Below are 72,089 nucleotides of genomic sequence, written 5' to 3' on the forward strand. Positions count from 1 at the left end.
GCGTAACTGAAGAGGCAATAGTCATGCCTTGAGCAACCACGTTTGCGAAGATGATGTCCTTACGACTTTCAACGATGTCCTTCACTATTTGAGCATTATCTGGATTTTGGAGGAAGTGATGTATAGGACTGATTTGGACATCAGTTTCATCAAGTTGATTCACCATGGCTTCATCAGAAGAGATTTGACTAATTAGATCAAAATTGAAGGGTGGATTTCTTGACACAATGGGTGTGACACCCGAATTAAGATATGGTTGAGGATTAGGGAATCCTGGACCAAAGTGGGAAGGTTGTTGCTCCATTTTTTATCTTGATTTGGATTGAGTGGTGATAAGCATGAACCACGAGATAAAAGATGGAAAAATGGAATGCAACGCAATAAAGCCAAGGATCAAAATTAAAGACCAATTTTGTTGATTTGATGGGATATTGATGACATAAAAGGCTTGATTGTTCTTGATACTCAAATTGCAGTTTGACGAGTCTAATTAGGTAACACAACACAAATGTTACTCAAGAGGATGCACTCAAGCAACAAGATGGATCAAAGTGAGCCACAACATTTGGCTTGAGGTGATGAAGTCCACAATGATGCAAAAAGATCAAACTCTAGACACGATGTAGTCAAAAGAGTTAATGATGAATGTCGCTAATGATGTAGACTATATTGCAATTTTAGGATATGAGACCAAGTAAGGAAAAAGGATTGATCCTTCGCTTGATTTTTATTAGATGGGATGATTGATTGAAAGAGCTCGATTAAGGGATTGAATTAATTGATCTCGATTACAAAGACTGATTGATTAATTGACTTGATTGAAATATTGATTGGTTGATTGACTCGACGAAAAAATGTCTAAGCAAGAAACTGATTGATTATATTCGATCGAAGGATTAATTAGTGTTTGATGATTGGATTGACCACTTGGACTAAATGAGATAGATCCGAGATATGATTTTGGATTTCGATTGATTGAGTAAAGTTGATTGACGTCCAATTAGGGATTGAATTTTGTGACTTGATGCTTGGTAAGAACCCTTGACTTAGGAAAAAGAGGATAATGACGTTGTGACTATGAGGAGGTGTGATGATACACATTGGATTATGACCCTCAAGATGGGGAACACAAGGGATTGGGATGATGATAGTGAACACACAAAATTAGGCCTTGATCAACGATTATAATGATGAAAAAGATTAAAATGTTTTCTAAGACCAATAGGCAAATCTGTTGAACAAGATAGCAATCTCGACACTTGGTAATTTGGTAGAATAATGAGGCAAATGGCATTCTTGCCACTGTGGGATGCAAAATCGACATTCTAGAGTGTGATTCTGCAGTTTGTGACAACAAACCCGAGGCTTTGACAAGACTAGTAAAACTGACCTCTCTGAAACAACGTTCCTGTCGTTTCAACATACAAATCCATTATTTTAACAAAAGTGGAAACTGACTTAGGCTAACAAGATTCCCCCCACTATTGGGTGCAAACCTGCTATTTTGAGTACTTGGTAAAATGACTTGACAAAAGGCATTCCTACCGTTTCAGGGTGTAATTCCACAATTTGAGACAACAAACCTACAGTTACTCAGATTAGGTAAACTGACACTAACCCACTGTTTTGACAATTTGGACTTGTTTTTTGGCAAGAGATTAATATATGACACAAACACAACAAGCATGAAAATAGTTGTCTAACTCGAGTGAATGAGGAGGGCCTAGATTAGTCCAAATGATAACATTTTACTAGTTTGCACATGAAGACACATCAGGTAGTTCACAACCTAAGGATAGAAAGTGGGTACTACTCACTAAGGCCCTTTGCTATAAATAGAAATACATCAGATATAGTGGATATGAAGAGATTTAGTGACCCTAAATCCCCCACCATAAAACAAACACACAATATCTAATTCTCCGAAGCTTTGAAAACCTTTGTTAATCGAAGAATTCATACCTCATGATGAAGGGTACATGAAGGGTTAACTTTGGAATACAATCCGTATTCCCTGAATTAGTGAGCATGGGTTTTGGGCCTCTAAAACAAGTGGTGTCTACTCATAATTCGGTGACTTAATGGTTATCCATTCGACTATGACTCACTTAAGAGCCTGTCCTAGTCCCCATGAGAGGATTTTTACATATGTAACACGAATGTAGATACTGAGGGAATCGTCAAGATATGCTTCTCACCAAGAAGACTCAAGTTTTCATCCTAGCCCATTTATATAACTAACTAAATTGAAAGTACCACTTTGAGTTGTTCCCTCTCACTGGCATATAGCATTGGGAGGCAGGCTCACTAATAAGATAGTACATGTTTTCTTACACCAAAGGTCACCCAGAGGTGCAAGGGGAGAGGGTACTTGTGTGCTATCTTAGGGATCTAATCTAAACAAGGAAAAAACAATAAACAATGATTGATTTCTTTAATAATTGAAGTGTTTTCTAACTACTCAAAAGATAGGTTGTTCATTTTAACCCAAAACTTTTGTTTTCAAGTGCACCCCTCTTTGGTGGTCCTACAACACACAAGTTAGTGATTTAGGCATTTGGGCCTTCTACAAGTGAACATATGTAAATGTTAACACAAACAACAAACAACAGATCATTAGCATGTTAGCAGAAATTTGATTAAATCAAAAAACTGGAAAGATGGAAAAAATACAAAAAACAACATTCCTATTGTTACACAATTCATTCTCATTGTTTCTCAATTTTACCCATAAATCCGCTATTACTAAGTGCAAACCCACTATTCTATTGTTAAAATATAAATTGTAAAATATATAGAATACAAAAATACAGACAAAACCTCAATCCTGCCACTCTTGGATGCAATTTCGTCATTACTAGTGTCAATCCCACTATTCCTAAGTGCAAACCCGTCGTTTTACTGTTAAATGGAGACTAAAAAATAGAAAAACCCAAGAGCAAAAACATTTTTTTTTACCATCCATATGAAAGCGAGAATGCATTCCCACCATTTTTGGTGGCATGCTCGCTATTTAGCAGTGTGTTCCCATCACTTCTCGAAATCGACATGGAGATGAATTGAATTCCGTCGAAGTAGAAATCGACTTGTATTCCCACGTTTTTGCCTGCAAGTGTCCAAAATCTGCAAAAATAATGCAATAAAACAACAAAAAACATGATATATGACCCATGAAGTGGGTCCCACAAAGCATGCTAGAAATGTGTGAGTGAAAATGTGTGCCAATAAAAATAATTAAAATAACAATGTTAACAACCTTTAAGCAAGCACAAATTCTATCAAACACTCAAGATCTTGGGCACTAAAATGGAGAATTAAAAAGAAAATGATAAACAAACAAAGGAAAGAAAAACCTCCAATTCTCCTTTGATTTGATTGTCCATTGGATTTGATGTATGCTTGATCTATGCTTCCAAGGGTGTTATCATACGCTCCATGATGATGAGATATGCAAGAAACTATGCTAAAGATGGATGCAAGACGATTTTATGTGTGTGGCTAAATTGACATTACAATGATATGATTACATGAAAGTGGATCAATTGTGAAGGGAAATAAGGGGATTCAATAGGATTTGATGGGAGGAGGGAGATGCTTGAGGATGTGCCACTTGTCTCAATCGAGGACAAGTGGCAAGGGGAGGATTGGCAAGTGTCCTTGAGAAGGACAAGTGTCATCACAAGAAGTGACAAGTGTAAACAAGTACACTGTCAATTTTGGGAGGTAGCCACCCAAAATTAGTTTATTTTCCTAATATTTAAGAAAATAGGAATGTGTACACATGTGACAAGGGAGGTTAGAAGGATAAGGTTGGTTAGGCTATAGGAAGGGTTAGATGGAGGGTTAAAGTTAGGAGACATGTAACAAAATTAGATTATTTTGAATTATTTAAATCCAAATAAAAAGAGGAAAAGGGTGACATGAACTAAATAAAATGTTTAAATTATTTTATTTAGTAGAAGAAGGATAAAGGGGAGTTAATTAATTAAAACATTAATCAATTAATTAGACATGGATCGATTAGTTAAATTAATTTAGTCATAAGGGATGCCATAACTAAGTAAATAAAATTTAATTATGTAATTAATATAGGTGACCAAGGGAATTAAATTTGATTAAATTAATTAATCAAATTTAAGTGTTTACAACTACTACCATTACAAACCCAAACACACAACAACAACAACAATGGAGAAATAAATAGATAATGCAAAAAAAGAAACACTTGCTTTCTATTATCTCAATGGAATGAAAACTAAAATATTTAAAAAATAGCATGCTACAGCCATATGGGCTTTCTCATTACAATAATCCACAAGCTAGAGCTACCATCTGTACTACTAGAACTATGTTTTGTAACCCACATTCACCTTCCTTATCTAGAATGTATAACTACCCTAGAATGTCTAGGAAAGTGAAATCCCTCATTTTTAGGCACCAAAAAATAACCAACCACTTTTTGACTTAATAAAATATTTTATTAGATTTTCGGTAGCCAAACTTTCGGTAGCCATAAATTTCAAACTAACCATCATATCTTCAATAACCATATATCATTGAAATTCTTGTGAGGAAACCTACAACATCAAAGTGTGTTAGTCAACTTGCAAGCCCATTCAAGGCCTCTAAGGCACTCAAAATTGCATTTTAAGTTGTATAGGGGAAATTCTCCCCAAAAAATTGAATATCTCTTGAATGCCACAAGATATTGGGATTATTATCACCATTCAAGAGGTTTGTGTAAGATTTTGTGCAAAACTGACAACTTACTAAACAATAATTTTGGGTGATGCAAGATTGCTCTTACAACATGGATGCTCCTGCATCACTTCCCCTTAGGGTATGTTCTCTTCATTTGATCCTTGTAGTTCACCACACATATGGTGGGGAACAACACTTACATGAGTGTTTGTGGGAAAGGATCTATTAATTTTAATGATGGCATATATCATGATGTACTTTGTGTTCCTTCACTATCCTCTTCCATCTATTAGAATATACATAGTGGGCTAGGGAGGCTTTTTGAGTTCACACTTAATTCAATGTTGATTAGATACTTGGAGAGTAGAAAGATTATTGCAATTGGGATAGTTGATCATGCATCTTGAACACGTATGCTTTCTCACATTTTTTCTTCAAATGATCGTGCAATACCTTTAACTAATTTACCCTTTCATGCATATGGAGTGGATTAGACATCTAAAAAAAGGTTTGGCCACTTGAACCTATTTATACTTCCATCCATCTTCGTATATGAGACTTGTGCTAAGATTCCATCTCCTCTACCTCTTGTATTTTTGGAGATTAGTTTAGTTTAACAAGATGTCTCTAGTCCTTCAATTGTAGCCTTATGGGATAATGTTTTGCCAACTATTATAGAGTTATTTGTTGACATTATAATTATTAGAGACATGATTGATGATATTTGCTTCCTCTTTTATAGTAGCTACAACACACCCGTTATCACATCATCATTGTCTTTTGAGGTTGTTCTATGAGTATCTTAATAGTTGGTTGGATTTGCTTCATTTGATTTGACACCTTTTGATTAAAACATGTGGACACTTGAGTAATTTTATAAGGCACACATTATGAGACCTTTTCTCCCATATCTCTTAAAATATATTATCCTACATTTGTCATTGAATTTGTTTCTTCCTAAGGGGAGGAACATTGTTTGTCGATTTTGGATAATCTTCAACATTCTTCTTTGTACATTCACTTTTGGCATATCAGCTACTTCCTTGTGGAGGGGATTCATTGTCTCTTCTTTCTCTCATATGAGGTGATCTTGATTGTACTTAAGTGACCAAGCGGGGAACATGTTGAGTCCTACACTCTTTTTTCTCATGTACTCTTTTATTTATTTTCTCTTTTGGAGGGGAGTTTTTCCCACAGATTTTTCTCTTTTCTTTGATTGTGAGATGTTTCTTTTTTTGTTTGTACATGGGTGCCCCATCAAGCCTTATATTCAAGATGTATTCATGGATCTATCTTTGCATTCATCATTAGAGTTTTTGCTTTTCCCTAAGTTATGCTTAAGGGGGGTGTTAGAGTAAATAGAAAAATCACCCAATAGTTAATTATCAGGCCCTCTTTTACTTTATTATAGCTAAGATAAACTAAGGACTATTTTTTATTATTATTAGGTTATATATTTTTTGTCTCATAGCATAAGATGACAACACTTGTCATAATCTAATTTAATCCTTACCAAGGGTTTCATTTAAGGTTTCTTTTTTCTTTTCCTTTTTGTAAGGATTCATTATTGTAATTGTAATAATTCTTTAAGAGATTTATTGCATCAATAGAATTCTTAGATTACATAGCAAAATCTATTGCTTGTTCTCTCTATTGTTTTGGTTGTAGGTGATTTCTAGGAGCTATGGGGCTCGACAATTAACTCTAACAGAAATAAATAATAAATATGATTTTCATATAATTCTTTATTTTACCTCATTATAACAAACATTAGTATATTATAATATTACAATATGCCATATGATTATATTATTTTATTATATATTAATATATGTATTACATAAATATTAATATAAAATGAAAAACACTTTTTCCCTTCATTTTGGACTTGCTTTATCTATTTATTTTAAATGCAATGATTAGCCCACAAACACTTATTTCTCTTTGAAAGTAATTTATAGATTAAAAAAAAAATACGTCTTGATTAAAGACTCTATTAGTCAAAAAGTAAGAAGTGTTTTTTTTTTAGCATGATATTGACATTTATAAAATAAACTTGACAAGACACAAAAAATAACAAATATTATATGCTAAATTATACTAAAGGAGAAATGACATGTAACATGTCTCTTAAATTTATTGAAGTGTGTAGACCAAATGTTCAAGCGATGAATGGAGTATGCATTGATGCTTTGAAATTGTGTCTAATAAAATAGCTTCTCCCTTGTCTAATTTAAAACATAACCTCATTTCTACAAGCTCTTAAAAATGCCTTTCAAATTAGATACATCTAAAAATTGTGTATTTTAGAATATGTAAGGATCCTTTTTTTAAAAAAATCATTCATTTATTCATTCTATTCTCTACGTAAGCAACTATTTCAATATTAAGTATATTATACATAATTTTTATGTAAAATATACTATTTTCGACTCTGCGTTTGGTAGAGATCTGGCATCCGATGTGGCGACCCTCGCTCGACAGTCACTCCTCCCAATGTTCCAGGTGTGTGCGTTCCTTACTGCATTTATAGTTAACTCATAATGTCCGCTCCACCATTATTACCTCCGGCAGAAGCCGTGCCGCCCTCAGTGAAACCCATTAATGCATCTAACACTACCTCTGCGTTTAAACCTAACACTACCGAAACCAAAAAAAACAATGCTCAGTCAGTCACGAAAACCTTCTCCGAGGCGGTGGCGAATTCCTCTATCGCTGCTGCCGCTAGGTTTAGTGCTTCTCCTCAACATGAAGAGACCGAACCAGGTAAGAGATCTATGGGTGGTTTGAGGCCTTTTTCCATCTCCCCTAACCCTGAAATGTTAGATGAAATAGAGAAAGAAAAGGGTAGGTTAAAGAACTTTGCAATTTTTTTCGCTGTTGTTGATGTTGAACGAAGCCCTGCAAGAAAATTTTTGGATGATTGGTTTTATAACTATTGGAATTTGAAATTAGGGTATAGCATCTCTTTCTGTCGTCAATTGCAGAAGGGTCTATTTGTCATCTTTTTTAAATCTGCAGAAGCCCAGGAGGCTGTCCTCAAAAGGCAGTATTGGAATGTAGGTAATACATCCTTTCGAGCCTTAGCTTGGTCTCCAGAGGCTATACATGAAGAGGTGTTGGCCTTGTCTGCACCAAGGTGGATCATTGTTAAAAATCTGCCCCCATATCTTTGGCGATTCATTATACAGCTGTTGGAGCCACTCGACAAGGTCATTAGGTTTGATGATTCCTCTCGATTGGTTCCACACATGGACGCTAGAGTGCTAGTGTCGATTAAGCCGGGCATTGAAATCCCTCCAGCTCTTGAAATAAACATTTCAGGGGATGTAATCTCTTGTCCTCTGGAGATTTTAGGGGGACTAAATGCTTGTTTTCTTTGTAAGAAGGAGGGACACCTTCGTCGCGACTGCCCCATCATCAAAAGGAAAAATGAGACTAACTCAAACCCTAAATCTGTTGATACTGGTACATTGAACAACTCTGTTCCTACTAATAAAAACAAAGAAATCTCTACAGTGTTGTCTGCCCAACCTGCAACTAACAATAAAAATCACGACAATACCATTGCGACCGAACCCCAACTAGATGTTAACATGACAGATGGTTTTCAAGTTGTTAAAAGGAAATCGGATAAAAAAAGAAGAAGGAAAACTGACATCTCTGATGCCCTTAGTGATAAAATTAATAAATCCAATACTCCACCGGTGACCTCTACACCTACTGCTCCTCTTACCTCAATAGATACCTCCCCCATTGCGGCCAAAATTAAGACTTTCAAAGAAATTGAGGAAGGGTACTATTTGGAAATTGTACCAGCAAATAATGGTAACTTGATATCTATCCCTCCCAAGCACACAAATGATCAATTTTACTCTACTCCTATGGTTGGACCTGGCAGAGGAAATGACCAATCTAAAATTCCTGATGTGGAAGCTGAAGATTTAGATTGGCAAAAAGATTTCCCCAAGTCTAAGCGTCGGGGTAGACCTCCTGGGTCCAAAAACAAAAGCCCTGTTGGGCCCATGAGTGAAGAAGGATCTGCACAATACAATACCACCAATACAGGTGGATCTATGGACCTTACTTGCGTCCCTACTGACAACAGATTAGAATGCATTTTATCTCATGGAATGTAAGGGGCCTTGAGTCCCCGGACAGGAAATACATTGCTAAGCATTTTCTGGACACTATTAGCAACAAAGACTTTATTATGTTGCAAGAAATTAAAGCTGTTGATTTTATTTTAGATCTTAATCTTGAATTCATCTGGAAAGATTCAATTAAATTATGTTCTGCACACTCCAAAGGAAAGGGAGGCACTGCGCTACTTATTAATCCTAAATGGTCCAAACACATTGTTGATAAAGGTAGATCCCCATGCAATAGTGCTGTATGGGCATCTATCTGTATCAATAATGTTACATTTGGAGTTTGCTCCATTTACGCTCCCAATGAACCTCAGGAGAGAGCTGAACTTTGGTTATGGATATCATCCCTTCCAGACATCCCATGGATATTGGGAGGAGACTTTAACATGGTTGAGTCTCAAAAAGACAAATCTGGAGGCAGACCATTTAACTGGAAACCTGCTGAAGTTATGCCTTGGAATAATATGATCCAAGGAAAAAAACTGTTTGACCCTCTGAAAAACATTGACAATACCAATACTAATCTGAAGTATACCTGGTGTAACTTTCAACATGCCTCCTCCCGTATCTATGCCAGACTTGACAGATTCTATGCTCACTCGAACAGTTTCTCCTTCATACCTGACAAAAATGGCAATGCTGTATCTGTTCACCCTACGGCCCTATCAGACCACCATCCTATTTCTGCTTGTATCAAACTATCTTGTGTTCCACAAGCACCTCTGGTTGGCAAATCTAGATATATTCTTAATACCTCTTTGCTAAAAGATGAAGACATATTGATAGCCATTCAACTTATAAGCTCCTTTAATAAGAATAGTTATCCTTCCCTTTCCTACTGTGATAGATGGCAAAAGAATCTTCTTGCTTGGAAAGCCTTACTTCAAACGATTGGCCAAAAGAAGGCCAAGGATTATAGATATATTGAGAAATCCCTCTCGGATAAGCTTTGCTCTGCTGAAGCTAGTATGCAGAGCAACTCGACTAATCAAAATCTATTACCTATGGTATCTAGAGCTAGGGACAACCTTAGATTACATCAGCAAAAACTTGTTAATGGTGTCAAGATCAGATGCAGGGCTCACTGGCTTCAATTCGGTGATAAAGGTACAAAATTCTTTTTTAACTATCTTAAGCAAAAACATACGAACGAAACTATCTCAAGCATCTCTGTGGAGAATATTGAGCTAGTGGACCCTGAGGAGATAAAGGCTGCCTTCTCCAAATACTACTGTAATCTGTTTACTTCTGAGGACACTATGGAATCCGCTGAGCTCAGAAAACAAATTAGAACCATTATACCTAATAAGATAACCCAGTCCGATTCCGATTCTTTGGGACAAAGCATAACTAAACAAGAGATTGTTAATGCTATCAATACTCTTAAAAAGGAAAAATCTCCTGGGCCTGATGGAATCCCAGCTGAGTTTTATCAAGCTAACATTGATTGGATAAGCTCCGATCTCCTTGACCTGTATAATGAAGCTTTTGATAAAGGCTCTCTCGGCAACATGATAAACATGGGTATTATCAAATTAATCCCTAAAGAGGGAGACAAAACTAATATCAAAAACTGGAGACCAATTACGCTTCTGAATGTATCATATAAAATTTTGGCCAAAATTCTTGCTCGTAGATTAGAAGGTATCCTGCCTAAGTTTGTGAGCCCTACCCAGACTGGTTTTATTAAAGGTAGATACATACTGGAAAATCTTATAACCAGTTGGGAAGCAATGAACTGGGCTAAGACCTCCAACCAAAATGTTGCTATCCTTCTCTTGGATTTTGAGAAAGCCTATGATAGAATAGAATGGAGCTTTATTGATACTATGCTCAAGGCCTTCGGATTCCCTAACCTATTCTGTAAGTATATCAAACTTTTGCTTAAAGATGCTATGGCCCAAGTTGATATTAATGGATCTCTTTCGGAGCCCTTTCCTCTAACTCGATCTATTAGACAGGGATGTCCACTTGCCCCTGCTCTATTTGTAATTGCTTCTGAAGCTCTTACCTACATCCTTACTGACGACACTTTATCCCCGGCTGTCAAAGGTATCACTCTTCCCAACAATGAGGATCTGTCTATCTGCCAATTCGCTGATGATACTAGCTTATTCATTAAGATGGAAGATGATAACTTTAATTGTCTTACTAAGAAACTTGATCTCTTCTGCTCGATCTCGGGTGCTAAACTATCTCAGGCCAAATGTATTTGTCTTGGCTGGGATGAACATCCTCCGGGGTGGTTGTTGAAATTTGGCTTCCAGTGGGGTGGCCCAACCACCATAACCAAATACCTGGGCATCCCTTTTGCTGTAGATCCCTCTATTAAGGATATGTGGTTATGGGTTAAGACCAAAATCACCAAAAAGCTTAATAGCTGGTTCAACAGATTCCTGTCACTTGCTGGCAGACTTCAAGTCTATCAAAAGATTTTATCTTCATACAACATATACTACGCTTCTGCTTGGATGTTCAACAACTATCAAATTTTAGAAATCCAGAAGGCTATAAGGAACTTCCTTTGGTCGGACGGTAAAGGAAATAAAAAGTGCCACATGGTTAAATGGGACTGGTGCTGCACTGATAAAAAATATGGAGGGCTTGGGCTAAAAGACCTTAGACTCCAAGGTATTGCACTTGCCACCAAGTGGATCTCTCACTGTGTAGATGGAGAAGAGCCATGGAAAGTACTTGTTAGGAACAATATCTTGAGAGGTTACCCAAAAAAAGCTAAAACTTGGAAAAATCTCCCATTTGCTGATATCATCTTTGGTAAATTTCCTACTGCTGTGCATGGCTCTGCAGTATTCAAAACATTATGGAGAGCTTGGGAGTTGTCTAGACACTGCATTTCTGATAATGCATTCCATTCGGACGACTCTCTACATGGTGAGAGGTCTATTTGGTGGAATCTGTATCTCCAAGGGAAGCCGCTTGCCTTGACTCAAGGTTGTTCGGCCAAAGTTTGGAATAACTTGGGAATCTCCACATTCATGGACCTTTTTGAAAATGATTGCTTGATTAATTGGGATGAGTTAAGATATAAATATAATCTTCCTGCCGCTCATAAAAAAACATACTCCATGCTTACTAGAGCCTGCTCGAACATCCCTTCAAACTGCCTCGTTGACTCTCATAGATTCACTAACAGCAAATGGACTGATGGTTCTCTTCTGACTAAACTTAAAGCCAAAAATGTTTACAACTCCCTGAATAATAATCTTAGTATTATTAAGCATGTTAATAATGTGTGGTATACTGACCTGGAGATGAAGGACTGGAATAAAATTTTTAAAAGAATCTAGAAATCCTCCATTGACCCCAAGATCAGATGTTTTAGATGGTTATTGTTAATTAATAGAATACCTATTAACAATTACCAGATGAATTATGATAGTTGTACCTTCTGCAATAAACCTGAAACTTGTAGACATATATTCTTTGAATGTAATTTTGCAAAGAAAGTATGGGAATTATGTGGAATTACGTACCCCAAATACATTGATATCTTTGAAATTATTACAGGTTACATTCATGGACTTAAAAATGATTCTAATATTCTATGGTTCATTATTTCAGCTAACATTTTATGGCAGCTATGGAAATGCAGAAATGAGGAAAGGTTTCAAGGTGCACATAGATCTCTTACTGAGTTATACCTTAAACTCACCCTTATTAAAATCTCTTCGCAGGTTTGTATTACGATGATGATCGAGAGGGAGAAACTGATCAGATTCTTCAAGATGGGGCACTCTACTATGTTCGTGTTTGAAATGAAAGACGGTTACGACTATCGTAACCACATGAACAATATGGTTTTTTTCAATAAAACGGTGAAAAAGCTGCACAAGGAAATTACCAAAAACAAGAATGCGACTGATGATCAGATAAAAATGATTGCTCAAATCCAAGCTAATAAAAGCATCGCTTGGATGGAAGGACCTCTCGGATGGACAGCTTGGGTTGATCAGTTTGAAGACCTGCTGCATTAATACCTTTTATGCTGTTGTATAGCTGCTTCACTATGTAATTTACATTTTTGGCTGCTCTTGTGACTTACTCTCCGTGTGAGGCATGCCTCTGGAGCTGACTTAATTTTGGAACCTCCTCGTGCTGTAATTCTGTTGATAACACTATATTTAATATAAAAAAAAATATACTATTTTGTCATTCAATACATTTAATTTAACCAAACTACTAATACATAACATAATCAAACAAACAAATTTTTAACTATATTATAATAACAAGAACTACTATTAACTATAAACTACAATATTCATCAATTGCTACCTAAAATTTGATGATAATTGTTTTCATTTTGAATTATATTTTATATTTTTATGTTTAATTAAAAAAAAACTAATTACTATACAATACTTTTTCTTAAAATTATATTTATAGAATTTACCAAGAATATGTAAATTTTTATATAATTTCATATATCATATTATTATATTATATTTACAAGAAAATATGTCATAGCATGATAAAATTGCCAATACCAATGCCTAGAAGTGTGTAAAAGACCACAATAGAAAATATGGAGCTTTGCACATCATTTTTTTTTTTTTAAAACTAATATATTATTGAACACAACATTTATTGAGGTTATCTACACATCACTAATAATGTATTTCACATCGAAAGGAAAACACAAACATCAATATCACATTGGAAATGGAATTTTGTACTAATTAGATTATATTCAAAGCATGACTTTGAGAAAACTAGACAAATTGTCCCACAATGTATGGCTTCTACTTTTGTCCAAACTTGCATGGAACTCCACAATGTTTAAGATTTTGAGCTTACTAGATATAGAATTCTATAGAAAACATATTTGCTTGCAAATCTTTTCTCTCTTAAAGACCATCTTAGTCAAAAAAAAATCTACCATTTAAGTTTGGGTCTTTATAAGATTTGTAACTCTAAGTCCATGTAAAGGCATGATTGGGTCCCATGCCTCCATGTTTCTCATATGGTCAGGGGCAATAAATATCTTGAGGAAATTATAAATTATAAATTATTTGTAACATTGTATTGTGTTTGATAAATTGATGTAGCTTTTAAAATTAAGGGTTAGAAAATAAGAGGGTTTTTTAGTTTGTAAAATTAGGATGTCAATTTTTTTTTTGGAAAAATGCAAAATCGTGTGTTTATTATGTCAATTTTATGTTTCAACGGTTAATTCAATTGATATGATATGAAATTCATATTTTATTGATTGAGATTTGAGAAGTGATTTCAGTATAAGTTTTTATCGAACTATAGCTCACATGGAGCTAACGGTTTATCATGTAGCAATTTTTTATTTAGATGATATTCACATGACATAGGGAAATTTGTAAATGAGACTAAGGACTATTATCTTAGTTAAAACCTTATTAAAGTAATAATTGAAAATACTAATTAGACATTGAAATTCTTCTTCTAGAATAATTCAAAATAAACCCTTTTAAAAAGATGTGCTAACTTTGGCTTGGACGAAATTTCAATCTCTTCCAGATATGTATTTTGTAACTATTAAGTGTGAAAATGAAAAGATAGAGAGAGATATTTGTAGGAAAGAAATTAAAATTATTTTTTGATCATCTTGAAAAAAATAGAGAAACAATTTAGCAAATGTAATACATCTTAATTAGTGAAGATCGATTACATGCTTTTTTCAAGTAATGTTAAATTGTTTTATAAGAACAATTGAATGTGGATCTTACAATTTTTTGACATCATTTGAAATGAATGAGAATGTTGTGTTTCCTATGGTAAGCATATATAATCTTTGAACCACCATTAAAGATATAATAAGAAGAAGGTAAATGTATTTATTTATAGGTTAAATTTTACTATTTTAATGGACCAAAAATTGTAAAGTTCATCATTATAAGTGTTAACATGAAATAATAATAACCTTATGCTTTTAAAATTAATTGAATATGATATTATAGGACAAACACACATAAAGTGAGATTTTTTAGTTTATACATAATATATTTGATGATTCTTATGATTCTAATATATATTGGATCTCATGATTCTTGGTGAATTATTTAAGGCAAATGTGAAAATATTACATGTACAAATGTAATTAAATTTAATGATTAGTTCATATGTGTGTGTGTGTGTGTGTGTGTGTGTGTGTGTGTGTGTGTGTGTGTGTGTGTGTGTGTGTGTGTGTGTGTGTGTGTGTGTGTGTGTGTGTGTGTGTGTGTGATTGAAGTCTTTTAAGTTCACAACTTCAAATTTATATTGTTATATATTCCTCAATGTATTGAATATAAGTCATACAATGATGTCTTTGTACATGAGGTGAGGTATGATTATAATAATCAAGAAACTTATCTCCACAATGCACTATAAAATGTATGATGCATAATGATCTAATAGATGATAAATGAGATGATTTGAGTGTCACTTGAGCATTCTTAATATTATTTAACAAATAAGATTTTCATGATGATACGAGCGATTTAATTCTTTATACATATTGGTAAAATTTGTAATGCGCTTGGAGGCAACCCTGTAGCTCAAACGATTGACATGGTTGTACTAAGGCTTTGTGTTCTTCTTATGTAGGTCCAAGGTATGACTCACATTGATTGGTTTAACCTAATGGTTGCTATTTTGAGTTGGCCTCACCACCTCGAGGGGACTAGTCTCACCTCAACTCGCCTCTTCAATAGCTCAAAACTTTGTGAAAAAGGTGAGACTAAGACAAGGGTTGTTGGGTCACTAGATTGGGTCACAAGGATTATATATTTAATCGTTTTTCATTTAAGAGAGTGGAATTCTAATTCAACACATTTGTTTATACTTACAAAACTCACAACTTTTTTATATCATTACACTACATACTTTTAACAATTAATTAAAGATTAATGTCATGAAAATTAACTCTATAAATAGAAACAACTGACAACAATGGCAAAATGAAATTTTAGTAAAATTAATAAAAATAAAATGGCATTTTTCTTAGATTCCATACCACCTATTATGTTAAAAGGAAGGCTTCTTTTTTCTACTAGAAAGTGGAGGGGTCCCTTTTGACGTGAATTATGCATTAATGCCTCACCAATTATGGGCTTCCCATAAGAAATATCAAAGAATCCTAATATGAAGGGAATTTATCAATCATTACATTTGAATTTTTTTTTAAATAATTATTTTCCAAAGATCGTGACCTAACCACGAATTTCATGTATAATGCAAATTATTACATATATACTTTTAAATAATCTTTTCTTACTCTTTTACAAAATTTAGGAATATAATTCTAATTAGATTAAAGCTAGACATTAAAAAGTTTTGTGATTGAGTGATGTGAAATATACTTTTAAATAATCTTTTCTTAATCTTTTACAAAATTTAGAAATATAATTTTAATTAGATTAAAGCTAAGACACTAAAAAGTTTTGTGATTGTTCGTTAGACAGGTCCTTTGGGCCTATCGGGTTTTGAGGGGGTTATGTGGTTGTATGGTTGGTTTTTTGTAGTGGTTGGTCCTGTAGGTCTGGTGTCTATTTCGAGTTCAGATGGTTTTGTAGGGGCGAGACCCCATGTAGTGGCAAGCTGTTTAACAACTTTTTGGATGTAATTTTCCTTTTTAAGCAATATATTATCCTGGTTATCGATCAAAAAAAAAAAAAAGTTTTGTGATTGATTGATGTGAATAAAGAGTTAGCACTCAAAACAAAGATAAATGAAGTGTTGAAAAGGATTAAAGAGTTTATCTAGTTTTTAGTATGTTATTTGAGCGTTTTAATTTGTTAAGATATTATATCATAATGTATAAATTGAAAATCGATATTGATTAATGATTAAGGATTAATGAAAGAGATGATTTGAAAGTTTTGATTCTTGAGATTAAATTGTACATATGTTTAAGTTTCGAGATGTTTTTATTTTGTGTGATTTTCTTCACTTTTGAATTTTACCATTTGATTGTAATACTTATTCACCTCCACAAATTTTAGAAATTGGTGGTGTTAAAAAGCATCTTTAGAAGTTTCAACAAAGAAATTATCGATTTCCTAGATAATACTCAAGTCCCATAGTAGATTTGATAAGATCAAATATACACATAACAAAGAATGTTAATGAAATTGAATTAAAATCACAAAATTACAAGTTTAAAATATAGCAATTGAAAAGGTGACATGCAAAATTGATGGTTAACAATTCTTTAATAAGAAATGCTTATATTTCTACTAGAAGGATGTGTCCATCTCCAATTTCATTTCTTCAAACATGACATCTCAAAAGATCCATTCTTACAATAAAACAACCCAACCATTTTATATTTATAAAAATAAAAAATAAAAAAAATTGATTAAGAATAACATTTAAGATTCACAATATTATATATCTAATATAATCTCCCCTAATTTAGATTATTATTTATCTATAATCATAATAAATAACAATTTTAATATACTTAAAAACACTTAATATAATACTCATTAACCATAAATTATTGGTGTAAACATCAAATAAATGACAAGTTCAAATTCCCACTTATATGAATATATAATTTAAAATTTAAAATTATATAATTGAATATTTACACATTGTAACTCCCTGATGACATTTTTTTCTCTTGTAAAGGTCTTGATGATGAAGATTTTATATTTGGGTGGACAAGGTACAAAGTTGAAATTAAAAAATATCTTCATGCCTTGTTGTTAATGTGGGCTCAATGTTAATGGATGAATCATTATTATTCTATAGAATCCAACCTTCCAACCGTTAGATGACAAATTTTCTTTCTCTATTTGACCCACCCACTTTATGGAAAAGATGTTTGTAGAAACATAAAGGCACTTTTATAATTTCATAGAACCGAAAGAACCAAACAACCATGGCCCATGCAAAGAAAGCTTCACAAGAGAAGTTAGACAAATTGATTGCAAAGCATGTTTGTCTACCTACAAGCAAGCAATCGGTGGAAAACAAAATTGTTGTCAAAATTGTTGTATATATATATATATATATATATATGTGTGTGTGAGACATATATATATAAATGATATGTATGTGTTGTATGTATATTTCTATATATGTTTTGTGTGTATATGTTACTTGATATTATGAAATTAACATGTTTGATGTGTGTGAGAGTTATTCTTAACAAAAAAATTAGCATGTTAATTATAATGCATCAATTTTTTAAGTTTTTTCATGCATGTGTGCGTATATGTTGTGTGTATATGTATACATGTTTTAAGTTCATGTGTGTGTGCATATGTTACAAAACATGTATGCATATAGACAGATACTACAGATATGTGTGCATACACACATCAATGTGTTGGTTTTTATGTTTGAGATGTCTTGCACCAAAAAGATGAACATGTTAACCACAATGTGTCGACTCTTAATATTGAGAATGTGTACACATATATATGCATATTATTGTATGTGTGTATTTATATATGTTTACACATACAACACATTTGTCATATGTGGTAGGGCAACCTACTACACTTATGCTCTTATTTAAAGGTGGGGGTTACTATTTTATGGCCCTTAAAAGAGAAAAAGGTTAGGGAGCAATACTGGGGTAAGCCAAAATATTGTGCACTTTGATATTTGATTTGTGAAATTGGTAGAAAAGTCTCTCTTAAATTGAGTTTATTATGACTAGCTATGACTAACATTAAATTTTACCTAAAAATCACTCTATTCAGTAAGAACCTTACAAATATATCACATATATTTATACATATGTATACATATATGTTATATTTTTTAAATGTGATAACTATATTATTTAAATTTTATTTTTTTAATTATATTTAAATTAGACACCAATTTGATATAACGTATTTTATATAGCTTTGGATTAAGGAATAAAGGTCTTCCACATTAACTCAAAATAGGTTTCTAGCCTATATGAAAACTTAGACTACCTTAATTATCATGCATCTAAAATATGAATGCATACCAAAATACCACAAATTGTTCAAAAATATCTTTAATAGTTGACATCGAGAACAACAACCATTGTTTGAGTGGTTGGTTTTTTGTTGAGACTTGCAAAGGGGTTTAGCAAAAGACCAGTTTCATTCTAAATTGTTTAAGTTTTCCTTGGCCATCTTTTGTAATCCTATCTTTTTGTGAGAAATAAGAATGTTTTTAAAGCCAAGTTTGTAAAATCTTTAACAAAGCAAACATCAACAAAATTTAAGACACGAGGACCTCAATATCAACTAAAACGAGAAAAGACTCAAAACAAACATTGTGATAGAGATCCATGCAAATATTCCAAGAAGAACAATCATTTTTCAAAAGATTATTATTCAAGCTAGAAGAAGTCAAAATGGGTTCAATTTTTCTGTAATGATATTAATAGTATGACAAGATACACTAATGCAATGCAATCCTTGTGTTAAGAAACAATGACAAAATCTAGAAAATGTTATTGTTGGATATTCTCTAGTTTTCATGTTACTATTAGGTGTCAATTAGTGATTAATTGTGTATAGTGGATTTACACCAACTGACCAACATAATATAATGCAAAGTGGTAAGGTTTTGCATGACCTACACATGAAAGCAAATGTTAAATATAGCGCATGCTTAAGAAAGGATTTGAAATGGTTGTCATGAAATTATTATTTCATTAAATCTTCCTTTGTACTACCACAAAGCATCTTCACATTTTTTAAAAAATTATAAGTTTAAAGGTATTTCAATTTAAATTGGCATTTTTTGCAATTACTTCGAACCTTTTATAGAAAGCAAACAATACAATTTAGCTTAAAAAACATGACCAAGGACTTGCATATAGACTTGTCCATTAAGAAAACACGCATTGATGTTGTTAGGACTTGTGCCTAGTCTCAATTGTATAGAGTTCTAAATTAATCAATTGAAAATTGATTATGATAATTTGCAAGGAAACCATTCCAAGCTAAAACAAAACCATCAATCAATGGAACTAGCCCTCTATATTCTTAGTATTCTTAGTACCCATGTAATTTCGACAAGTGAGAAAAAATATTTCTAGTAAATTTCCATTAAAAATTATTCATCTAACCATGAATTAGTTTTTCCAACATAAAGTCAAACTATAACTGCATTATATTTTACAATTAGAGTAATTAGGTTGCTAATATATGACAAGCAACTTAGATATCAATTTTTATCATGTAAACAAGATTGCTTTAGAAGGGCTTTCTAAAAATGTTTCCACTAGTTACATTGCTCTCATAATGCATATAAACAACTTATATATTACTCTTTTTAATCCATACACCTCATTAGATGTTACTCTTTTAGCTCTTCATCTTATATCACATTCTACATTCTACTTCTTATATAACCTCTTTATGCCTCTTCATGGTATCCTTTCATAATAACTATCAACCCCCTCTTCCCATGTTTCTCTCTCTTTACTATTTTATTACAATCTAAGAGCATGTTCCCATATGGCTGCTCAACTTTTTTTGGCTAGTAGCTGCTGCTCAACTTTTTTAGAAAATATTTGTTGCGCTGGTGGCCCCATGAGTATTTATTCTTTTGCTTATTTTTAAGCAGACATCTTAAAATTATCATTAATAATATTCGTAATAATTTGTGCACTTAAATTTTTGAGAAAAAAATAGAAATAAAATGTTTAAAAAAAAGAGAAACAAATTTGTGGAGCCATGTGGTATTAAGCAATGTACAATTGCTGCTTATTTCCGATTCCTAAATTTTAGCTGCTCCACTAAAATAGCAAAAGATTCTAAATTATTTTTTCACAATTTTAAATTTGCTTGGGAACACGCAAAAAATGACTTAAGCAGCTGCATGGGAACATGGAGTAAGACATATTTAATTATATAATTAGTGATTAAAGGTATTTGAATGCTTTATATGGATCAATAATAGACCTTAATGTAGCATGCAAAACGGCACAACCTTCAAGATGCTATCTATTGTATTGTTAATCATCTGTCATGTGAATGACTTATTTCTTCATTTAAGGAGTGATTAATAAGTTTTAATTACTTTATGTCTCATCCTTGATTTTTGAGTGTACCCCAATGCCATTTGTTTTAACTCTCTATGCATTAGTATCAGGGCCTTTTCATTACGGCTAGAACCTCTGTAGTACATAAGTATGTATATCTGGGTGAATATTACTGTCAAGAGTGTATGCACATAGTGCCCTTTTCTTGAAGGGTATGGTATAGTTTCAACATTTCTATTGGTTAGAGGAAGATAATCACAAACATCACACGATAGCTTATAGTTAAAATGTCCTTAGATGAACTTTGAAGCCTATCTGAGTGCTACCAAACGATGCTTAATTTATATTTTACAGAGCTTAATATACAATATATAGCACAAAGCATACGTCACAATTCAAAGAATTGCAAGAACAAAATCATGCTCTTACAAAGTTGACTTTAGGAATTGTACAACCAAGTATACAACTGCCAAAAAGAGGCCAACTTGGTAAACATCCCTTTGTGGGTTGTTATCAACTTGAAAGAACTGCATAGCCAAATGAAATTTTATTATTAGAATAAAGGAAAAGAAGTTGGAACTACACAAAGGTGTCAGTTTAAAAGTATTTTGTGTGATAGTGCAACAATTTTTATCTTTTTTTATGTATTATTAACTGTTACAAACATCCAAAACAAACATACAATTAATATAGAAAAAAATAGTTTTACCTTTGTTGGGTCACCAGATGGGTCTGCAAAGATATTTGAATCTTCCTCTTCTTTATCAAACGGACTTTTTATATCCTTTGCCACTTCAAGCACATCCTTCCCAGCTTCAGCTGCGACATACAACCACCTAGATGCCCAGAAATAAGCTTGTCCCGAGGCAGATGATGCAGAGAGATCCCAATCTTCTTGATGTTCTATCACTTGACCACTTATCTGATTCAATGTGAATAATGAATTGATGCTCAGAATCACATCTCCTGAAAATATCGTTGAAATTTTAGATTTTCCCTGAATTGTCCATTTGATGTTCAAAACACTTGTTGACAGCATTGTCATTTCTTGCACTGACTGAGACAAAGGATACAGACAACATAAAAAACAAAAAAATATAAGTACAATAGTACAAAAGAAAATAATGTGCTAATTAACCCCATGTAATAATGACCTCAGAATTTCCTGAGGAAAAAGCATAAACTACGCTACATAAATATTCAGAGGTAACTAAAAACCGGAGAATATCTGAATATTTGAGCATTATGTAAACAAAGCTAGCAACAATTAGATTTTTAGTGAGTAAAGGACATGAAAGAAATAAGCTTAAACGCAGAGAAGTCAAAGTGAAAAAATGTAGATAAAAAGTCCAAATTGCAAAGGAAATCAAGACATCAAAATATGCTTCATCCATTAAAAAAATGTTACCACATACCACATAAGGATGATCCAAAGCCCCTCTTGCCCACGACGGTCTCTTGTACTTATCTCGACCAGTGAAAGATCTCAACGGATCCTAGAAACAAATGAACAAATTTAAAAGGATTATTATGTTGAAATTGATGTCAACTAAGTCCCTAGATAATAGCATACTTTTTTTATCATAAAAGTGAAAATTTTGTAATGATATCCGAAAAGAGCTACATATTACAAAAACCCCTGTTAAAGTATAGACATTACTTCAGTAGGATAAGAGCCCAAAAGGGTGATCAAAACAATTACAGATAAACAGAGCTCAGAAATTGAAATAAGAAACCATAAGAGTCAGCTGATATCTCAGGATCAGTTTTCTTTTAAAGCCTCCTTACTGAGAATTTTATTGTTTTACAATCAGCAAGACTTATTTTGACCCTTTTCTCCAAGAGAAGATGTTCAATAAAGCTTTGGTTCTGTTTTGAGGTAGTTTAGAGATTCACCTGGCTTTTCTTTTGTCATTAGATTTGAGTGAAGAGGAGTGATTTCCACTGCTGAAAAGGTGCCAAATCAGCTTCCTTCTCATCCATCTTCTAAACCATCCCTTAAATAGCACGCTTGATCAGAGTGGAGAGGTGGTCATCTAAGTGACCGGAAAAGAAGCATGAGAAAACAATTCAGCAGGCTTGGTTATTTTCCTTGTGTATAAACATTTCATATTTGAATTGCAGAGTTAAGAAGAAGGGTTAAGTTTCCTGATCTCTTGAGTTAAAAGGATGAATGCAGGGTGACATGAAATAGGGAATATGCACATTCTTTACACAATTGCTATAGACTTGAGTTGCATTTTCTTCATCCTCCTCAACAATAATTGACACTTGAGTTTTGTTTTGCATCTAAAACATGCTTTGTAACTTTCCTATTTTTAATCTTTGTTAAGTCCTCAGAGGCTTGTATGCAACATATTTAACACTTGCACGTACAATAGTACCCTTTTATAGCTTTGAAAAGGATATAAAAACTCTTTCTTTGTTGCACCTCAATTGATATTTGGGTGTTGATACTCTAAAATTAGAAGGTTAAAAGGAATTGATCTTATAAGCTCTTGACATTATTATTTGCAATAGCTGCTGACCTAAGCAATGGAATGTGAAATTACTAAAACTTACATCATTAGATTCTGGAAATTCATATTGTTGAGGAGAAATTGTCCTAAGAGCTGAATTCGCAGGGTTTCTATTGCTCTTCTAGGTGGCCTCTGCTTGTATGGACAACCAGCATGGATGGTGACAATATACAAATCATCAATCTCGCACACTGCCATCCACATTCCTTAAATGCTTTGTTTAACAGCAGTCTTTTCCATAATCCATTAAAAAGGCTAATATTTAAATCCAGTAATTATAAATCAAATTAAAGGGTCTCTCTCTGTGATGCTCGGCATTATCTAAAACAGTGATTTTCTATGGGAGTCATTGGCAAACATTTTTTATGCTTATGCTATCAATCGGATTAAAATTGCTAAAAGCATCAGCTACCCAATTGTAATCTCTCCTTCGATGCTGAATTTGTAAGCTTCGAAAATGAGCGAGAAAATTTTGATATACTTTATCATCCTGTTAACCCTCAATCACTACATATTTTGAAAGCTTAATTTGTTCAACTCACAATCACGTCATGTCAAGTCTGCATCAAATCTGTTTTCACTATTACAAGATGTTTCCCACCAGTAGAAACTAAAAACTAGCAATTGATGTCTGTAGTGTCAAAATATGGCTTGGAGAAGTTTCCCCTAGGTTGAAAACTAGTGATGGCAGCCTAGTGAAGTATCAAGTTGAAAACCCCTTTGAAGAGGCTTGAGAGAAAAGTCTTGCCATTTGTTTGCACCAATGTTACTTGATCCACCTACAGACCAATTGAATCCACGTCCGTTTCGGAACAGATCCATGATCGGATCTGATCTGTCTATGGATTTGGGCAGGATTTGAGATTGTGGGGTTGGATTCATCTAGGACGAACCTAGGAAGGATCCAAGGGAACCCAAGTGAGCTTAGGGTGAATCCATCAGTTCCCTGTGGCTTTTTTTATTTTCTTTTTGTTTTTATTTTTATTTTTTCATGCTTTGACAGCGCCCTAAAATGGATTTCAAATCCAAAAAATCTCTTCTAAAACATTTCAAACACCCAAAAAGTTAATTTTAGCTCATTTCTATTGCAAAAAACAAATATCATTCCAAAGGGAGTTGAAGATAGATCTTTGAAGGTTCTACAATAGTTGTATTGTCATTCCCATGTATTTACAAATGTCCATTGGCTGCCAAGAAATTCATAGAAGAATGTTTTTGCAAAGAGGTAAGTTTATTTCATTTTATTTCCTCCTCTTTTGTTTTACAAACATGCAACAAACTCTTTGAATTGTTTTTAAATTTATTTTATTCTTCTACAAATGTGTCAAAAGAGCTAGGTTTTATATGTCTATTTTTTGTTTTAAAAATTTTATTTGTTCTCAATGTGTTGTTTATAAGTTATCTTGCTACAAGAATTATAATGGCAGCTAGTTCTAGCTGCACAACCTGACTTAAATTCAAACAAATCTGAGTTTCTCCTCTATGGAAGTATGTTGATATGATACAACTGGTTCCAGGTGGTGGGGGGTGTATTTGGATTTGCCAAGAATGTGATGTTAAATATTCAAGTTCATATAGTTGGGTGAAAGCCCATTTGTGTGGAATACTTGGACAAGGCATCAAAGCTTGCCTTGGAAAGCATTGTGTACCAGTGCCATTGGAGTAAATGATAGCATATATTATGGCACAAGAGCAAGTAGATGAACTAGCAAATTGTAGAGAAAATCATCCCTTAGCAAAAATAAGATCAAAGGATACGAAGCCCTTGTTAAAATATTCAATGTTATGAAACAATAGAGCTAGAGCTCTATATAAAGATCTTACAAGAGACGATGTTTCTAAAAGAAACAATTGTAAACTAAAACTGAAAATAGAAACTAACTAAAGAAGACTAAGATAACTAAGATGACCATTAGAGAAACATTACAATATTCTAATACCCTCCCTTAATGGTCATCGTTCTAAGTTTCTAACTACCTAGAGAAAAACAAAGAAGGTTGTCTGTGACATGAGCCTACCACTGACCATGTCATTGAGATGAGCCTGTCACTGACCCTCCCAAAATCCGGAGAACTTCTGGATAACACAAATCGTCCACAAACTGTTGCAGATGAGCATGACACCCCAAAACAAACTACAAGAAGCCACAATTTTTGAGGAAAAAAATTGCCAAACGCAAAAACTGAAGTTTACAAAACATCATTTTTTTGGAAAAAATGGTAAAAACCGTAAGACAAGAACCCCTGTACTCGTGATTTTTGAGGACAAAATCATGCAAAACCCAAAATCCCACACAAACATTGCGAATTATAGATGACCAGGCACAATTTTTGAGGTGAAAAATCAATCAAAACCCACAGATAAAAACCCAAAAATCCGAGGCACAAATCAAAATACAAAACATCGGTTTTGAGGAAAAACGGTAAAACCCAACAAAAAAATTTTAGAATAAAAATTATTAAAACCCTCCCAGAATTTTTAAAGGAAAAAATTATTAAAACCCATCAGAAATTTTTAAAGGGAAAAAGTTTATTAAAACCCATCATAAATTTTTAAGGAAAAAATTTATTAAAAACCCACCAATAATTTTTTAATGGAAAAAATTGTGAACCCATCAAAACATCTCCAGATGACCAAACAAAGAGGCAGATTGCATACCCTAGTCGCATTGTTGCAGGGAGATGAAGACATCGAACAAGGCTCGACTCCACGAAGCCTTGGACTGCAAGTACAAAGGATCTGAAACCCTAGGTTGCAGGATGCAAAATACAAATGTGGTTTGCAGATTTGAAACACCACAGTCGCGAACAAAAGCCAGAAATCCGTGGGCACAAGAAAATAGAAGAAAACCTCCATGATCTTCAAACACAACACCCAAATTGCCAACAAACACAAGTCCACAAACCCACAAAAATTTTGAATTATAGCTCCAAAAGAGCCCACGAAATTCTACAAATATTTCAACAAACCCTCCAACGATTTATAAAAAATCGAAAAAATAAATTTCTAGAAAAAATTCTAGATAAGAAGAGGTTACGGATTTTTTCTCAAAAAATTAGTCAAATTTTATGAAATCCCAATGGCCTGCTCTGATACCATGTTAAAATATTCAATGTTATTAAACAATAGAGCAAGAGATCTATATAAAGATTTTACAAGAGACAATGTTTCTAAAAGAAACAATTGTAAACTAAAACTGAAAATAGAAACTAACTAAAGACAACTAAGATAACTAAGATGACATTAAGAAATAGATAACTAAGATGACATTAAGAAATAGATAACTAAGATGACATTAAGAAACATTACAATATTCTAATAGCCCTCTATACCCCCATTCAATCCCATTGTTGTGGTAGAGAGCCACCCATTTTTGGCCACTCCTTAAAGTGAAGAACCCATTACAATGTAATGTTCCTGCTAGATGAAAACCAAGTATGTTGGCTAAATCTCAACGAAAATTCCTTTGTCATGCTACAAGGTGTGTACCTGAACCAAATCATGGGGCCAATAGCCACGTGTCCACAAGGGGGCTAGCCTACACTTGCACTTTAGTGAGACACCCCACTCTTAATGCCGATGGGTGCCATTCATCATCAATATGAGATTTTGGCATAATGGTTGCCTTGCTTAGTAGCAAAGTCGAGGTCTCAAGGTCAAGCCCTGTGGTGCATGGTGATGATTTGTTGAATGAAAACCCAATATGTTTTCTAAATCTTTGTGGACATTCCTCTATCATGTTGGTAGGCATGTACTCAAACTAGATGGTGGGGTCAACAACCATGTGTCCATGAGGGGGCTGGCCTCCATGGCACTGTGGTGGGACAAAAACCCCTCTTGATGCCAGTGGGCACCAATCACCATCAAATCATATAATAAGCAAGCATTTTGTAAATATAGATCTTGACATTTGTTTGCACCATACAATTGTTGGGAGATCACTCACATTAATATGCACTTCTCATTCTAGAAAAGCAAATCATTGGCGACGCATTTGAATTTTGTGCTCAAAAAGAAGTAATAAATTTGCAATTCAAGGCTTATAAATTATCTTCAATCTTGTTTCTTCCAAACTGTTGATTAAGGCAAAGTGCCCTTTTAATGCAATTGCACAACAAACCCAATAGTATTCATCAATACTACTATCTCTAAATTCCACACAAAGAGATTGGACAATCATCACAAATTGTGCAAAGGATAGAAGACAGAACATATCAAAGTTGATGTCTGATGGCAAAAGTCTAATTGCGATCATGATTCTATATTTGTAGGGCAAAGTCAACCCAAAGAAGAGCAACGAGGAATATTTTGATATTGATCACTATGTCAATTGTCAACCATTTTTTATCCCAAGGTACACTAGTTTCAAAGTCTTGTCCATTTGACTTTCATTCTTTGGTCATTGAGTTAACCGGTCCCATCTTTCTTGTTTCCTTACTATAAATAGTAAATACTTGTATCAGCAATTTGTCTAGCTCTAGCTCATCTTTAATGTTTAGTCTAGGTTAGTTGTGATTGTGTATACATTTCATTGAATTAGCCTAGACTAACCCTAAGGATTCTTCATTTACTAATTAAAATTTCCTTATTAAAATAGCTTTCATTGCATGCATAAATCTTGTGCGATGATGATAAATTCAAGTACTCAATTTAGAGTGGTAACTTTTGGTTGTAATAATCAAGGTGACATTTGAAAATATTTTCAAGTGGAAGCAAAGTTTGTATGAGAAGAATTCAAGCCAGTCTATATCCCCACTCCCCATCTAGAACTGAATAATAAAAGAAAAATTCCATTTTCAAAGTGGATTTCGTTTGAACTAAATGCTCATGAAAAGAGGCGGAAGTGAAAGTAAAGCATATTTAGGATGTGGTCCCATGGAGTGGGCTTGGCCTCCTATTTCTACTTGGAAAACAGTTCCAGAGAATTAAAAAAATGCAGCTACAAGACAATTATGAATATTTCCCTATAAAAGAGAAGTGCCGCACATGTGGCTGCAAGCAAACCTTAACCTGGTGTTTAGGAGAGGGGCCTAAGATTTTCCTCCACCAGCTTAGGAACTTCTATTTCTATGTGGCAGCTTACATGATATTTTTTATTTAAATTCTAATTTCTCAATAATATGGACAAAATATTTGCAGATAGTTTCTATAATTTCCCCCTTAAAATTCCTCACTTTAGCAAAAAAGAATTTTTATAATAATCAGTGATGGTTTTATATTTCAAGTTATATCTGCCTGTGCAGGAAATTTCATTCCACCTATCTAATGAAGGCATGAGAACAATTCAAGCATAGGCTAGCTAGTTTATCGAGCACAAATCCTATTCTTACATCCACGCCTTTAGGTTTTCTGGGAAGCCCTATAAATTACCTAAGCACGTTCCTAATTTCCTCCTCATAATGGGATTTTCATGTGAGATAGCCGTGGTGCAGGTCTCCAATTAAATGTGGAAAAGGCCATCTCCTATTAAGTACCCTATTCAGATCAATTACTAATTATGCAAGAGAAAAGGTGATGCTTGTTGATGCTTGTTGATCTTGCTACTAACCTCCACACACTGTGATTTAATATGGAAGAAGGCCATTAGAACTATAATTCAAGAGGAAAAATAAATGAAACAATATCTATTCATCCAGGTAGACAATTTTAGGCATGTATCCACACATAAAGAGTAGAGAGAAAATTTATGAGATGGGAGATACCTGTGGGAGAGATCATGAAAGACAAAGAATGAAGTACCCTTCACCATCAGGCCCAACTCAATTAATGAGCAGCATATTAATGACTGGACCTCCCTAGCAGTGAGAGCAGATTCAAAGAGAACAGGGGAATGCTTTTGATCCAATTAGTTCATGTGCCATTGGAGAAGACTTCAGAGATTTCTATGTCCTTGAGACTACTTAAGTTGATTCTCATTCCCTTTACCAACAAATACCTATTGTTTAGTTTACCAGCCAGGCAAGGAAACTCAGGATATCAAGCCCCTGAACATGCAAGCTCCTATACTAACAAGGACAGAATAATCATCCTATCCACATCTCTTATAAAACTTCCTGTTACAGGTGGTAAAGAATATGGTGATGGTGGTGACAATGGTGAGGAACCCTACAAAATCAGATGTGACACCAGATTTCCCCATTCCTAGTCCACCACAGAAGCCAAAGAAAAGCAAGAAGGGTGACAAGGGAAGGGGAAATATTGATGAAACCAGGTGAAATAAAAATATTCCATAGCATCATTGCAGAGATCTTGATAGATGAGAACCTTCAATTCCCCATGATTCATCATGAGTGCAATATATCATCACAGGAGATATAGACTTCAAGCTGCACTTTGAAGGGGGATGCACTATCCCATGTTGGTCCCTGACCTTTCTCAAGTTGTAGGTTCGGTCAAGGAATTGAAGAAGACTACGCTGATAAAACAGCTAAAATTGGAGGCTCCAAGAATGAGATGATAATAACAACAATTGTTCCCAAAGGAAAAGTGAATGTAGAAGATGTTATGCCTAAGGATTTTGAACTACAAAGACGTTTATTTCCCCTACCAGATAAATGTGTTGTCCCAACTTTTATCTAATAGGTGAATCAAGATGATAGTGCTCACTTCCAGTGATTGTTGGAGGTAAATTCTCATCTTCAAGCAAAGAAGAGTGCTCTATTGAGTTAAAGATCCAATTTGTGCATCTCATGTCACCATCCAAGTTCCAACTACAGTAGAAATGTCCTTCTCTTGAACAACAGGGAAAGATTTCTCAAGTAAACAAATTTGTCACCTAGGACCTTTTAGGGATTTGCTTCCAACAAAATCCATGGTTCAATAGCGATTAGAATATTTCACATCTCTCTAAGATGCAACCTAATCATTGCAAGAAGACAAAAAGGACAAGTATCCTTAAATTATGGATTTCACATGTTTTTTGAGTAACTGCAACGATTACTAAGGGAATTTAAAGTTGTGAAAGACTACCAGTGCACTTGTTTGAGAAGCCAAACTATGGGTTCAATTTCATGTCATTACTCTAGAATTCAAGTATCAAACCTTAAACAGTTATATAAATCTCCTTTAATTTTGTACTAAATAATATCAAACTCACATTCACAAAGTTATGGCATAAATTCCAATCTCAAGATATAACCTCCAATTCTAGTTCAGATTCCAATGACCCTTTCTCAATCATTTACCAAGAAGAAGCATTATAACATGTGGAATGTCATCTTGGAAACTACTTTCTTGAACGTTATCCAGATATAAATATCAATCAGGACTTTATTGATGAGGCTTATGTGATCCATTTTATCTTTATGCCCAACAAACTGCATACCACACTCCTTCGTATCCTCGAGAACACACAGGCAAAGAAGACAGACTTAATGGATCATAGAAGTTTGCCATATGAATTCAATATTGACAAAAATACTTGGCTACACTTGAATGAAAGAAGGCTAAAAGAGGAAGTCAATCAGTTTATCATGTGCCACAAACCAAATACAAATATATTGGGGAGCAGTACTTTACAAATTTACCAACTTCTGATCTTGGGATCCATGATGTTGCCAATTTCAAGTTTCTGGCTGTACAGGGACTCTACCCAGGAAACAAGGTCCTGGTGATTCATACACATAATGTTTTTCCTGCCTTCACCATATGTTGGTATTCTTTCTGAAAGGATGATTCCCTGCTCAGCTGAGGAATAATATATGAAAAACATTCTTTCTGAAAGGATGATTCCCTGCTCAGGTTTAAATACATCTCTTGCATAAAGAAACCATACACATTTAAAGCTTTTGCCGTGAGGAATAATAGATGAAAAACATTCAAGCATTGTTGAAGTTGAAAATAAATGATAAGCCTCATGAATTGGCAGAAGTACAAGTAAACAAGCTAGTTTATCTGCACAATACTAGCTAAACCTGCATGGTGAAAGGAATAAAAAGTACTATTTATGTATTAAGCCCAACCTTGCGTAAAATCTTGCAAAAGCCAGATAGTGTCCAATTAGCATAAAAAGGAAAGAAGTTTACCAGAAAATTTGATGTAACATTTAATGTGGTAAAATAGGAACATAGAATTAGGCTTGGTTGATTTAACAGAGTATTTAACAAACCGATATAATGAATTCTATAAAAAGTCCTGTCTGCTCTGAGGATACAGAACAGGACCCGGCAGTAAGCATAAGTACAAATTAAAGGCTTTCTAATTATTGCTATACTTACAATCTGTGTGATCTAGAAGACCCCTTACCACCTAGCTTGAGCACTAAACTTGTGTCCCATATATTCAACACTGCAAGTTCTTATTTTTTATTTGGTTTATCACTTGGATTACTTGATTCAATAATGAAGGACCTACGCAAGCCACTCATTCAGACTATATTTACCTACATCTATAAAATTTCATGTGCAGATTCCATTAATAGATTAGCAAATGGAAATTAACCGCTTTGTTTATCAATTTAATAATTTATAGATCAAGTACCATACCTATTTAGTTGATTTCCCCAGAAAATGGTTATTTTAATAATTCAAACATATAACGGTTTTTGCCATGCAAATTTGTAATAATGTTTTAATATAATTGCTGTACACTTTCATGCATTACATTCATAGGAGTACATCAATATACAGGTTGCATGTTTAATTTCATTTAATTAGTGAATACATTTTGTTGCAACTAGCTGTAGTTTAGGTGCTAAGTTTGCATTATAAACTTGATTAATTGCATGAGAACCTATGCAAGAACTTAATGGCCTTTGATGCTTTATTTCACTTTTTTCTCTCACCAATTCCTTCAATAATACCTTATGCCTGTATGATAAAGCTAAGTCTTTTGACATTACAAGAAAAATAATAAAAGAAAAAATACCTTGTATTTAACAGAAATCGCAAAGGTTCCCAATGCTCTGTTACCTTCACGCATTTCTAGAATATCTCTAGCAAGTTGTCGTGCTGTAGCCTCTACAGAAGGGCTACTTACACACTCAAATTCATTGCACAGCTCACTGAATTCCATCTTATCAACAAGTTTGTCAGCCTCAGATCTTTCTGTAGTGGCTGTAGGAGAACCCCGACTTCTTTCATGATCATTCACCACTGTCATTTTTACAGAAGATGCTTGTCAAACTATGGTATTTCCATTCAGAAACATGCATAAGATAAAGACTTAAATAAAAAATATCTATAAACATTTTGTTGGCTTTTTCATCTATATGCTATTTGGACCTCTACTTCTTGCAGTTAGGAAAAGACCTAAAAAGGTATCCCAGTTCACCTTTTGCCATTGACAACAGTTTCATGATCTATCCTTTCCAAACTTTAGAATATATTGATTTTTCAGATTGAGAACAAAAGTATATATCATCCTTGAGCTTCAAATTGTATGAGCCTGCTAGAGAGTAATGGAGAATAAAGGAACCTACTTACCAGGGAGACTGCAGTTAGTTTATATGTCCTTTGCAAACCATTCAGCCTTGAGCCACAAACTAACTCAAAATCTGTTCAAGTTATTATTTCCTGTTTGGGGAACTTTCCTTAAGCTTCTAAGAAGTTCTCAATTGCATGATGTCCTACAGAGCAACGAAAAATAGAAGAATTTACTTACCAGGAGGCAGCCAATTAGTTAGTGTGCACTGCACAGATCATTCAGCCATGATCCACGAGCCAACTCAGCAATCTGTTCAGTGTATCATGTTTGGACACCTTTACTAAAGCTTCTAAAACAGTAATAATTGAAGATTAATGAGTGTTTCCTCATTGACCAAGATGAGCCACCACTTTAGCTGAACAAAAAGTGGGAATTTTCAGGGCGAGATGAAATTGTTCAGCATATAAGTATCCTTCACATGTTCATCTCTTTATTGCCAGCCAATAGCAGCAGATATTGAACAAATTTGGAAAACATATCCAAGCTTGGAATAATTATGATCTGCTATTAGTTAGTGAAATTGTGATGGTAGACAAAAAGCTCACAGTAGAGAATATTTTTTATTCTTCTTTTATTTTCTCCTTTCTAGCAGGTCAAAAAAGACGAGATGCTGCACAAAATTTTTCCATGGGACAGACAAAAAGGTTTGAGAGAGCTTCCTCTTGTAGCTCTTGGGAGCTTTGCACCCTGGCATCCAACAAAGAAGGTCTGCAAATCATAGATAATAAAAATCAAGTCGGAATTTTTCCAAGAATCGATAGTAAATTGAAAGATCCCTAAATAGGTCTTTTGCTGCCCTGTTTAAATTTTAATTTAATAAACTATATTTTGGAGCCTTTTTGGTGTTCTTAGAGACTAGACAGAAGATGCAGAAGAGTTTGTTTCTTTTGTGTTGTTTTTTGGTGATGGGGTTTGCAACATATGACAAAAAACAACATAAAAAAGAAATGTAATCAAGAGATCAGCTTCTGATTTTTTATATGACAGCAGATTACAATCATCTAGAAGTGAAATAACATTCACATGTACAAGCAAAAAACATACCAAGGATCCAGTGCTAGGGTTTGAGGTTGGTTTGCTATCCAGAAAATGGATACAAGCTGAGAAGGATGGTGTAGGAGCAAATCAGTGGATCCAATCTACTTATTCTGCCATAAGATAAATTACCAATAACAAATTGGGCAAGAACCCAATTACCAGCTGGAAATCTAACCTTTGCCAGGCAAAATTATACAATTTTGACCTTCTTTTCCCACTGTTTTGCTCACCCTGATCACAAATCTAGTCAGTTGACTATGATTTCTTCCACACTACCTTTTCTAATCCCAACAATGAGATCAAGCACAAGAAATGGAGTTAGAACCCTCCATTTAATTTTAAATTGATGCACAGCCTTCTAGAATGGTACAGCACTGCTTGGAATGGTACGGCTGCAATTATGAAACCCACACTTGCTGCAATTTCAAGAAAAACTGCTCGGAACTGATATCTCATACCTAATGGTGATTGCTGGGCTGGTTTTGTTGCTAAATTGACCCCCATTGGGTCTAGACAAGGCACATCCTTGTCCCACGTGGGCAAATTAGTGGGTACACCTCCACTACCAATGCAAATCTGAGGGTTTACATCCTCCAAACACCTGCAATTTCTGCTGCTAATGCAGAGCTGAAAAAATCAGAAAATAAAATAATAACATAATGCCAATTCCCTCCTCCAAAAAGTCTAATAACCTTTTCCAAGGAGTGGCACAACCCTAAATGGAATATCCAACTAAACAAGCATCTTCCTTGGCATCTTTCGGGTCTACATAGCTGAAAGGCTTAAAGGCTTTTAAAGTAAGACAAGAGTCCCACCATGCCATGTCATTTAAGTGATTTGATCAAAGGGGTGGTGTTGACATTAAAGGGGCCACTTTATTAAAACATAAGCCTTTATTAAAAAAAGAAACTTAGGCTTATAAAGTAACTTTAAAAAAGTTACTTTTTCCCTTATTAACTTTTGACACTTAGAAATTTTTAAGTGTCTTTATTCAACAAATACAATGTGGGAATTGCATCAAAAAGATGGGGACATGACATAAATTTAGTGGGTAATGATGGTTAATGGCAATTTTTTCTTCAGCACTAAGTCTTAGTTGACCAACAAATTCAAGGAAGTCAAGGTCCATTTGAGATGTGTGATGTAATTGGCAGAGCAAAGAACTTATTCTTCAAGTTGAAGTAGTTGCAAGACTCTGCGAGTCTTGGCAAGACTCACAGAGTCCTAAGGCGGGTCGCCTCTGCCGAGGCTAGGCAACCCTAGACTCGGACTCAGCTGAGTCTGGTTGGGTCTGCATAGACTCACCGAGTCTGTCAAACTCGGCAAACTCGCGAGTACCGAGCCCTGGACTCTGTTGTGCCAGCACATGACAAAAAGCAAAAAAAAAAATTTAAAAGTCTTAGTTTTAAGTGCAATAAAAGGTGCATATCTTTTCTCTTTTGCCCTAAAAAGTCATTTTTCTTTGATTAGTTGGAAGAGAATGAATAGTTACAAAATATTTGATATTTTCTTGGTATATTATAGTGTAAACCCCTGATTTTTTTTTTTGAAAGATTTTGCCAAATAGAAAGAGTTTTCTTGACAACATTGATTAAGCTTATTTTCTGATAAGTTTGAACAGTGTTTTCACATTCATTCATAATGCTTTTTTACATTACTTTTGAAGCATTGTCAGTGCTAAACTTGAAGATAACAATATGAAATGACTTAACAACTGTCTAATAATTTTAAAAGCACCAAAATATGTTCATTGAGTAGCTAATTTGGAATTTGCGGACCTGATGCAAACTCAGATTTGTGGACAGTCAGTAACAACAACAATGTAACACCGTTTTGGCATGAAACAAACTCTTCTAAGGCAGCGATAGGACTATAATGCACCTCCAAATGGAAAACAAGCACCATCTAAGTACTTGAAACAGATTTGTAGACTGAGATACCACTAGATTAGTCACTATCAAGGCAAATATGTTATCCTTAGTCACTGCTATAGCTAGCTGAGCATAGGTAAAGGCTGAGACACAGGCAGAGATCATGGCTGCAGAATGTTCCAGGACCTATCTTAGGCACACACATAGGACGGTTGCGGGGTCGAGTGATCAATGATATTGGCTCCTTTGAGCCTTAGACTTCTAGGCTCTAGCTTTTATGTTGATATATGTTTCGAACATTTGGTGACATGGATTTCATATTCCATGAATTTTGTAAACATTTGACACTTTGTATTTCTAATGTGCTCTTTAGTTTAGCTTATTTCCTTCAGCTCAAGGCTAAAATTTGTGTTTATACTTATGTGATGAATGTAAACTTGTGTATGTGTTCAAAGTAGCTTCTATTTGATGAGATTATTGTGTCTTTAAGGTTTATTTAATAAAGGATGCATGAAACAGGTTTTAAACCCTTAAAAATCTTTGAATTTCTTGGGTTTTCCAATTTGCCGAGTCTTGGCCGAGTCTAGGCACCGAGTCCAAGTTCGAGTCAAAAATCAGCTTGCCGAGTCCGAGCCGAGTCTGAGTCTTGTAACTATGGTTGAAACTGCTATGAGAATTTGGGTTGCTTGGAAAACCCTAACAAATCACCTTCACTAGCAATATGTGAGACCAAATGACACGTAGGAATTAGCATTGACACCTATTTTGACCTTCCCTTTTGCTATTTTGAGACCTAGACATAGTGATGGTCTAGAGGTTTGCGCTTTTAAGATATCTTATGTTTGTAAAGGATTGTGTATCATGGGTGCCTTGTCCTTATGTTTTTGCAGGCTTCCAAGGGTAACCTTGATCTTAGTGTGTGATGTCCCCTTCTAGTTGACATCTGTCAGCTAAGTAGATTAGCCTATCACTGACCCTCGTAGGCTGATGAGGCTGGGTAGAGGGTCCTCCAGAGTTTGATTCACCACCTTCAGAGAAAGCACTCCAGGTCTGGTCTTCGTTTGAGGTCTCCAGGACTCCGTTTGAGATACTTTCTATTTTTAGCAGTCTTGCTATTTATAGCCAGTAGGTTGGGCAAGGACAAATTATGGTTTGGCAGTCTCCAGTTCAGACGGCAGGCATTTCTGATGAATACTTAGAGAGATATTAATATTTAATTATTTTTAATTAAATATTAAATGGCGAACTTTAATGTTTTAATTTTTTAAAAGTCACTTTAAGTTATAACTTAAGTGAGGGTCTATTTCTCATCAGACGGGGCCAGTTTTTATATTAAGTGGAAGATGATTTATTTTTGACACTTCAATAGTCAAAAATAAATAATAAAAGTTAAAACATCATTAAAGGCCAAATCGCACCTTCCTTGGGAATCGCGCCAACCCTAAATGGAGAAGATTAAAGAAGATTTTAGGTCTTCTTTTCATTATGCTAAGTTTTGATATTTTTGTTTGGAGCTCTAAGAGGAGTTTTGGCCAAGGGTTTCAGCAGAAGATTCTTCTGCAGTGATTAGAGGTATCGGTACAGGGAAACGTGGGATTCTTGTACAACAGCATCAGAAGCTGTGAAATATCAATTGATCTTGCTCTTACAGTTGGTTTCATTCAGGGACCAAGTTTGTGCTTATTAGTCAGAGAGGTACCGTTATTTATCAGTATTTTGTTGCTGCAACAAACAAGGAAACAAAGATACCCAAAGAAGATATTTTTGATAGCTGTAAGGCTGCCTGGGGAGTAGCACCAATCACCTAAGGGGCTGCGATTTGCATGTTGGAAGGATCCAAATAAATAAATAAAATAAGGAGAAGGTGCGCCTAGCCTAGAGTCATTCATTGAGCTACCATGCAAGCTGTTTGGGTCAGTCTGGAGTGAGTTATAGCATGCTGTCATAATGGACTGTGTATGACCAGCAAGGAAGAAATAAGGGTTTCCAAAATTCTTGGTATTTTTCAGTTCCTATCTTTTATTGTCTGTTTATGTATTGAGGGTAAATAAAGGTTGAATACATGCAATAAGGGTTTGATCAGTTTATTACTGAATTAGAATTGATTTCTAGCGTTTCCCTATAGTTGCTTTTTTGTGCTTAAGTTTGTCAAAATTATATTTGTTGTTACAAATTTGCAAAGAACACACTTGAAATGCAACAGGTTCAATTAAACGTCAATTGTCTCAGTTGAGGACCTTTTAAGGTTCTTACATAGTGGGAGCGGATGTAATGCCGACTCTTGTAATTTTCTGGTGTGCTTTTTGATTCATATGATATATTATGTATTGAGTGTTTTATCAGTGTATTATGTGATCCATGTGCTATGAGCCATTGCACTGAACTTTCTGGTGATGTTGGTGTGCAATCAAGGTATTCCGATGGTGTATTCTGGATGCTTGTGGAGATGCTTTGTATGACAATCAATGTGTTTCCAATGAGGTTTATATTGGCATTGGTTTCCTAAATATGCATTATGGGGTGCAAATGTGCTTGTGTATGTTAAATCATTTCAATGTTTCAACATGTGCTATTGTTGATTTTGCATTTGTTCCTGCATTATGCTAGGTGCAGATGATTTACAGTAAATGCAATGATCAAATATCATGTTATGATTTATACCACATTGGTCAGATAAGGTTTCTTCAACTATCATTATGTGGAGCAAGTATGTCTGATGTTTGACTTGGGTGTGCAAAAAAAAGTGAATTTTAGACCAATGGTAGGTATGTGGAGAAGTTGACATGGATTTTGTTTAGCCATCTCACCCTTCTTAGCCCTTGTGAACTCTTTTGTTAGCTTGGATCTGAATCGGTGGCGATTTCAGAATCCATATGTTATGAAAACCTGTTAAGTATGGTTGAGCCGTTTGCATGTCTTTAATTTATCTTTTGCATTGCATTTAAATTTATTTTGAAGTGTATTTACCATGTTTACAGAATAGTAATGCTCATGTGGAAAAAGGCCTATTGCATTATTTTATTTCAGTTATAAGAAAATTAAATGTACTTTATTATTCTTTCAAATTGAGATATTTGGCCTCATGAAATAATTGCTAGTTACAATGCAATTAAATTTAATTGATTTTATCTCCAATCTTTGGAGAAAATATGTAATATCCCCGATGAAATATCTTACCAATTTAAATAAATTAATAGACCACGGCAAGATCTTATGCAAATTACGACATTTGATATACATCTAATTATTTCCAACATTAACTGAAATGTCCACAAGTTTCATCAGTTTCACCAATGTTTGGGTAACAAGTTTGACATAAAACTTGCATCAATCAAACTTCAGAAATTCCATACATCTTAGCAAAATTGTGACACAAACTAGCAACTAATCAACACTAAAACTACACGAAATGACTCTAAAGTGCTTGCATCAAATAGAACTATTGTAAATGATATTCAAATTTATGTTCAAAATCTAAAGATTATACATTTTGTCTCTCTTTTATTTTCTAAGAAGACTTTCTTTCTATATTTACTTGAAGATATATTCAATATTTTATTGCTGGTTACTGATCCTAATTTCCTTTGTATTGCAGATCGCTGTATAGAACATTAATTGATTTCGATGTCTTTCTACAGCACTCGAATGGCATATATATATGTAAATAACCTTTGATCAAGGCATGCCTTGACCGGGCATGTCTCTTGACATGTCTTGATCGTATGAAGTAGATGGTTTCATAACAAATAATAACAAACTTTGTTTATACCCAATACCAATCGGTGTCATTTCAGATGCTAATGATTATTGATTAACCCGATAACAATCGGTTTATTATAAGTGCAGATCGATAACCAAAAACGGTGATAGTTATCATACACGATAACTATGATATGCAATATTAATACGATCTGATCTGAAACATATGAACACGATCATGGTATAAGTAATATGATCATAACACGATTAATGGCAAGTTTGTATATTCTGTTTAAGTATCGATATATGCAAATCGATACTTGAAATCGTGAAATATATATGAAGATGATTATAACAAGTTTATTCAATCAAACTGATTGATCAACATAAAGTCTACCATTTGTTTTGTAATTACATCGATAAGGTAGATGATTGAATGAGAGATAAATGAAGTCTCTCATTCAATCATTTATCTGACCGACGCTACTTAGTTTCAACAACTATTATGATAGTCACTACAATATTTTGGAACAACAACAGACTCTACAGTAAACTGGCAACACAAACAACAAATCTAAACCTACAAACACACATAAAACCAAACTATTTGAACTTCATTACACCTTGAAGCTCTGTTGTAACCTCTAAATGAGATCACCCTCAAGTACCAAAGGGGTTTTGTCCTCTAATACCTATAACCAATGGGTTTTCATCCACCAATTGCAATCTCCTATGGCTTTTGTCCACAAAAGTAATTTGAACACAAAGTGCTTTAATAGATAAATTGGCATAAGATGAGATGATTTCTCAAGACTCAAATAGAAATATTGCAAGTTTTATATGTTGCAACTCAAACTTGGGTGCCCAAAATCCCACACCTCGCTTTAGAGGCAAAAGAAATTAAAACAACTCTTCAAAACCATCAGCCTAATCCTAAATAAGCACTTGAGCCCAGAATTTAAAAACTAAACATTGCATAACAAGGTCAGCTCTGAAGGCCTTACAAGATATAAATGATCTTATTTGAATTCAGCAATTTATCCAAGATATTTAATTTATTATAAAAATGGGACATGACAAGTCCGCTCTTCACAAAATTGCTTGTCCTCAAGCAATGCAAATTGGGATGCTCAAGTATCTTAGTTCCTTCCTATTGATGTGTTTTTTAGGATACCGTGAACACAGAATAAAATACCAAGTATTATGTCCTCTCTTGAACAAAGAAACCTCGTATGCTAAAGAATATAATCAAAAGAAAGAACTCCAAGGTTTACAATGCGAACAATCGACTTTAAGTTGTGGATAGACGCAGTCATGTATGATGTGATATTGCTGGTAATCACAAAGACACTTATGTTTTCATGAATAGTGCTGGAACATAGAATCTTACCAAACTCACTTGGAAAATAAAGACAAAAGGGAAAAGGGTTTAGAAATCTAATCTTATCCTAGGAACAATGATGATAAAGGATGATGCTTTGATAGAAGGATTCCATAATCGAGCCTTGCTTCGCCATGCAAAAACAACTACACAAAACTGATGCAATCTCCAAAAGATAACGAAGGATTTTCATATCATGAACATTCATTCAAACACCCAATACTGTCATAGTTCAAGTAAAATTCACAATCAAACTAGTGCTTAATGAGGTTCAGACTAACCATACACAATAACTTTCAATCAACAAATTTCAAATGGTATGAACTGGAACTCCATCAAAATATCATCACATTTCTCCATTATAATCAATGAAGCTTTATCTAAACTTGAGAGAAGTAACAAGAAACCATGCAACATGTAGAAACAACACATAGAAATCCACCATGCTTCAACGAAAATCATGTATTAACTCCAACAAGCCTTGGCAACAACTTCAAGTTTCCTCTTCCTACTCTACTGCTAATTGCTATCTAACAACTATTCTCTAACTATTCACTATTAGCCCTTACAAATGAGAGAATTGAGCCTTATATAGACAGCCTATTGCAATTAAAGAGCTTTGATTGATTCAAGATCAATGGCCAAAATTACATGATAAAACCCTAATTAGGGTTATTTATAACTAACTCCCTTCGACCAATGAGAAAATTACAATGCTTAGGACACATGTCCTTTAAATGTGGACCAATGAAGATTGAGGGTAGGTACATTGAACAATATTCAATATAGTGCCACATGTCACAAGTGTAGTTGTCCACCTCATAAGATGAGTTAGGTTGATTGAACTTGGACATCTTGTCTTTGAATTATTTAATTGGTTGGTGATGACTAAGCACCAACTCAACTTACCCTTTATAAATTAGCACAAAAAAGTCTTCCATCTTGAGTGATATCTCTTCATGCTCAACATTTCCAATTGCTTGATGTGATGACGATGAGTCATATTCCCAAATTGCATCACTTCAGTGATCAAGTTTATAACTTTGATTAACTCTTTTGAAACTATCTCCATTCCTTGATAACACATCACTTTCACATCCTATTTGGGAATTTTCCTTCTTTTGATGCATTTCCAATCTCAACCTTGGAATCTTGAAATATTCCCTTCTTTGATGCTCTTTGATCTTGCAATTCCTTGTCTTGGACTTGAATTCCTTGGTGGAGTTCTTGACTTCATGTTGCAATGTCCTTTTCATCCTTGGAATTCCTCTTCTCGAATATCATATTGCCTTAAGTATGTGAATCTTCACGTCATTTTGAAAGGTGGAATGTCCTTGATGTAGATCTTGAATCGTAGAATGTGTCTTTGATATCCTCATCTTCACTTTGATCCTAAATAATCCTTGATTTTCCTTGACATAGTATCATCTCGATGACATTGTGAATGTCTCTAACTTTGACTTAGGATCTTGGATTTCAAGATAGTTGTAATGGTATCCCTCTTTATGTTGATCCTTACATTTGCTTCATCGAGATGTTTCTCCCTTGATGCCTCCTTGCGTATTGATGTAATCTTGAAAGGCCTCAATGTTGTTTTGAATTGGTTCCTTCCTTTGCTTGTCAATATTTAACCCCCTCATTGCATTGTGATCCTTGTTATAATGTCTCGACTCCTTGAGATATTCCTCTTCATGTTGTAATGCAAGCCTTGAATGTTCCTCCTTCATTCCATCAATCCTGAAAAAGAAAGAGAATAACCTTGGATTAAAATGCAAGAATTGATAATAGGACAATTAAAGTTGTACATCTTGCAAACTTAGTTTATGTTGAAGAATTTCCTATGACAATCAAAGTAGTGTGTGATTTCCACGTGTTCTAACACAAGTAGGCATATCTCCCCTTTGCACAAGGACTTGGGCGGGTTTCCATAGTAGTCAAGAACAACAAGGCAGGTTTAAGATATGTCCGTGGACAAGTAATAGTGTGTTTTCACCTTAGTCAAGGACAAATAGAGCGTGGAATTCATAGTGCTTAAAGACAAAGTTGGGCACATTTTAGATGTGTTCAAGGACTAGGAAGAGAATATTTAAGATGTTATTAGGGACTAACTTGAGCACAAATGAGATATACTACTGGACTTTGTAAGGTGCAAATCCATGTTGTAAAAGGAAAACAAAAGGTGGGATTTCATCTTATGCAAGGACAAATCTTCAGCGGGATTTAGCTTTGTTCAAGGACTCTTGGATGGAAATCTCTTGGATTTGTCATTATTTCCTTGGAATTATTTCCTCATGTCCCCATCTTATGCTAAGTCAATCATGTTACCTAATTCTCTTCCTACGTGGGTTTGAAAGGGTGGCAAGGACAAGGACAAATGTGCAAGGCAAGTCTGAGAGGTACTCAAAGACAAGGCCAAATCCAAGGCGAGAATTAGGGGGGTCCAAGGACTAGGCACAAATGATTGGCGTTTTTAGGTGCACTTTAAGACTATGCAAGGAAGGGCAGGTTTTAGATGTGGATAGGGACAAAAACCTTAGGTGCAAATCCATGTTGCCCAAGGACACTTAAGATGGAAGCAATTTCAATGTGTCCAAGGACTATCCTAGGCGGATTTGAGATAGTGCCAGGGACTAATGAAGGTGCATTTGAGGTCATGATAGGGACTAGACATCATTGCATTTCTAGATGAAGCAAATTGCTAGGTGCAATTTAGACATGTCCACGGACAAAACATGAAATTCTGGGTGCAAATGAGGCATGTTCAGGGACAAAACATCAAATCCTGGGCACAAATCTAGCCTTCAACTAAACTAATTTATACATGAAAGTACCCACCTTGACCAAACACTTAGTCAATTTTCAAATGACAACATGAGGTAGGTCCTAACACCAATTCACAACTTACCCCCCTAAACCCTACATAAATCTATACGCACCAAGGGGGGGTTGAATTTTACTTTAGACAAATTTTCATGATTGCTCCCCCTAGGTCCTACACAATATGATCTTGCAACTCACGACCCTAAGGTGATGTTGATATCCTCACAACTTACACCAATTCACAACTTACCCCCCTAAACCCTACATAAATCTATACGCACCAAGGGGGGGTTGAATTTTACTTTGGACAAATTTTCATGATCACTCCCCCTAGGTCCTACACAATATGATCTTGCAACTCACGACCCTAAGCAAACTACCACTATATGTTCTATCATCCATTCCTCACAACCCCCAACGCTCTAACAAGACCCCTCCAACTTGACAACTTTTGCAACACGACGACATTGATATCCTAGCAACTTTGCAACTGAACGAAACCAACCTCCCCTCAGAAGCAAAGGTTAACAAGTACAACCACCACCAAGCTTGAAGACAACCCAACTAAGACACCTAAGTGAAGCAAAAAGTGGGGTTCTGTTGTGACCATTTCACACATCGCCCCATTAAAATGGGGACCCCCTCTTTTTCGCTTTTGTTTCGCCTGTTCTTCTCTCTGCTTTTAGGGTTTTGAGTGAGTGAGTTGTCTATCTGGGCTAGGACTAAACCTTAGGGGTTTCTTCCGAATGTTTTTCAAGATGAGTCCAGTCAAATTTTTGAAAGTTATTAAGCATCCTCCCGAGGATTGAGATTGAGTCGATAAGGTAAGTTTGTCAGGAAAGTCAAATGGGTCTCGGGTTAGGTCTAGTCAGGGTTTTTTGGGGTAAAATTCAAATTTTGTCTAAGTGTTAGCATTTTGAAGATGAAATTGTATATTCTTGCCTAGGTAAATTTTGATCAAATTTTGGAGGCAAGATGATGCCTGAAACAGAGAAAGTGCTCCTGTCCTTCACTAGAGGCTCAAGGCGAATTTCATTCTAAGTGCAATTTCTTATTTTGTGAGAGCTTGCTAACTGATTCCTGGCCTTGAAGATGACCTAACTCTGCCTTGTGGAGTGTTTGGAGACTTGAATTTTGAATATATTAGCCAGAAAGGACAAAAGTGCTCCTGTCCCTCACCAGGGGACCAAGGCGAAAATGTTATTTAATGCATATTTGTCACTGACTTTTCTATTTTGTTTTGTGCAGGGTCTCCTGGAGTGATGATCGAACGTGACTTGATACTTTTGAAGATTTTGAAGGCACAAAAATGGTGAATTTTGAAGGTTAAAGGAAAAAGTGCTCCTGTCCCTCACCAAGGGACCAGGGCGAAAAGACTTATTTGAGTCATTCCTGGCCTTGTTTGGTCAAATTGAGACATCAAAGGCATGGTGGAGGACGAAATGAACATGATAAAGCATCCAGACTTGATTAAAAACAATGAAATGATGAATTTTTTGCCTAGAAGGTCAAAAGTGCTCCTGTCCCTCACTAAGGGACCAGAGCGATTTTCTTTATATGCACAATTTTAGACCTTTTTTGGACATTAACTCTTATTCATAGCGTGAAGTAAGATGAAATCTTCCCTAGCAAAGGAATTTCGAGGTGAAAAGTGAGACAATTTGGCTTAGAGGGCAAAAAGTGCTCTTGTCCCTCACTGAAGCACCGGAGCTTGAATTTCAAAATTGCACTATTTTTGCAAGATTAAAGTGATTTTACGATTTAAAGAGGTCAAGGGAAGCATGTTTTGTCCATTGAATATAATTTAAGCGGTTCACAAAGGAGTAAATCAACCCAAATGACAAAAAGTGCTCCTGTCCCTCACTGAAGGACCATGGCGCTTTTTCAAGTTTCTCCTCTTTGTTTGATATTTTATGGCAAAACTTGACTTGGATGGGAAGGACGAATGATGTTTTATGCCTTAGATGCAATTGAGAGGTTTAAAGAACAAAGAAGTATGCCAAGATGTAAAAAGTGCTCCTGTGCCTCTCCAAGGGTCCAAAGCGATTTTCCAAAAAGTGCTCCTGTCCCTCTCCAAGGGTCCAGAGCGATTTTCTAAAAAGTGCAAATTTCTTGCAAAGCCAAGGCAAGTTTGTGATTGAAATGAATGGAAGAAGACATGATTAGCCCATTGAAGATAATTTGGAAAGCTAGCAAAGGACGGATAGGCTTGAAATTGCAAAAGTGCTCCCGTCCCTCACCAAGGGAACAGGGCGAAAAACATGTTATCTAGCCTTTCTCGCCAATTTTGGACAAATTGAGGCCAAGGCACAAGTTTGAAATGATGTTTAAAATGCTTAAAGGTGGAATTGAGATGCAAGACTTGCGAATTTTGATGACAATTGGCAAAAGTGCTCCTGTCCCTCTCCAAGGGACCAAGGCGAAATTTCTAAATATGCCCATTTACCTTACATTTTGAAATAATATTTTTGTTTCCAGGACTCAAGAAGGAGTGAAAGGTGATATTCTACGCCTGGAGGGTAATTTGAAGATTAATGTAATCAAGAATTTGCACAAGAACTCAAAAGTGCTCCTGTCCCTCACTGAAGGACCAGGGCGATTTTTTTAAAATCAACAATTTCCCTCCGAGATTATGCTAAGGCAAGGTTGTGCGAGATGGGAAGGATCTTCTAAAGCATGATGAATAAAGGTTTGACTTCAAAAATTGAGAATCCTAGCCTAAAAATGAAAAAGCGCTCCTGTCCTTCACTGGAGGACCAGGGCGAAAATCTTGGGAGAGCTTATTTTGCCTTGCTAAAACGAGTTAAGCATGCATGGAACAAGTGAAAGGGATCATTGCTCACTCCACAACGAGAATCGACAAATGAAGAACGAAGAAATAAGAGCAAAAGTGAAAAGCGCTCCTGTCCCTCACCCAGGGTCCAGGGCAAAAATGTCATAAGTCACGTTCCTTCTAAAGATCAAGTGATTTAAACTCAAGACTACAATCAAAAATGTCATTTTAAAATGCCTAGATGAAGTTTTGAACGTAAAAATGAGGAATGCAAGGCCTAAAATGCGAAAAGTGCTCCTGTCCCTCTCCAAGGAACCAGAGCGAAGTCATTGGCATTCATTATTTTTTGCCATATCCCAACGTTGACATCCTCTAAATCGCATTATATGCCAAAGTCATTAACTTCGAAATATTTGAAAAAATTAATTTAATTGGCATTTAATAAAAGGCGCATGGCATTTAATAAATTAATTTTGAGCCTTAAAAAATCGAATTTTTTATTATTAAGGCATTTAAAATTAATTTTTGTGAAATTAAAATTAAAAGATGGAGCGCTTGAGGTATTATTTTTATTCATTTTATCAAGTTGGCCTCTTGTTTTTTTGCAATTTTATTTATTTTTTGGCCTATTTTGCCAAGTCGGCCTATGGGGAGATGAAATGGTGAGCGCCCTATATAATAGGGGTGTTTTGAGCAATTTAATCAATCATTCATTCATTACTTCAAGTGCGATTTGAGGAGCAAGGAAGGAGGTGCAAAATCTGGTCTAGTTGGAGCAAATTTACCTCAAGTTTTGAAGACTTAAGGTGGTGGAGTTGATGCTTGTGAAGACTAAAGGAGGCGCATTTTGCTAAAGGAAGGACTTCGGTCTACATTTTGCCTAGCGAATTCTCCTTATTTTTTTGCATCATTTTTTAGAATTAATTCTCAAGGAGAGGTATGGCGAGATCATCCTAGGCCCATTATTGAAGTTTTGAATTTTGAACTTTAAGTTTTTGAAAATTGCGTAGTTAATTAGGAAATGATAACTCAAGATTTATCATGAAGTTTCCTAATTAATATCTTTTGTCTTCCTTTTGAATCTTCATTGCTACTCTCTTAAATATTTTTACTCATTATGAAATGTTGTGTAGGTGTCAAGATGGCGACCCCAAAGGCAGGAGCATCCACTAGTCGTCCAGCTCTCATGAAGGAAGATCAGAGGAATGAAGAATTGGAGACCAAGATCGTGTCCAAGTGGAGCAACATTGGAGATACCAACTTGGGAAACTTCAGTGTGAAGAAGTTTCGAGAGGTCCCTTACATTGGCAAGCCATCACCTGTCGCAAAGAGAATAATTGAAAGTGGCATCATCAAGGCGGCCAGTTTCCCTCCAACAGTCCAGTGCCACGAGCTGATGATCGAGTGTGCTCGCCATTATGACCCACAGTCAAGATCGATCGTATCCAAGGAAGGGAACACTTTGGCGTACCTTTCAGAGGAGGCTATAAGTGAAGCTCTCCATCTTCCAGAGCATAAAGACATGATTTACAAAAGCCTAGAAGGAGCCAGGTCGATGTATGAGGATGATCCAGACTCTTGCTTGAGCATCATCAATAAGAATTGGTTACTCAAAAGTCGTCCTCGCCTGAGCAAGATTCCCAATACACCACATAGAATCGACTTCCAGGAGGAGTACAGAGATTTGATAACTTTGCTTAATCGAGTTACAGGGGCCCCTCAAGCCTTCTATTTTGAGAAGTGGATGTTCTACTTCATCCAAGTGATAGTTCAAGGAAAAGGAACAATTCATTGGGCTAGAATTATTAGCCATTGCTTGGATGTGCAATTAAGAAGACTAAAGCCTACCAAGTCATTCCACATGAGCTCATACGTCATATATGCCTTGATCAAGAGTTTCGAATATGCAGGACTACCTCACAAAGGAGTGATCAGAAGAGGACCCAAAGAAGTGAGAGTTTGTGACTCTTATGTTCATTTGCATCATCCCCCAGGAAGTGACTACAAGTTAGTCAATGATACCTTCACAATGAACATCACTAGGATATTGCAAGGCGGGATTCACAATCGACTATCTCTAGATGCACAAGAACTTATAAAGAGGTATGGTGCTTGGTTCATCCAGTTTCAAAAGTTTACTTATATCAGAGTTCATGGGTGTCCTTCACCTCCCTACATGTTGCCGAGGTATCCGACAGACAAGATAGTGCTACTTGAGGTGACTAGGCAGTTGGCAGACTATGCGAAGGCATTCAGACACAGGCATAGAAATGGAGTTCCCGTGCCCATCATATTGGGGAATTTAGTTGAGGTATGTCCTAATGCTCTAGCCTTGGATGATGCAGAGAGGGAGTTGGCCTCATATTCATTCACGTTCTTTGCCTTGAGAGAGAATTTTGATCCTTATGGGTATATAGAGGAGACATATGGTAGGAAGTACAAGCACGAATTTCAGGTAGAAGACTTTTGGATGAATCTCTCAAGTGATTTAGAAGTGAAAAGAAAGATGCATTCCAAATTACCTTTAGATTTCATCAGGAAATGCAAAGTTTACAGAGTGGCTGATCAAGCTCAGGACAATGGTAGACATCTCCAGTCATCCTATGACAGATAGGACAAGGCAGTGAAGATAGATTGGAACGAGCCTGAGATTTCAGACTTGAGAATTTTGATGGCTCCAGTTTTGTCATGTACTCGCAGATGGGTGGATGTACAACATCAAAAGTTAAGAGAACAGAACGTACCAATGACTTATACTTTGGAAGAAAGACCAGAAGGAGGAGGAGCAAGCGCAAGTGAAGACAATTCTCATCCTAGAGGCGCGAAGAGGAAAGAAAGACCCGAGAAAAGGGAACCCTCCAAGAAGAAGCAAGAGGCTAATCGAGATCGCTCATCAGGTACATCATCTCGACATGAGAAAAGGACAAGTCAAGTTGAAGGACAAGAGATGACGATGCCATGCCTAAGGTGGATGAATCTATGGAGTCAATAGTACAGAATGATAAACCTGAAAAGGGGAAGGCACCTCAGCATTCGTCAAGTCAATCTCCCCAAGCCAATGAGCTACATGAAGACAAGAATGATGATGAAGTGACATCTCCTCTTCGAGAAGACGAACCATTGCCTAAAGAAATACAAGTTAGAGAGACGAGATCCGCCATTCCAGATTGGTTGAAGGAGAGACTGACAAGGGTGATTGTGATCGAGGATGAAGATAATGTAATTGACTTAAAGAGCCTTGTAGGAAATTCTCAGGAAGTAACAGAGAAGAAGAAGGCCACCAAGATGTCCAAGATGATCAGAGATGAGACAGAGTCCAGGAAGTTGCAGATAGCTACACCAACAGTGGACAAGTATGAAGGTGAAATCCTTGCAGAAGAGTATGATGTAGAAACATTTGAGCTTGGTCCACTCACTGCTGAGCAGGCACTAGATGAAGCAACCGATTCATTTGAAGTACTTAAAGACAAGCTTAAGGAAGAAATGGAAAAGAATAGAAAGCTTGAGAGAGAGAGAGGTGCTTGGAGAGGCTACTCTAGCCATCTCAATCAGCCCTTGGGACGTCAGGATCCAGCAGTGTCTCCTGTGCAAGCACTTGCCCTTGAATCAGTTGGCAAGGCAGAGAGAGTCAAGAGCTTGGTTCAGCTTATGAGCTCTTGGATTGACAAATTCCACACAGTAGCCGTTGAATTTGCAACAAGAATGATGCAGACAATCCACCGAGCTATCCAAGTCCTTGAGATCGTCCACAACCTAATGATAACAGTAGCCGCTTTCGCCCACACTAGAGATGTTATCATTCCTGTTCTGCAAGTGATCAAGCAAACGCCAAGGAAGATCCTAGCACAAGAAAAGATAATGTATGGAGGAGCTCATAATTTACTCAAGTGGTCAACCCTACTCCAAATGAAGGAGGTTCTTTTCGAGGACATCAGCACCAAATGCAATCAAGTTGAGGGCGTCATCCATCCAATTCAGGATAAGGTGTTTGAAGTGTTATGTACCATTATTGGCAGGAGGATCGAAGTTGAGACAGATGTGGACCTTCAAGAGTTGGAAGAAAGGGTCAAGGTCATCTTTTGCAAAGATGAGAATGTCATCACAGATGAGCAACGGGATCTAATGTTCACTACTATGCTCCTAATTGAGAAGATCAAAGAACTCGAACCTGGATGGGATGCGGCTCTTCTCAAGGCCTTTGATCAGGTTATCCACTTGGAGGAACGAATGAGGAATCTTCTCGAGATTCCTATTGCTGAAATTGAAGGAATTGTGTCCAGATTCATTGCATATGCTAAGAAAGAGCATTGGAAGGGGAATAAGGTTCTAGAAGAAAGGTTGTTGTAGATGATGTGGCACCTTAATTATCATTGGTCTATGTTTCCTAGATTTTTGTGCCAATTAAATATTTGGCTATGCATTTAATATTGTTCAACTAAAAAGGGCACTTTTTGTAACAAACCCTAATTAGGGTTTAGGTGTCAAAATCTCAGCCGTTGATCTTCTTTTGATCTGGGTCGTTCATTGTAATTGAGGATGCTATATATACCCTCACTCATTTTCATTTTTGTCATTAGATAGAGAGGAGATATTAGAAATCAGATTTTAGATATTAGAGAGAAGAAAGTTATTTTGTAGCAAGATTGAGCATTGAAGAAGGAATTCCAAGCAATTGTTGTCTATTTTGGCTTTGAGATCAATAAAATATTGAAGATATGGTGTTTTATTGCAATTCTTGTGGCTATCTTCATGGTTGTTTACTTTCTTGAATCATTCTCAGTCGAAGTAGTATTTAAGTTTGAAGGACTAAGTGTTGAGCTTGATCTTTGGTGAGATTCACATTCCAAACCACTAGCTTCTTACTGATTGTAAGGACGCCTTGTGTGGTCAACTGGAGATATATAGATTGCTTGAACCTTCGATCATTATTGAACTATTGATATGTACCTTCATGGTAGTGTCTATAATTCTTGATGATTCGAAAAATCACTAATCACCTTAGAAGATCGCATCAATTCCAGTAAAGTTGTAATTCCTTGGCAATACTGAAATTGGAAAAATCTTACCAAGTCTAGCCTACATTGAGTCATTCTTAGGATTAGATTAGAATTCATCTCTTGCAAACCCTATCTTTTGATCTTTTTGAGAACTTGTTAGTTTTAGGAAATTTTGTTCCTACAATTTGGAAACGTAAGACCCCTTGATGAAACAGCATTCACAACGACCACTAGTGCTTATCCACACGTAGAGACCCTACATCGAAGAACCTTGGAGTCATCCTGATTGATCCTTTTTCGCGACATCTTCAGCAATCAGAGGCTTTATTCAAGAGAGGATAAGGTACCCTTGGGTATTTTATTCTGTGTTTGATAGTGTACAAAATATACGTCAACAGGTTCCCCATTTGCAATGGGGCGATGTGTGAAAACATCAAAACACTTCCCAAGTGGCATACTCAACTAGTAGATTCTTCCATCTGATCAAATATTTTGTAATGCTCCCATTTCTCAAATTTTTGACTCGAGTATCCACAACTTCTTTTGGAATCAAGATCAACTTTCCTTCATCATCCAAGGGTGGCAAATCCCTTGAAGGCACAATATGCTGACCAAGAACTTTCTTTAAGCAAGACACATGGAAAACATATGAATCTTGCTATCCTATGGAAGCTCCAACCCATAGGCCACTTCACCTAGCCTCCTCACAATTTTGCAGGGTCCATAGTATCAAGGTTTAAGCTTCTTAGCTCCACTCTTCTTAATAGAAGTCTTCTATATGGATGCAATATAAAGAAAACCAAACCACCTACCTCAAAACATCTTTCTATCATTTTCCAAACAGCATAAGTCTCCTATTAAATTTATACTTGCTGAAAATTATCTTTTCGTGCCCTCAATATTTCTTAGTTTTGAGTAATCAAATCACCTACTATGCAACAAATCAACAAAAGAAAGTGCATCATAACCATATAAAGCTCTAAAAGGCGACATACCAATGGACATGTGATGTGGAGCATTGTAGCAATATTCACCCAAATGCAATCACTTGAACCATGCAATTTGCTGATTTGAAAAATAATTCCTCAAGGACCCCTCAATCCACGTATTAACTATTTTTGTTTAACCATCAGTTTGTGGATGGTAGCTAGTACTTGGTGTGAGTTTTGTAACTATCAACTGTAATAATTCTTGCCAAAAAGAACTAAGAAATCTACTATCCCTGTCATTGACAATGTTCTTGGGCAAGCCATGCAATCTAAATATATCTTTGAAGAATATATTTGCTACTTGAGGTGCTTTAAAATTTGAAGCAATAGCAATGAAATGTGCATATTTTTTTCAATCTATTAACCAGAACATAAATACAATCGTTATCTTGTACCTTGGGAAGTCATGTGATGATGTCCATGGATAACCTCTCCCTTTTTTGCTCAAGAATCAATAGATGTTGAAGTAGGCCAACTGGAAAAGTTTGGTCTCCATTGTTTTACTGGCAAGTCATACACTCTCTAAGATTCTTATGGAGTATTCGTACATATGTGTTTTCATATTGGGCAAGTGACATTGATAGCAGAAGATCCACTAGTGGATATGTATTCATGATGTTTGGAGGTGCAATCAACTGGATGAGTAAGTAGAAATCTATAGTTGCTTTGTCCATGAAAAAAGTAGAGTATATGGCAGCTACTCATGCTTGTAAGGAAGCCATTTGGCTTAGAAAATTGTGTTCTAACATTGGGTTTGATGCAGGAATAACTATTATTTGTTGTGACAATCAGCATGCCATTTCCTTAGCAAAGAATCCTAGTTTCCATGCTAGAACAAAGCACATTGATATTAAGTTTCATTTTGTTTATGATAAAGTGGAAGGTGGGAAGGTAAATTTGGAGAAAGTTGATGCTTTGACGAGTGTTGCAAATGCATTGACAAAACTTGTGAGCACAAAGAAGGTCAAATGGTGTTCCAATTCCATGGGCCTTATGGCTCCCTACAGTTGATTCGTTGTTTTGTTCTTGCAAGGTCTTTGACAAGTGGGAGGATGTTGGGATTAAGGTGTCTCAACCTTTGCAAGTCTTGGCATTTAATTTATTAACTATTTATTTATTTTATTTCTACTAATGTCATGTCATTTAGTGGGGCCTACAAGTGAGTGAGGTGGCATCCTACTTGGAGATGATTGTGATATGCAAGCAGTAAATATGGATGTAGGCATCCCACTTGGTAGAGCACACTATACAGTTGTGTTGGTGCCATGTGTCGGCTTATGACAGATTTTATGACATGTGATATAATCTTATGATATACTAACGTATGACAGCTCATGACATTGTAAGGCTAGTTATGGTCGAATCTATGACAACTAGCAATTATTAGATGTTGGCACCTATGCATGCAAATGCTCTACATGTTGAGGGTATCTTTGCATGCAAGGAAAGCATTGGAATTAGCATATTCTCTTATAGCCTATGACGGTGCTATTCATGCAAGGTGGTTGCATGCATGCAAGTACCATGCATGTCAAGAAGATTCTTAGAGTTGTCAAATTTGTCAATGTTATTGTAGCTATGGTCGGATTCCTTCAGGCCGACATAGATAACATAAAGGTTGAGATAATATAATTATATTATAATGTGTGATAATATAATTATATTATTATAATATTGTGATAATATAATTATTGATATTATAATAATTATATTGACGATACAATTATTGTGATTGATAATATAATAATTATATTGATAATATGATTATTATATTATTATTGTAAGATAAGAAAATTATATTATTATTGTGAGATGATATAACTATATTATTATGTAATAATATAGTTATTAAATTAATAGGATCGCATATGAAGTGTGGTGATCCTTGGTGATAAGTCACCTCTCGCATATATAATGAGATATGTGATCTCATTCAATAAGTGAGAAGAATAAGGGAATACAATTGCAGATTGATATATCTAGTGTGCTCAGGGTGACAATAAGAGTCTACAACAGTGATGGTTTGCCTGTGGATAATCGAGCACCGCAAATCAACAAAATTCATGCCATATGGATCTTGGTGTCATGTCCTCTTTTGTTAAAAATTGGATTTTGGTCAGTATTAAACCATTTTATTCTTCCATGGGTTAATTGGACAATAGGGAAAGTAAATAATTTTATATTTATGAATGTCCAAATATTTTCAATATCAAGAGGACGTTTAAATATTAAATTAAAATATTTGGAAACAATTAGTGGGTTTTGGATTTTGTGCCATAATGGGAAATTTCAAATATTTCTAATCGATGACTTTCCCACAAAGAATGGAGTGGGAATTGAAATATTTCTAATTAATGAATTTCCCACCAAAAGAAATTTGGCAAGAGTGGAGTGGGAAATTAAAATATTTCTAAATAATGATTTTCCCACCAAGTGCAAATTTGGAAAGTGAGAGTGCAGTGGAAATTTGTAATATTTCTAATTAGTGATTTTCCCACCAAATTGGTCAAGGACAAGATAAATACAAAGCATATTTGGGAAAATGGATCTTTACCCCATTTCTACTAATCAATTTCTCATTGTATGAACTTCATGTTCTGCAAAATTCTTCAGTGGACAGAAACCCATTGGAGATTGGAGGCTTGTGGACGGAAACCTAAGAGTTCCAGGTGGATAGTGGACGAAACAACATTGTTCATATAGAGCAACTTCATTCAAAGGTTGCATTGGAGCTTCAAGATTTCAGCAGTTTCAGTAGTTTTCCATTGTTTGTGTTCAGGGCTTTATTGATGTTGTTGCAGTGATTCTAGATATCTTTTGAGGGATTTGTTGCTGTTCTTAATCTTGTATCATATCATATGCTATGAATTTTCAATTTGGAAATCAAGCAATATCAGTTTGTGGTGCTTCCAGTGACATTGGTGGTATTCAATTGTAATAGTTTTTATGGGTTTTGCTTACAAATTGAAGTTTGAAGATATTAATGCTGCTGCTGTAATAAATCATTTTCAGACCTGATTATAGGATGCATATATCAGAATAATCTTGTTTAGTAATGTTCTATAAAGTTCCATTTTAACTTAGCCCTTTTTGTGCAAGAGTAGCTAACTAGTTTGGGTGTTTTCGGTGAAGTTTTGTGTAATATTTGTGATTCTATTTTCCAGATCTAAGGGTAATATTAAATTTTTGGTTAAGGACATTACACTTGGTGTCCATTTTGGGCTCTCTCCTTATACAATGTAAAATACATAAATTAGTGTTGTTGTTCATAGTTTGTATGTGAAGGTTTTTTTTGCATGTGTTGTGATGCTGTTGGAATTGATCCAAAATCCAAGTGATTGGCTGTATACTCTTAATAAAAAGATTGGCTCTAACATTTGTATTGTACACTATTTTGTTTACTAGAAATACAAAAGGGTTGTGCTTTTGGAGTGTGAGGTTTTTCTCTTGAAAGGGTTTTTCCCAAGTATATCTATGCAATATGGTGGTAATCTTTCACACAAGTTAGTAGAATGTATTTCTCTTTCTATAGTGGTTCTAAGATTGTAAGAAAATTGCATTATCTCCCGTTGGAAACATTTCCACATAACTTGCTTCCTTTCATATACTTTGGTGAATGTTATAGATGCATAGACAAATGCCATGAGCAAGGAAAAGTTTTGATGATGTATATAGGTTGTGAACATTTCTACCCCTAGCTATTAAATTAAGTTTGTTTGTTTTGCCCCCTTATGCAATGTATACAAGTCAGATTGTTATGTATTTTGCATGTTTTACACCCCAGGCTGAGGGGTTGGGGGGCCAACGCAAATGTTTGGGAGCAGCAACCTCAAGGAAAAAAAATGGACCCTTTTTCAAAAATTTGGGCCCATTATTTTGTAAACCCACTTTGTGATTTCCTATAGTGATGTGCCTATAATTAAATGAACATGGATTAGAGTTATTCTCAGCAAGAAGCATTTGATTGTATAGCCAATCTTTGCAGTGTGGTGATGTTGTGGGTATTCCTCTAAATTCATTGGGTGTGTGATTTAGAGGCTAGTTTTTTCCTTTATCAGGGTTTCCCAAGGCATATCTTGTATTTTGAAAATTGAAAATATCTAAATAAATGCATGGCTATGCTACATTTAAATACAGATACTAGTACTAGATATGGGTATTGTAACAGTATCCCCTGTCATCAGACTCCAGTTTCCTGGTGACTATTGTCAGGGGTGATATTTTGATATAGAGCATCAAAATGTATGCAAAAAGATTGTTGTACTACATTTAAATAAAATCACCAAGAGATCTGGATACGTTTATGGGGACAACAGGCCCATCCCACAACCCAAGTTTCCTCTTCACTGTGGCATAAAATATAAAAATCCACCACGGCCTTCAACCCAAACTTACACTTGAGCTCTGCCAAACTGCATCCAATTACAAAGAAACCACGGCCAATAGAGTTTAAAACCAGGTCACACTCATGGTAAGTGTCCACTTTACCACTAGGCCATTGTCCACTGCACATTTCGAGTGTTGGCAAATCAAGCAATCCAGTGATATCCTAAACATTAACTCACACATAGTCGGAAGATAACATGGTACACTCCAAACCGCAAAGGGATTGATAGCCTAAGTGGTAAAGCACCCTACCATGCCAAATTAAAGTCCCAAGTTTGAAGCCTAAAATAACAATTCACATTTGAAGGGAAAAATATTTGGAGAGAAACTGTGTAAATGGGAAGACAAATATCATCGAGCTTTGGGTTTCCTTTGAAACCCATCATCAAGATGACTTTTCTCTTCTCTTTTACACAGATTCTCCTCAGAAATATCCTTTTACGAGCTGTGGAAGCTTCAACTCTTTAACAATTCACATATTTAGCTCAATGCAAGGCTTCCTCAAATCTAATTGTGAAAAAGAGGCCAGGCACTCTAGTGCTAATAGACATCGGTCTTTCTAAAGATGCCCTCACATAACGTAATACAGCAAATGAATGGAACTATAATCTTCCCAGCTTGAATTCCATAAAATTCAATGCAATTCACAACTGTACAAACTGGATTGCAATACAAATCAGATAGAATTTCACCCACCCATGTTAGAAACAATCCAGACTCGGCACCATAAAGGAATGAGTGGCTCATGTGGAGATAACCCATTCTTTGGACTCCAAACAAAAAATCATCCCAGCAACAAATGGGAGATCCTAAGTTGGAGTCCAAATTGGTCTGGAAAAAATTAACCCAACATTTAAGAAGAATATAAAAAACCATGAACTACATTCTCTAAGATTCATTATTGCCACCTCAAATATAAAATACATGAAACCTGTTAATTCAAGCCGGTAAGCATAATTCTTGATCGTGTAAAGTGAACGGAGTTAAATACCTCGTAAGTTGTGGGAACGTGGACGTATGGGAAGAATATATTTGAATTTGCTGCTCTTGGATTCAGGTGGTCGGCTAAAGATGCAGCCTCGATAAGCAAGGCCATTGTAGCGCTGTGCAGTAGAAATGGTGGAACTCATATCCTGAGAAGACCAGAGACCAAAATCTTTTGTTGGGTTTATATCATTCGCTTCATTGCAACTTTTTTGCTATATTTTTTTTTCAAATAAAAAAGTTTTAGGCCCTATTAAACGTTGCCAAAATCCCATACGGCACAAGTATTTAAACGACGACCTATTGCCTTATCCAAGAGAGATGTTCCAATTTTAGCTTCGCACAGTATTCACATGTTATATTGTGTGGATGATATTTAGAGTACACTCTAATGTCAAGAGACTTCGAGAGAGTCTAGAAGGTAATTCTTGGGTTTAAGGGGAAAATAAATATATATATATGATGTGCAATTTTATACTTACGTGGATTTATTAAGAATCTTTCAATTTTAGAGCAAACCAAAAGTGTATCGACACAAATCTTATATTTATTAGATATTTAAAGGCATTATTAAATAGTTGATAGATATAGATAGTTTGAATGTATAGTTATATTTTTTTCAGTTATTATACATTGTTATATTGAAGGCATATTATATTCATATGGATGCAAAAACATTTATCTAAAAAACAAAAGCATTTAATCTGACGTGTTTGTGACACTTAAATGTATGAAAAGTAAAAAAATATTTTATTATTATTTTTATTTTATTTTATTTATTTTATAATTATAGCTTTATTTATTTAATTTTTAATTATGAGGGATTGAAAGTGTCCTTACATAAAATCCACCTTTTTCTCAAGAGTGGGGATAAAAAAGAATATAAAATAAAAATATAATAATAATAATTTGGTTATATAAAAATAATAATATAATCATATCTTAATAATAATTTAATTTTCATTTTTATTGGTAAGGAGCACTTTTTAAGATGTTGAACACATCACTACGTGGGTCACACCCAATAATAATTTACTATTCATTACAATATAATAATATAATATAATAAATTTTTAAGTGGAATAATGAACAAATATGATATCTTTCAACATACTTTATGTGTATTCCTCTAAAATGGGTATACTAATTTAATAGATGTATAAATATTTATATTTATCAATTATTTGATAGCATTCTTAAATGTTGTTAATAGTTTCGCCAAACTTTTATGCATATAATAATTCGAGGGATTTGAGATAATTTATAACATAAAAATAATTTTGAAGGTATTTTAATTTATTATTATTTGATTATCATTTTCAAAGATAATTAAGAACATCACAAAAAATATTAATGATACAAATTTACATAAATGAATAATTATGTTTTTTAGTCAATTTGTGCAAACAAAGTATAGTTTTATTGTCCTTTTATGTTTGGTGTTGAGCTTTGTTAGAGAGTTCAATATCCCATTGAAGTTATAAAAGGTTATCTATCTTTTGTTGTGATACATGAGTTGCATTTTAATTATGGTGAAAAAGAATAGTAATCATCTGCATAACTGTTATTTAGATTAATTTTAACTTTTATTAATGTCTGTTAACAAAGATATTGCATTTCAACAAGTCTTATTTTTTAGGTTAGAAGTCAATACTTCTTTTTAGTGTTGAATATGTTGTGGGGTCTACATAATCTAAACTATAATATCATATTGAAATTATGTTGATTTTGAACTGTAGTAACAAAGTGGAAACATTTTTTATGGGTTCACTCTGTGACTTTAAATTTAGTTCCTAAATATAAAATAATAATCAAATTCATTACTTTTATTGTTTCTAATAATATTGTCTCTTATTATAAAAATAAAAAATCAGTTATAAGAGTGTAATAATATTTCTCTAAATATATTGTGTCATTTTTTGTTTATTTGAAATTTTCTATTGTAACATTTATTATTTTCATGTCATAGATTCAACATTCTCTAACGATCCATCTCTAAGAGTTTTATGTCAAATCCTATTTTGGAATATTATAGGAGTAGGGGAGAGGGAAATAACATCCCCACCATATCGCATTTTTTTCTAAAAATTCGGGGACATTTCAAGGACATCCCCACATTATAGGGGACGTTCCCTACGAACATCCTCACATTATAGGGGGCACCCTGCATTTCCCCTCATATCCTTCAAATTGGTATTTTACTTTGATTTGCCCCATTTTTGTATTACATATGCATCACTATAACAAGGAGGTCAAAGGTGAAAGGTGAAGACAATAAGTACCGACAAACTTATGATCCACGATGGCAAAGCACAACACCATCTCCTTACAACCAGCACCATGTTCTATAATTGGGTAGAGGATTGAGTAACCACCTCTAAGTAAAGACTAAGAGACATCACAAAACCAGTTTAACATACATCCTAGAAGTCAAAATAATAATTATTTTCACGTAATTATTCTTGATTATTTTATCACCATATTATTTTCTTCAATGTCATGTATTCCAAGCCCAATACTCTCTACTTACTAATTTTTTTGTTTGTCCATTTCCATGGTATTGTTTATAATCTACAATAAAAATAATAGTATTATCATATGTTGGATATAATATTTAAAATTAAATAAAAATAAATTATAGTGCATGAATTTTAGTATGTATGCACATATACAAATAAAGATATACATAAACGTATATAGATAGATATATACATACATATATGCATGTATGTATAAGTGTGTGTGAGTGTGAGTGTGAGTGTGAGTGTGAGTGTGAGTGATTAGATTTTAGATTATATATATTCTAGTGAATAAATTGATCCATATAAAGTGACACCATATGGAAAAAATGTATTGTTTCAATTGAATAGATTAAAGGTACATGTGATTAACAAATATATCTAAAATAAAATATGGAGAAGCATATAAAACAACACATTAAAATCAACAATTGTACTTGAGGCCATATTTATGTAAAGATTCCCTTTTGAAAAAAACTCCATCACTAAAGAAACCTCTCATGCGTATATAAAAAATAATGTAAGTGGTACATCAATTCAAACCTCCTGAGTGTTCATCTAGCAGTATAACAATACTCACCTACAAAAGACTCAACGTGCAACTATCTAAAACATCCAATTTATAAAGAATCAAGGAGAGAAAAGCATAAATGATTTCCCAAAATTGATAATCACTAAAAAATATACTTAGTAAAAGTCCAACACCCCAAGACCGAATTATTCAATACAATATGCAAAATAGCAATCGTGATAACATATTTTAACTCTTGCACATCATATAAATGCTTCCTTAAACGCATTTCTAAGATGAAGATCACAATTCATGAGGAACACGCTCTATATTAATAAGAAGATGAACAATTCTCTATTTTAGCACCTAAGAATAATAAAGTAGCATAAATGTATTTGAATCACTTCATAAATATTGCTTTCATAAGTGGCATCTCTTGTTAATGCCACTACAATAATATTTTAATTCCTAAGACAATAATAATAATAATTAAGTAGTTTCTCTTAGACACACACATGGTCATTCATGTATCCATCCCCCAAATATAAGGAAAAAATATTTTAAATATGGTTATAATTTGATATCACATTATTCCAACAAAAAGAGGTGACCCCTAAGTCAATAAGGGTACCTTTAAGTACCTCGTAAGTTCCCTTCATATGTCATATAAGCCTAGATTCTAGATACACATGGCTTTTAAAAAAGGAAAAAAACAAATTAAGGAAATCTTCTTATTTTAATATCTTTTATGCTGGTGACAATGATGCTTATCGGCTGACTCATACTAAGTACAATAACTTGATGTAGATAACTTGATGTGTGTAGCTCAACTAACAAATTGATACCTTATTAAGTAACCTATTGGCTTATAAAGGTTCATTTAATTGTCGACTAGGGACGTATCTTCTTGGATTATGTTGGCGATATATGTGTAGCCAAGGGCTCCCTAAGTTATCTATCAATTATATTTATGAAACTAATTGAATTGAACAATTGAAGTAAAACTTAAATGATATTGGAAGTGAACCTATCTACACAATAGTGATTACAGGTTACCAATTAATGACACATCAGCGATCATGGGTAATGCAAAACTTAACCATGTTGCAGCTTGGAACTCACAATCCTAGTTTTTAGTACCATCAACAAATTAAATCAATTAAAGAAGAATAACATAGAAATTAATCTATCAAATTAACTTAGCAATTTATCTAACATTAACATTAACATTAACAATCTAAATTATAAAGAGGAATACAATACGTCAAGTGGCCCTTGCTTGAGTGTTGTAACCTCTTATTATAAACTTGATGTAACTCAAAATGACATCAATATTCCTTTCTTATTCAATATTAAAAAATATACAAATAACCAATAACAACAATCTTCGTTAGATTGATAAAGCAATCTGACAAAATCTAGCAACCATGATATGACTGATACATTCTTAGTAACCTCAACTTTGACAAGATCTAGAATATATACCTAATTTCGAGAGTATGTTACTTAATACTTAAAACTACTTGTTAACATATGTCGAGCCTCCACGAAAATGAGGACGATTTATTCATGTGTACAACTAAAAGTGGCAATCTAACTAATAGGAGTCATAATTCTAATCAGACTTCTATTACAACTAAAGAACAACAAAGATAGGAAATGTGTAAGACAGATAAATACCGTTATTAACCATATCTCATTATTCCACAAGTTCCTTCATGCTCTTCAAATACATTTATTCTAAAATGACATCATCAACAAAAAGAACATCTGGAACCATTCCCTTCCTTGGTAGTTGTGTTCCATTCAGGATCTCCTCGGTCGCTATCTTGGGAGCTACGAGACACACCTTTCTACAAGGGGTTTGCTTTGGTTGTGGGTTAGTATTAATAATTATTGTTCCAAGTTAGCATCTTAAAAACAAGCATTCATCCACATTATTACCATTTACAATATCATAAGATTATGTCATCCATACATATTCACGAAAAACATGCATTCATTATATCATATATCACTTATTAGGCTTTAAAAGTATTATTAGAGTTCAAGATAAAGTCTTAAAGGCATATAAAGTGTCTTGTGAAAGATGGAATAAGACAATTAAGATAGTGTCAATTTTAGAGCCCATCATTCTCCCCAACTACACTATTTCTTGTCCCCAAGCAAACTAAGTCCTAAGATTACACTGTAATGCAACAAACCTAAAGTCTACTAACTCATGGACACATACACCTTTCTTTAGATAAAATCCCTTGTGAGCTACTATCTTGGTCAACCTTTCACTCTGTATATAATCATATCCACCAACCTTCTTCCTAACAAATGAGGAATTGGATAAAGGAGGAGTGATGGATGAAATGTAATTGAAAGCCAAGTGATGTTGGTATCTATTAAGACTCTAATGTACCTATTTTCCCTTGACATTAATGCAGTGTAGTTGTAAACTGAATGGGTTTCCTTACTTTTAGTTCTAGCGTGAGCTCATTTCACCTATTTTAATAGAATCCCAATGCATTTTTCCTTGGTCCTATTACTAGTGCTTTGAATCTTCTATAGTCCTCTTCCCTGCATTAATTTTTTTTGTCAATCACTCTTGGTTTATTAATTAGTTCCACCCATTTATCCACAATCTTGTCAAGCTCTATTGCTTTTACTCAGATTTGGAGAGGAGAGCTAATATTTCTCTTTCTCGGTACATCTAAAACAATTATCCCCTTTGTTGTTCATTCCTGATATGGGATGCAAGAGCTTTAATCTAGAAATATTTCTAACATATATCAAGGGGTTTCATGTGCTATTTAAGGGAACAACTAGGTTATGGAAGTAGAACTCACACATCTGCCATTTCATCTTTGGGGTGGCTTTTGAATAAGTGATTAGGAATGACCATGGTGCAATTATGGAAAAAGGAAGGTCACTAATTAGCTGGCTAATCTAGAAACATAGAATTTTTTCCTATAAATACAAGGCATATACTCATGATGGTGGTCTACAGTTCTTTAGTTGATTTGTCGAGTCAACTATGTTTTCCATATTGACTGTAAATTTATTTACTTCTGAGTCCTTTTCTTCTAGTTCTACTTTATACTTAGGCTTAATTTCTTACTTCTCCTTTTCCCATTTTTGTTTAGATTGATCGAAATCCATTATTGCATTTCTTAATGCAAATCCATGAGTTAATAGTATTAGCACTAGGGAGGAATGGGAGATTTGGATTTTTTAGTATGAGGTGGCTTGCTCTATTTTAATTCCACTATAGCTATTTGTGGTAACTTATCCAACCTTGTGCCCTTTTGTTGATGAATTATCAACTATATTTCTAGGTCCTTGACCTTTCCCTGTAATCCCATCTCCTTCTCTTGGTATTCCTTTAACCACTCTTCTGATTCTTAAATCCTCTTGAGAGATGAGTACAACTCATTGTTCTCATCTTCTCCTATGAAAAAATTTAGGAGCATCCTCCACTTTAAAACCCTCTTTGGACTCAATAGGAGAAACCAAGTCCTTTTTTTGCCCTTGGTCTTGTTGAGCCTTGGATTTCTTTGTAGCTATGAAAGGGTATTCTTCTAATTCATGTTATGAGCTACGTGGTATATTCATATTTTCAAATTACTCTTTCAAAATCTCATGTTCGTTGTCCCTAAACAAACTTTCCCTCTCTGAGTCAATTTCAACAATGAAACTATTTCTCTTCTTTTGAGATTTGCATTTTCTAGTAACAACCTTTCCCTCAAGGTGATGTGAGTTCCTTTTTGGTTGCTTCTTCTTTTTTAAATTTTGTTTCTTAAGATTCATCTTAGTTGAAGAGGAAGAAGCATGCTTTTTCCATTTATTGGTCTTGAGCTTAGGTGGAGAAACAAAGTTCTTTGACTGAGAAACAAGAGTTTTTATATGAGATGCAGAGGGTTCCAATTCATATGTTGCAGGCAAATTATTAGAGGCTATGGGTTGGTCCTTTGGTAATTCTTCATTTATGTTCCTGAGGACTATGCGTAAGTGATGAAGGAGTAAGTAAAGCATCCCTCAATTCTTCTTATGGTATACCTCCTTCAAGTGGTTCAATTTCCCCATCATCCCTCAGCTGATTATCATTATCTTCAACCTTAACATCTTCAATTAGAGGGGGTCACAGGTATCTATCATAAATATCATTGCAATCATAGAATTCTTCCCAAGTAATGTTTGAAAATTTAGCAACTAAGCTCCTCTTAATGAGAAAAACAACTAGACAATGGTGGGATAGAGAATAATAGGTCTTCTTCCTCCTAAATTTTGTGGCCATTATTTTGAGCATGTGATGGAAATAATTAGAAATATTTAGTAGCCTATTATGACATAAATGTCTCAATAATTTAAAATTCATTGTGCAAAGAAGAGAATGTCTTTCATCGCAAGTAAAGTACCTGATTACATGGTGTGATGAATAAAAATGGGATCGGGTAGCTAAGACCTAATCCCACTCTCATGTACACATAGTGGAATATGAAAGAGCCTAGGGAGATATTTCACTTTGACCACTTCTTGTGAGAGAGAGAGGGTCAAGGGATATCTCTTAGGGTTTCTATTCCTTTGTTGTAATGTAGAGGAGATGTGCAAAATGCAATGCAATGATCAAATATGCTAGGAGATGAGAGATATAGTGTACATAAACCAAAAATGTAGATTCTGCCTAAACTAAAACTGAAATGATGAAAGAAGGATTGGAAAGGGGACTCAGAGGTGCACGTGATACTAAAATTTGATGCAGATTGGGCAGGACCAAGGTGCCTTGGTCCCTGACCTGGTAGGAAGTTGGAACTATAGATCTGGGGTCCCGAGAGTTGGAGATGCAGATCTAATAAAAAATGCAAGAAAACTGGGAGGACGAGGGTGCCACGCCTTGGTCCCTAGAAACTGGGATCTACTTCTGAAGTTGAGTTTGTACCTATGTCTTCTGTCGGTCCTAAAATTTGTGCGTCCGCCAAATTCCTATACCTACACCTGCAACTTGAAAAATGGTGTCTAGGTGGCTATATAGGGTTTTTTCTTAGTCAAACCCCTTGTTTTGGTGATTTCCACCTCCACAAATAACCGATACTGTATTGAAAATGTGTGTGCAATAATCTTGTGTGTATGCAAGATCCTAAATGAACAAGAAAGTAAATATAGAGTTCTACCCTATGCTTTGAAGAGCAAACCTAAGTGATTGTAAATGTAAATGTAAATGCTTCAAATCACAAATGCAATAATGGATCTAAAGCATGATTGTAATTCTAAAAATGAATGTTATGAAGCTCATACAAATACATGAAAATAACATGAAACCATACCAAACCCCAAGGGAGAGGTACAAGCCAATCAACAGTCGATGATCTCCTATTATTCTTCAATGTCTTCAAAGCTCATAACTGATGTTTAAAATGATTGATGAAGGTTGGATAAATTCTTGATGAGTGCTTGATTTGTTTTTGTATACTTCACATAACCTATACTTTCACTTCACAAGAGGCTCCTTTAATCGCTAGATCTTAGATCCTTCAAATGAGGAAAGGAAGGCTTTATGTAGGAGACCCTAACTTTGTTTTGAGTCATAGGCCGACTTAGAAATGATATTTTTCGCCAATCTCTTGGATTTGAATATTAAAATACCACCAAAAAATGTTCCTGAAATTCGAGGAGAAAAAGTCAAGACTGTGTTGGTACCAACATGGTCCGAACGCATAGTTCGACCAACTTTTCGCCAAATTTTTTGGGAATCAAGATATTGTGATTTTAAAGCAAATTCCAGGACTTTGTGGAAATTTGAGAAGTCTAGATATGTGAAATTGGGCCTTGAAGGTTGAAATAAGACATAATTAGGGTATTTGATGAAATTATTAATTGGGAGAATAAAATAAAAAGAGGCACACTTAGGGTAAAGGGCCCAATTTTATGATGTGTAGAGGAATAAAAGGAGACTTTAGATTTAATTAAATTAATTAATTAAATTCTTAAAGGTAATTTGAAATGCAAACTACAAACACACTAAGGCAGGTGCTAAACTAAGTGTAGAATTGTACCACCCAATTAAGGGTGTACAATTTACGATGCTACACATGGACTATCACTTCTCTTCACAAATAAGGTAAAGATAGACACTTGGTTCCTTCTAATGTCAACTCAAATATCTCTATGGGCCTTACAAATTTTCCTTTGGCTAAGACCACATCTATAGTTGCACGATACACTTCTTCCATCATGGGTGGTCTAGATGCTTCTAAGATTGCTACCTCTGAAGCTTCTACTCTTAGCCCATTAACAATGGCTTCATTGTTTTGAAATGTAGCTACAAACTACTATGTCATTCTCCAATTTGATTATCTCAATTTTAAATAGTAATGGATTTGTCTCAACCTTTCAAAGAACGACAGACAATCTTCATCCATTAGCAATAATGTATGATCCATTGGTTCTCTCTTAATAAAGTCATCAGCCATTGTTGTGCTTAATTAAAACTCTTTTTTTCTACTAATTGAACTTTAAATTCCACTCTAAACTTTACTATAAACTTCTAAGTTTTGCACTAAAATCTCCAAAATTGCAGACTCTAAAGCTCTTAATTTTTTGGTAAATATTGCAATTTATCTTTTTTTCTCTCCTCTTGTAGGTAATTAGTGAATGCAATGCATGAACCTTTAACTTCTGGTGACTTCTAAATCAACTCTCATGAAATAATGATTTCAATTTTAAGTTCACAAGTCCAGTCTAGACTTACCAATAACCATTAAAAAAAATTAACAATCATATAAGGTGTTGAACATCGGGCATTTAGTCATTATAAAAATATATAATCCCCTCCCCTCAACTAAAAGGTTCATTAATCCTCAAATGGTTTCCATATGATGGATCACTTCCATCCTCATGTCATCAAATGCATTTAACTAGTGTAATTTGTCTTCTTGTGCTTAAATAAGGTCCATCTCCAATTCTAAAGTTGCATAGAGTTTCTTGTATTCAAATTCAATTGGTAAGATTGTCTTTTTTCCATAAACCAACTTGTAGGGTGTGATGCATATGGTTGTTTTTCATGTTGTTCTCTTATCCCAAATTGCTTCAGGTGATCTGGTAGGCCAATCTCTTTAGTGAAGTTGAACAATGTAGATTTCTTATGTCTGATCTCATATTCTTTGACTAGCTTAGTAAATAAATATGAGATGAATTGAGGACCTTAAATAGCTATTTCTCTTGGCATACCATATATTGTAAATATTTCCTCATACAAAAAATGTAGCTATCTTTGTATCTCTAGCAGTTCTTAAGGCTTTGACCTCTATCCACTAAGTGGTAAGGTAATCAATACAAAGTCAGCATGTAAAATTTGGCGTTTGATGTGGGCTCTATTGGACCAATGAAATCAAGTCCCCCGTTTATCAAATGGTGCAATCACTAACTATGGTTGTAAAGGCATTTTATCACTCCTAGTTGGTCTCCCTATCCTTTGACATCGGCCACATCTTCTAGTGTATTGAACTACATCTTTATATATAGGCCAATAATACCCTGTGTTTAGTATCTTCACTATTGTTTTGTTGGCTAAAAAATGTCCACCACAAGGCTCATCATGACAAGCCTTGAGAATGTCAAAGGTTTCATAGGACTCCTTGATACACTTGCACATAACAATGTCAAGTCATGTATAGAACAAATAACTAGCTATCCATGAATAAGGAAAATTGTGTTGGACCAATTGTCTCTTCTCCTTTGGTGAGAGGTGTGGAGGTGTTTCCCTACAACATGATAATTAGTTGTGTGCATACCAAGTTGTGTGTGGATAATACAAATAAATATTGATCAAGGAATGAATCGTCTACACTTTAGATCCTCAGTTGAAATTGTGAGTCTAGAGAGAAAATCAGCTATCACTTTGGCCTTACCCTAGCTCATCAACAATAGTAATATAAATTATTATTTTTTAATCAGTAATAAAGATTTATATTAGATAATAAATTGCTCTTACAATATCCAAAATAATAAGTTTGTGGCTACAAAGCACTAATATGTCATAAGCATAACCAGACCAAAATACAAACAACCCTCCATAGTAAATTGTGATCTATTCTTAATACCTTATGTAATAGGTGAAAAATTAAGGTTTCACCAATGATGTAGTATAGCCACTAACTTTTTCTTAGGGACCATTACATTAGGGAAATATGGAACTTGATAGATATAGTCTTGATGGATTTAGATTTTGATTAGATTCTAGGGGTTCTAAATGTGCCCCTTATTTCCCTTTGAATTGAATTGATTTGATTAATGATACTAAAATTAGGGTAAATGTATGTAAATTGAAGCAATTATGCAAAAAAAAATGAGCTACAGTTGTCAAACAAAGCTACGAACTTGGATCTGAGCAATATGTCACTATTCGGATCTATTCCCAAAAGGTCATCCTAAATTGTCAAGACCAGAAGGCCCATCGCTTTGGTCCTCCAAACTTTTTGCCATCCAAAAGGGAATTTGTTCGTCTCTACAAATAATGTTGATCCTAAAATTTACAGCTCTATGCATGTTCCTACACATAGTAGAGAAGGGAAAATGGTTGGGAATAGGTTTTTATCGTAGGTCAAACTCCGATTTCAAAATTAACCATGAAATAGAATTGAAATGTAAATGAATTGTTGTAATGGAAATGATTTCCTTTTGAGGGAAATGTTGAAAATGTCTGAAACACTAATGATATACCTCTTTATGAAGTTTTGTTTTTCTCCATAAGGAATTAGGGTTTCATGTAGTCTTCATAAAATATAAAACATGAATGTCATCTCCAATGCTTGAATTTTGACTCCACTTATGCTCCAATGCTTGAAACAAGACTAATTTCTTGCTCACTTGAATTATGAATGTTGGATCGCTTGATCAGATGTTGGATTGAATTGAAATGTATATCAGAATGAGAGGGATAGACCTCCTTTTATACATGCTTGGTTTAAAAAAAATTAATTTTTCAACATGAGCTGACACAAGATCCGGGTTCCCACCAATTTCAAGTTATCGTTATGAGGCCCCAAAATGGGCCCTAATTGGGAGGACTAAGGTGTGAGCGCTTTGGTCCTAGCCAATTAGGAACTTAGGATTTTGGGGGAGAAAGTGCATATGATGAAAATATTATGATGCAGGAGCTTCCCCAATTTATGGCAATCTTGCATCAACCAAAAATATTTCCTTTATGTTTTTGCTTTCTATTTTGCAGTTTCATCATTTCATTCTGCATTTTTTGGAATTGGCTCATCGGATCTCAAGGGGTTGGATTTTGCTTAAATACTTGATCATCTACCTTATTCCCAAACCGTGAAGCATTTGGATAATTTTCCAACAAGTTATCGCTACCGATTTTCGTGACAGTTTTCTAGTACCGGTTACATGGACCTATTTGCATTTGTGATCTACCGGATCCCTTCTGTAGCTTGCGGAGCCCTAAGCATTGATTCTAATGTTCCTTGGCATGTGGTCGACCTTCCCTTTGATCCGCACTTCATCCTTTGGATTTTCCGGAGGAATTTCTTTGGCAGAGGTCAACCTTATTGTTTTTTTACACGTTAGGTCTTGTTCTTCGGTATTTGATCCCTTTTTGGACTGACCAGATCCCCTTGGATCATATAAATCATTGTAATTGAGCATTACAATGCATATCAATTAAGAGATATAACATAGAAGATAGATCCTAAGATTTGAGGTCCCAGTTGTGACCTATTCTATAATTAAGCATGTTTTAGCAGGCCAGTGAGCCGATTTCTATAACCCAGTTGTTACCCATTGATTGTGATAAGTTTGCATGATATAATTCTTTCAGTTTTGCATTGCCTTCATCATATCCTTATGTTTTTGTTGTGTTTACTCTTGCTTACCGATACGGATTGATCTCTTTGAGGTCCTTCTTAACTGGTGACTGCGTCATATTGAGTTTGGTGCATGATGTGAGTAGAATCAAGGCTCCAATCAGGCCTCAGAGGATGAACGCCAAAGTGAGGGCCCAAATAAGGACAAAATTGTAAGGGAGCACAGTTTAGGATGCTACACCTTATACAAATATATATATATATATATATATATATATATCATTACATGTTGTATGAGAGAAAGACTGAAACACTACTCCTACATAAACCATTACTTACATGATTTTATATAAACAAATTTACAGACTCGATATGAACAAAAAGGGGCTAGCAATTATCTAAACTTGTATATAGAATTAGGGTTTCTTTACATTTGGCCATCGCACAGTCAACCAATAATCTTCCTTCTTAAATTTCAATTTCTTCTTTAGGTTATTCTCATCTTCAAGGTTGAACTCCTACACCACCCTTTCTCTTCCTTGGAGATAGTCCTTGTTGTAGTCCCAACCCACTTGAGCCTCCACACAATGCTTCTTGTCATGATTTTCATTCCATGGAAGAAGAGTTCATGTAGAGGTGGGGTAAACTCTGCCACATGAATCCATTTTCCACCTGTCATGGAAAACCCTTCCCCTGGCCTTGCCATTTCCATATAAGTCTCCATCCCATACTTCCATTCATCCCTCACACACTCCCTCGTGATCCACTAAACATCTTCCCTGGAGCCTAATTCTAGACACCAGGCAAAGAAAATTGAATCTATATCAATATTTGTATGATACCTAAATTCAAACTTCAAGGATGTGTCTCCCAACATCACGTTGACCATCTGCAAGAATTTTGGATCCTTGATCTTGAAAACATCCCTTAGTCTCTCCTCTGAAATTGTTCCTAGAAATGCAAATTGTTGCTTGCAAGTAAGGAGTGTAATTTTTTCCTCCATCCTCTGGTTTCTGCAAAATACTTCGCCTCTCCCCAACTTGCAACTTCCAAAATCAACTATGAGTGAATTGTTAGTAACCCCTACCAACTTTAAAACCATCGCACATATATCCCATCATGCAAAGACAATGGGCATAATGTTTCATTAATTATCTCTCAATCAATGACATGCAATAAGTGAGCTTCAGTAAACCACTCATCGATATGGATGCCAAGGATATCTTCCTAGATCTCATCAATTTGGTCATCATTCAAGGTAACAACCCAATTGGAAAGGGCATCCACCAAGACATTTCATCATCACCTTGTGTGGGTAATTTTAAACTTAACAATTTCTCCAACTCTTTCTTAATGAAATTAATGTATTGCATTGATAATTATTGAGGAATCTACCTCTAGATGTAGTTTTGAAATTGACAGTCCATGTGATTGCTTCACCCTATTATTGCATTGAATATTATTGAGGAATCTCCCTCTAGATGTAGTTTTGAAATTGAAAGTCCATTCATTTTAACTATTGTAATGAAAATGTTCTCCTTTTGAGGGAGATGCTAAATAATGACTAA

The 72,089-nt window shown here is 34.8% G+C and overlaps 1 protein-coding gene across 1 annotated transcript; it reads right to left on the reverse strand.

The window, feature by feature from the left end:
* Window positions 1-21,011: 21,011 nt before the first annotated feature.
* Window positions 21,012-57,989, reverse strand: LOC131050457 (uncharacterized). The gene is made up of 5 exons (XM_057984639.2): window positions 57,699-57,989; window positions 32,196-32,422; window positions 22,227-22,307; window positions 21,521-21,868; window positions 21,012-21,338 (listed from the first exon to the last, which is right to left on the reverse strand). The coding sequence occupies exons 1-5, from the start codon at window positions 57,835-57,837 to the stop codon at window positions 21,237-21,239; spliced, it is 897 nt and encodes a 298-aa protein (XP_057840622.1). The 5' UTR covers window positions 57,838-57,989; the 3' UTR covers window positions 21,012-21,236.
* Between the last annotated feature and the right edge of the window lie 14,100 nt (window positions 57,990-72,089).

Source organism: Cryptomeria japonica, chromosome 1 (assembly GCF_030272615.1).
Source record: "Cryptomeria japonica chromosome 1, Sugi_1.0, whole genome shotgun sequence".
NCBI classification, from domain to species: Eukaryota; Viridiplantae; Streptophyta; class Pinopsida; order Cupressales; family Cupressaceae; genus Cryptomeria; species Cryptomeria japonica.

Bases quoted from the DNA above. Each gene is read 5' to 3' on its own strand.
- LOC131050457 (XM_057984639.2), bottom strand. From the start codon at position 57,837: ATGAGTTCCACCATTTCTACTGCACAGCGCTACAATGGCCTTGCTTAT. The intron at 32,423-57,698 runs GTATTTAACTCC...TAAAAATGACAG, and splicing joins ACGTTCCCACAACTTACGAG to TGGTGAATGATCATGAAAGA. The intron at 21,869-22,226 runs GTATGTGGTAAC...CCTTTGTCTCAG, and splicing joins CTTTGGATCATCCTTATGTG to TCAGTGCAAGAAATGACAAT.